The following is a 72089-nucleotide window of genomic DNA, read 5'->3' as shown; positions in this document are numbered from 1 at the left end:
GCTTCCTGACATAACGGTTCAAAAGCTATAAATCTTACCATGACCAACTAACATAACGGCTTGCCACCATAACTATCAAAAGGAATGACTTCCAAAATTATGTCCAAAATGGACCATTCTTTAAGTTATCTTCTCCACAAAAGTACAAAATTTTGTGCTCTAATCGAAGTCAAATTTATGAGCTCTGCAACGCCCACAATCGTGAAGTTTTATACCCAAATGTTTCGATATTTTTGTCGGAAAATGTTTACGTCCAAAAAAGGCCACAAAATTCTGAAACTCCCTGACTACACAATTTTTAGGACAAAGATTTTTGTTATGAAGCAGTTATTCGAACTGTCTATAGATAAAAGTCTCAACTCACACAGGATGTCGGCAATCGCGACTGATACTTTCTTACTTGTTTTCGAGAAAACAAAAGTTATGAATTGTCATAAGTTTATCTGCGCTGTGCCGACAGAATTCATAGTCCTTGGAAAGTTTTAAATGTCATCGAGTTCATAAACATCTAATCGTACAATTAAGATAGAAATAAGGCGGAACAACAACCATTGGGATATCAGCAGAGCGATTCTCCAACTAAATTTTTGAGTTACCGACCATTGTCTGTAAAATTAAAATGCTCATAATTTCGGTAATTACCGATTTTTTTCGGTAAGTTTGCGACGAATATAAAGCAATCGTAAAGTTCTACCGATAGTAAGACTGTTTCCAACGTTTATTGAACATTTCATTCATAATTTTGCGTTTAAATTTAACCGATTTTTGTCGGTAACTCAAAAAATGTGTTAGACAATCGCATTACTGATGGAGTTCTTCGACTTAACCTATTTTGTTAGGACTTAGCTAAAATTTTGCCGAGACCTAATGTGGATTTCGTAGTCTCAACCAGTACTGCGAGTAGAATTCGGAGTCTATGAGTCGTAGTTGGAATCGCCCGACTCCTGATAAAAATGTTTTCTCATTTTTCTAAATGCTTGTTCCAGACCCTGCAAGAATCTACACATTTTAGAAGTACTGCAAATCTTTGAAATAGAATCGAAAATGCCAAATAAGAGCTACTGTGGTCAAAAATTCTAGGATACATTAAAACTTTAACCTACATGGGTAATGTTCATTTGAAAGATTTTTTAGTTATTACGTCAATTGCGTTGGAGAATTTGGTTAAAATCTTCAAAATACCAGGCGGAATTTTTGTATGGGGACTATACTGAACGTGTTCTGATATGGTTCGTTTCAATTCTAAACATCCAAAGACTAATTTATTATACTCTGTTCCAAATTTCAAAGTTATATCTAAAATATTGTAAACTCTCTCTATTGAAGTTATATACTTTGTGTGAATATTTCATAAAAATCAACCAAAAACCCTTTAAAATAGCTTTATGTAACGCTACACAACATTTTTCAATTTCATAATTTTTGGTCAAGGTGGGCCCCCCCCGAAATGAAATCCTGCGTACGTCCCTGGTCTTGACTACAATTTTTATCTTTGGGTTGGATCGAAAATCTTAATGGTTTGGCTGTTATATGCCAAAATGTCCAAAAAACGTGGACAAAAAAATTAAAGTCAAAATCGGTAGGCTCGATTTTCACCATAGACCTATAGCCTAGTGGACTTTTTTGCTCAGTTCAATCCCAGGAATCAGAAACGCCAAGGGCCCATTAAAGGTTTTTTCCCTTCGAGACAAATCGCCCCTGCCTAGTACACATTGTTGGAAATTAAATTTTTTTAAAACTTTTTTTGAGGATTTGTTTGTAAGTCCTCAAGTTTGAAGTTGAGTTTTACTAACTATGCCATTTTTTTTTGAGAATCTTCGAAATAGTGTCAAGTTTACAAAAAAGTGGTTCCAGCAATTCCGACCGGAAAAGTAGATAAAAACTTCAAAATACCTGAAATCTGGAGGTACCGTTATATTGGGACTATAACAAACCCTGGACATATGACCACAATTTTTTACAGCCAATTCGGGACGAAAATATAGATAAAAGCTTCAAAATACCTGAAATCTGTAGGTACCGTTATATGGGGGCTATCCCAAAACTGGACCTAGGACCACAATTTTTGGTGCATAAGGTTTCTGATTACTGGGAACCCCAAATACCAAATTACAGCCAATTCGGCCTGAAAATGTAGATAAAAAATACCTGAAATCGGTAGGTACCGTTATATGGGGGTATAGGAAAAACTGGACTCAATCTGGCTAAAGTTAAAGTCTGGCTTATTTTATGTATGTGCTAAAAAAAATCAGATCGATCCGCCTCTTAGAAATATTTTTGTCGCAACAACAAGTGGGACCACTGTGCACTGTTTCTCCGCATGATGAGAATCAGAAAGGCCCGTAAGACCGAAAAATCATGGTGGCTCTTGAACTATCGAAGGCCTTCGATACCGTTAACAAAGACATAGAAAAAAATGTTCCTTCAACGGTGTTTGAAACGTTGGAAAATCAACTATACGTGTGGATGCTAGTCGCTTGTCGAATTCAGAAAGAAGAAGTTCAAAACCCGTGTTGAAAATTGTTGAAAATTGCCAAAAAATTTAGGTGAAGGGATAGAAAACATGCTAGCTAAAAGAGAAAAACAAACATTTCGTTGGTTGTACCGTTATAATTGAAGTAACGGTACCTATAACATGACCTTATTTTCGTTAAAAGTATTAAAAAGTATAAAGTATTAAAAATCGCAAGGAATTCGTCGATTTTGTGTGGACCATATTATAACGAGTTTTTGGATTTTTTAATGGTTCTTTTTGCTATCCGATAATACGAAAACTGACGTATTAAACTGTGCTTAGAAATAAATATATTTGTGTTCCCGTTCTGTATAATAACCTGATTTGTTTTGAACATTTTTACGTGTATATTTTAACAAGTTCTTTTTTAATAGGATATAACTAAACAGTTCCACGGGGTTCCACTGTTGTAATGGTACCCAAATATAGAGAAGCTCTCGAACTATCAGTTTTTCAATAGAGAAATTGCGACCAAGTGCGACGCCGGAAAATAGGCTCTTTAAAACGTTACCACCCGATCTTACTTGTTTTGAGGATTTTTCCTACAATAATCAACCGATCTAGCTAAAAATTTGAAATATAACGGTTTCTACGAGTAAACTGTCTCCTTACTAAACATTGTATATATAGGTCCACGTTTTGATGTAGCCCCCATATAAGGGCACCGCCCGATTTCTGGTAATTTAGGCTACAATGCTACAATTTTGCATATAGGGTTCCTAGTGGTCAAAAAACTTGCACACACAATATTGTGGGCATAGGTCTACTTTATGATAGAACTGTCATATAACGGTATCCCTGAATTTTGGTATTTTGGAGTTCAAAGATACATTTTCGTTGTATGTTTCTATATCTCCAAAACGTATTCTAAATTACTCTAAGAAACTATCAATTCATATTTAAATATATCTATATTACACAAACTTTAAAATTTCGAAAAACCTTTTTTTATTCAATAAAATTCTATAGAAGACGTTGACCGAATAGCTTGTAGTTGCATGGAATAAAAGATATATATCTGATAAACATCTCCACCAAATTTCATAGTTCCATCTTTATCCGTTTAGAAAATATAGAACTGTTTAAACACTATCTTTCAGAAAATCCACACCTTCCAGACGACATAGCGATCGTAATGAAATATATGCGGATGATTTTACGGTCTTCGGCGTCGAGTCGATGACATACATGATAGGTTGTGAAATGCCTACATAGCTGACTTAGTACAGCTCTTCCATCTGAGGAATATGAAAATATCCTGCCACACTGTTGTTCAACATTTAAACGACTGAGATCTGGCTCCCCTGAACATATTGTTAGATGGTGAATTATCACTAACTATCCGAAGATATTATTATTATTATTATTATTTATTAATAGATTATGGATCAAGTATACATACATATATGTTTAACAATTCAATTTATAATCTATAATTGGCTAGCGCAACGCTGTAAGCCATATAAAAATAATTACATTTGCTGATACATTTCAAACATAGTTTTCAAAAGTTGAATTCATTTAAAATAAGAGATCTGTAGTTAATACAAGCTTCTAAGTATTTATATAAAGATTGATAATTTATGCCATTTAATAACATACAAACTTCATTTAAAGTGAGAGTATTTTTACCAAAATAACAAGACCTAAAATGTCTATATATTGGACAGGTACCAATAAAATGGAAAGTGTCTTCAATAACATCCATATTGCACACCGAACAATTCACGTTATTATCGTTTCTAAAACATCTTGCATTTAGATTGAGTAGGCCACATCTTGCTTTTATGATTAAGCTAATCGCTCTAGGAACAAGTCGCTGGACGGCAGCACATGGGTGCTGACAAGGAAACCTTGTTAACCTAATACAAAGCAATAGAAAGAATACCAGAATGCCTCCCTGAGAACTGCAACAGAGTGCTTCCTCATGACACCAGTGGACTATTTTCATGAGGAGACGAAGATTTTTGTGGATGCAGTACCTATTTGGTTGTTGCCGCCACAACCTAGTGAACAGGCTTCCCCCCAGGCATGTCAGGAGAGATCTTTAAGATATAGAGAGGGAGGTCAAAAGGTACAAGCAAGAATCTCTACATCAACGAATCTATCTGGCAGGCTTGAATACAGCATAAATGCCGTACTCAGAGACCATCCTCATCCATCGCAGCAGAAGAACGGCAACTACCAAGAAAACACGAGTGGTTTTAGAGAATTATTATAGACTGTCGGGCACTGAGTGTTTCAATAGGGCAATAGGTGATATTTCTTGATATTTCTCTTTGAACTAGAAAAGGTGCATAATGCAAAAATGTTTATGAATAAAAGTATATAAACATTTTATCAACAACAGTATAGGAATTCTGCAACTTTTATCGATTGAAAAGTTGTTAAAATTTCTTTTGTTTTTGTAACAACTACAAAAAACAAATGAAAATTTTGTAAAATAAACAATGAGTAAAGTTGTTTAAAAGTTACAGAATAGGCCTACAGGGGTATGTTAATGCTAAAAAGCGATAAGTGAAAAGCGATAAGTTGTTTCGTGGAATAGGGCCCAGATCTACATCCTCATATAAACAAATTCAACAAAATCTTGCAATTTACCCCAAAACAAAATGCAATTGAGTGAGATCTCTGCGTAGTTTCCGTTAGGGCGACCTCTACAAAAAACAAGCACACTACACAAAGATATATAATACAATATATAATACAAGATATATAATACCATTGTATGTCTTTGCACTACAATTTCTCTGTCTATTCTTTTATTTGTCTATGTTATGAACTTAGCGGTTAAAACATAGACTAATGCATCGTAAAGACAGAGAAATCCTCTCAGTGAGTTCGAATGTTCGAATTGAGTCTGCTTAATATGCACTCAATTTTTAAAATGGCAATAACTATAAATTTTTAAACTATTTATTTTGGTAAAATACTATGTTTGGGTAGTCTTCATATAAAAATAATGAACAATATCTTGCAAAAATTGTCATCGAAAAATGATGAGTTATTTGGTTTGAGTCACAACGCCGCGTATAACATGAGTATTTCTCTGTCTATACACTTATTAGTCTATGGTTAAAATCGCCTGAAATGGTTGACTATTTACCAGAATGTTGTTATGTTATCAGAGCTTAACTCCATCTATTGACAAATGTTAACAATTGAGTTTTCCAATAATCATGTATTTATATTTTTGGTTTGGGCGACGGGTTAGTAACCCTCCCCTAGAAAAAGCAGTCTACTATGAAAAACCAAAAGAAAGAAAAAACCCTTTAAATTTTACGAACCCCGCAAACGTTTTAGGGACCATGATCTGCGAATCTGCACCTGGAATGTTCGCACTGTTTATAGAGAAAGTCCAGTTTACGCATTGACAGATGTACTTGCAAAGTACAAGGCCGACATTATTGCCATACAGGAAATACGATGAATTGGGAAAGGCTTAACAACAACACCTGAAGGTGATGCACTGACACAAAACATGAGTTTGGTTGCGGATTTGTAGTTCGTCGGAGGTTAAAACATCTGGTCTCCAGCTTCACCCCAGCGAATGAAAGACTCGCTGCAATTCGATTAAAAGCTAAATTCTTCAACATCAGCTTTATTTGCGCTCATGCTCCCACTGAACACAAGGACGAACAGACCAAAGATATATTTACGATATTACATATGGCCGTTGCCCTGCCCATGACATTAAAATTATACTAGGCGATTTTAATACCAAAATTGGAAAGGAGGATATCTTTGGCCCAACAGTCGGGAAATTCAGTATCCCCAGCGAAACATCTGACAATGGTATGAGGCTGATAGACTTTGCAGCTGCAAAAAACATGGTGGTAAGCAGTACCAGATTTAAGCATCTCGATATTCATAAGGGCACCTGGCTGTCTCCAGATCAAATAACAAGTAATCAAATTGATCATGTTGTGATAGATGGAAGACATTCATCGAGCGTGTTGGATGTACGATCGTTCCGAGGAGCAAACATAGATTCGGACAACAAGGTATGTACCCGACTAAAAATAAAATTCGTACATGGATACCAGAGACCCCCATCAAGGAATTCATGGTATGACCAGGAGTGTCGTGCTGCTACAGAATAGAAAAATGCGGTATATAGGGCTACTCTACAATCAGTAGTAACGCGTAGCGCACTATAGATGTATCGGGAGAAAATGAGAGAAGAGAAACGTCTTTTCCCCAGGAAAAAGAGAGAAATGGAAAGGCGGGAGTATGAAAAATTCGAGATGTACAGGAGCCAGAATGAAGTCCGAAAGTTCTACCAAAGAGTGAAACATCAATCTGATGGCTTTGATACAGGTACATCCTCCTGTAGAGACCAGCAAGGTAATTTGGTAACTGATACAGATAGTGTGCTCAGGATATGGAAAGAACATTTTTCCAAATTGTTGGTATCCGATAGTAGCGAAGACGGCGAAGATACCACAGATCCAATCCCAGAAGATGGTATTGAATGTATACCGCCCAGCCAAGATGAGGTAAAGACAGCAATAAACCGCCTGAAGAATAATAAGGCAGAATGAGCCGATGCCTTACCGGCCAAGCGGATAAAAACCGTAGGCGATACGCTGATAAAGTGTATACATCAGGTAGTTAGCACTATCTGGCAGGAGGAACGAGTACCCGACGATTGGAACCTGAGTATCCTGTGCCCTGTCGACAAGAAATGAGATAAAACTGTGTGCTCTAACTATAGGGGCATAAGTCTTCTCCCTCTTGCCTACAAGATAGTGTCAGGGATACTGTGCGAACGACTAAAGCCTATGATCAACGAAATAATTGGGCCATACCAATGCGGCTTTAGACCTGACAAATCCACCATTGACCAGATATTTACCCTGCGGCAAATCCTGGAGAATACCCAAGAGATGTAGACCGGCAGCTACCACCTTTTTGTCGATTATAAAGCAGCCTGCGACAGCCCCCTACGTTCAAAGGAATTCCAAGCCATGTCTGAATTTGGTATCCTTGCAAAGCTCATTCGGCTTTGTAGAATGACATTAACTGATACTCGGTCCTCAGTTAAAATAGGAAAGAAGTTCTCCAAAGAATTAAGTAGCAAAAGAAGTATCAGACAAGAATACGGCCTCTCGTGTGACTTATTCAACATTCTGCTGGAAAAGGTTATACGAGATGCGAAGGTCAAAAGAAGTGGCACAATATATACAAACAGTCATATGTTACTTGCTTATGACGATGACATTGACATCATCGGTAAAGGAGGTAACTGATACCTTTGCAAAAGTCGAAAGGGAATCCGCTAAAGTGCGTCCGGCGGTAAACGGCGAGAAGACCAAATTGATGGTGTCGACGGGCAATACGTCCATAGAGATCGGACCAACTGTTTACGTTGGTTCCTATAATTTTGAGGTAGTAAAAGACTTCGTCTACCTCGGCACCGCCGTAAGCAGAACAAACAACATCAGTTGTGAAATAAAAAGAAGAATTATATTGGCCAGCAGATGCTACTTTGGCTTAAGAGAGCAGTTTAGGAACAAAGCCACATCTCGTCAAACAAAAACAAACGCTTTACAAAACACTACTCGTGCTGATGTATGCGTCCGAAGCCTGAGTACTTGCGCAAACGGATAAGGCAGTGCTTGGAGTGTTTGAGAGAAAAATTCGTCGAAAAATCTACGGGCCAATCTGCGTTGACGGTGATGATGAAAACGCTAAAAAGGCGTATAAATACGTGCCACATGGCGGTGCACGCAGAATTAGCAGGACTAAGCTTAGATGGAGCAAACAAGTTGATGAAGAGAGAAAGGCGCGGTATTTCAGAAAGTGAAGCAACAAACAGAGAGAATTGGAGATCTGTTCTTAGTTCGGCTTATGGAACAAATGTTCTGTAATGGTCCAGCTAAGTAAGTAGTATGCTTATTTTTTAAGCGGACACAGCAACTTCATAAAACAGGAGCTGTACATGCTATACTACAACTTCGGCATAGTTAAGCCTATCGAGTTACAACAGTTGCGTTGGCTAGGTTATATCATGAGAATGAGCAATGGTGATTCCTCTAAACATGCGACACAGGCATGTTGAAGACTTGATAAAAATCATCATATTCAAAATTGAAAAATAAAGGAACGAAAAGTGAGGAGCGAAAATCAATTCTAAGTTTTGCTTATAGGACAAATGGTTGGAAGTGGACCATCTATGCTACTTTTCTCGTGATGGCCGAAACATTTTTATCTTGTTATTGGCAACCGTGAATACACTATGTTTTCGCCAAAAAACATCGAATAAACAAAACCAAACATCAAGAGAAGTTGATGCAAACATGGATTTTAAATCACTTAAAAAATTGAATAAAACATGAAAAAATCGCACACCAAGATTAAGTTTGTGTGTAAAACGAAGTCTGTCCATTCATCTGCCGATCGCTTCATGTGTATGCGGAACATGCGCAGATGATGTCTAACAGATAACGCATCTGAAATAAAAACACAGCAGAAGCCATCACCATCCCATGTTAGTAGCTGTTACTGATGTTGCATTTTCTTGCAAGTTATGTAGGTCTATTGAAAAAAAAACATGCGAACACTCAATGTAAACATCAATGAATTCGGGTTCCATCAAACGCAAAAAATAACAACAACAACAACTTAAACATGAAGTGCAATAGCTAAAGATACACAGATACCACTGAACGACAAGGCTATGTTTGAGGTCGATCGGTTGGCTTACGCACATTACGCAGTGGGAAGCTTTAGCTTGTATTGCCTTGAACTTAAATCAAATGATAACACGCTGATTATTGTGTGCAAATATTGATGAATTCAAGGTTATTGTGAATTATCAATGTTAACAACCGATTGCACTTTCCGTAGAGGAAATATATTTGTTAATGACAGATATCTATACATATGAAGGCATGTTATGTTTAAGGAGTGGGCGTTCCATTCTAATATGTTGTACTAACTTTGAAGAATATTGATCAACTGTCTGTTTTGAGGTGGAAGATACGAAGCAACGTTGCAGATCGGCTTTAACATTGCAAAGTTCATGACTTATTTTGTTTCATCTTTCATCGCAAGTATACACTAATCTCCTAATAGTTTTACTGAGGAACTGCCTTTAAAAAGAGACAGGCTACGATCCCTATAAACTGTGGGCCATATTTAATATCATAATCCTATGAAATAAGTAGGAGTATACAAATACTAGCAGGTAAGAACGGGATAAAGTTCGGCCGAGCCGAACTTTTTATACCCTCCACCACGAAAAGCATTGGAGTGAATAAGAATAATTAGTTTCCTTTCGTTTATGAAAGTACTAAGCTCTTCCTCTGATTGCAGGAGTAGTATGTCCCAACTGAAAATACTCCCTGCAAAAGAGCGCATATGGGGCGTCATCGTAGTTCTTTCCAAAACATGGATCAATATTCACAATTAAACTACAGCAATCTCGGTTCTAAAATTTGACAAAAAAAACCTCGAAATACAAAAAAAAAAAAAATTGGGCAATACCAGATACACCCTTCGCGTTTCTGATTCCTGGGATTGAACTGATCAAAAAGACCAGACCATATGTCTACGGTGAGAATCTAGCTTCCCGATTTTGACTTGAAGTTTTTATTGACGTTTTTCTTTTTGGATATTTTGGCATAAAACAGCAAACTTTTTGGATTTGCGATCCAACATATAGACCAAAATTATAGCCAACACAATAATTAAGAACCCTCTAATACATCGCAAAAGTATTGGAATGCTCCTTCAGGCAGTTTTGACCTTAACCCTGCGTTTACAAATGACAGGACAGTTGACTTCATGTATTGATTGTCAAAATCCCACAACTTGCCTGTGTGACGTAGGCGTCCCGACAACTGCAAAAACAGTTGTAAAATTATGAATGAAAATAATAGATTTCCTTTTGTTTCCCGTTCACAAATTTTGTTTTTGTTCATGTTCTTTTGTTTTCAACACATTTCAATTATTATCTCACACATTTTTACAAAAAATGTCAAAAATTTGTTAACCATACTGTCTGTGAAAAACTGAGGGACAGCTGGGAGACAGCCGACAAATGTATGTATGTGTTAGTAAATCAGAGTTGTATTTGAAGACAAACTGTCTGGTGTAAACGCCTAGTAAGACTGAGCAAGTTTCTATTGATCGTTTTTACCTTTTAAAGGGGTGAATAATATCTTTCGAATAAGCTATTATTTTTGAAATCGGGTAACCAATGATTAAGTTATAGTGTTATAGTTATAGTGAAGTGTAGAAAACAGGACCAAAAAAAAGAAAGCGAAAATTATTTTCCTCGTGAGCTAGGTTGCTTAGAAGATACAAACCAAGAATAATTATTTCCCTTCGCCAAAAAGGAAATTAAATTAGCTTCCGAAAACGGGAAAAACTAATTAAATCGGTTAAAAAATAGGGGAGCTATGCAATTTTTTGTTTTAACTTTTTGGTTTTTTATGCAAGTCCGCCTCTACGTTCTTCTGTGGTAATCACTCTAGCATCCACAACAATTGAGATACGACGCTGAAAATTTGGAAATATAGGATTTTTGGTGTGGGGGAATGTCAAGTTCTGAGAAGGGCTATATTGGTCCACGTTTTGGTATAGCCCCCATATAACGGTACCGCCCGATTTGAGATACTTTGACGTTTTTAGCTACATTTTGTAGGATGAATGAGCTATAATTTGACATTTAGGGTTCCCAGTGATCAAGAAATGTCTCCACCAAAAATTATGGACATTTGTTATAGCAACCATTTTTAGAACCAAACGTGGACCTATGACAATCATTTTTTGTGAAGGATTTTCTTGATCATGGAGAACCCTATGTGCCAAATTATAGCTAATTCGGTCTGACGACGTAGCTAAATATGTGAAAATATGTCAAATAAACCCATATTTTTGGGTTTTTTCACTTGCAAAAAATCATCGGTCAAGCAATCAAGTAGGTTTTGTTATTTATTTTGATTTTTCTGTTGGCATCAACTTATTTGACGCATTTTTGTTAGTTTATTTTCATATCATCAAATACACATTAAATTAAATAAACATTTCAAAATATCTGGCGCAAATGTAAATTTTAGAAATACAGTCGATATCGCTTATAACGTCGGTCGGCCGACCAAATTCGAACGCTACACAGTGGATCCACTTGTATGGAGAAAGTGGCCAAAAATATTTAGAGTGTAAAAATAAAGCCATACGCCGGTTACAGCTTTGTGCTGCTGCGAAGAGTGTTTTAAGAAACCACGAGCGTAACATTCTCCCCCCTTTCCCCTCTGGAGGGCGTATACGGTACGAATTGTTTTATGCTGTTAATACAAAATGACATGAACAAAGGTCGCGATTATTTTATGATGCAAAAATAGGCTTGGGGAAACAAAACAATCTCCAAAATAACATAAAATCCAACCAATTTAGCGGATTAAAAAAAAAAACAAAATTTTTGTCTTAAAATTGGTAAAATTTTTAATATAGACCTTATAACGTTTTTCCTCGAAGACACATACCGCCCACGTAAGTCACATATGGAAGAAGAATTCTTGACCTTTCCATTGATGCCAATTATGTTAATGTACGCGGTCAGATAACGGAGTTATACCCTAATATATCCATAGAAACAATATTCTAGGGCAGCCTTATTCTGCGGTCCACCATTTATAGTCTGGCACTAGATGGTAGCTGATTTTAATACTGAATAATCTTAAACCTATGACCTACTTTGGAAAATTATTCCCGAGGTGGGCACTGGTGGGCATCATGACTAAAACCTTAGGTCAAATTTACGTATATGATCGAATTGGCATTACAAAATACACTACGAAAATATTCAGCTAACTAGAATTCCACAACACGCTAAAACACTATTTTTAAATGAAAACTAAGCTATTACCTCCTCCTTCAAAACCCACTATAATATTTTGCTATACCTGTTAGTTTCGCGATATTTTGAATATATTTACTTGCACTTAAAATATAGGTTGTACTCACAACAAAAAATATTAGTCAAAATTTCCGACTTTTGAAGCTATTCTTAAAAAGATCGCGTTCGAATGAAACAAAAACTAATATATTTTTAAATAGGTCCATGTCATAGCTGTCAGTGTTGCCAGATGTTGTATCAAAATTTTGACATTCATTTTTTTATTTTTGGCCAATGGGTGGATCCACTGTGCGCTATAAGTGCTAGTCGTTATAAACGATATTAATAAAAAAGGTCAAATTATATTATGTATAGTGTCTTTTGGGTATAAATATATACGTTGTTTTATTAGTAAATCAATAAATTAAATTGAATTTTTGCTCTTTTTCATTTTAGATTATCTTTTGGCAGTTTTGTTGAGATGTGTATTATTTTATTGTTGTAAAATAATTCAGCTTAATCTCGGGTTTTGTTGTTTTTAAATTTTAAAACAACAAGTTTTATTTAAAGTGGTATGTAGTTAAAATTGATTTAATTTCGGGAAAGGCAAAGAATACTAGTTTCGTCCAACGCCACTTGGACTCATCAGTTCTCTTAGTTCTTTGTATTGAAACAAAGAACTCTTCCCCAATTTTATGACGACCAGAGCTCAAGAATAAACGTAACCGATGAATAAGTTTAAATTCGAATTCATCAGAAATATTTAAACAATCTCGTAGCGGCATATGTAAACCAAGTAACTACTTGGCACTGTTATGGTATTTCCATTGCAAAGAAACATACATACGTACAAAAGACTTAAAACAAAATAACAAAATATAAGGATATTCAATTCATTCTTCAGCAGATATTACGTTAATTATCCTATATTACTTACTTACTTAGCTGGCCCATAACAGAACATTTGTTCTATAGGCCGAACTAAGAAAAGATCTCCAAATCTCTGTTTATTGCTTCCCTTTCTGAAATACAGCGCCTTTTCATCTCTTCATCCACTTGTTTGCTCCATCTAAGTTTAGGCCAACCAATTCTTCGTGCAGCGCCATGTGGCTCGAATTTATACCCCTTTTTAGCGGGTTCATCATCGCTCATTCTTATTATATGGCCTAGCCAATCCAATCGCTGCATCTCGATACGTTTAACTATATTGATGTCGTTGTATAGCAGATACAGTTCGTGGTTCATACGACGTCGATATTCACCGTCAACGCGGATTGGTCCATAGATCTTTTGAAGAATTTTTCTCTCAAACACACTAAGCACTGCCTTGTCTGCTTGCGCAAGTATCCAGGCTTCGGAACCATACATCAGCACGGGTAGTATCAGTGTTTTGTATGTGGCTTTATTCTTAAACTCCTTACCCAGCCCGAAGTAGCATCTGTTGGCCAACACTATTCTTCTTTTTATTTCACAACTAATGTTGTTGGTTGTGTTTACGGCGTTGCCGAGGTAGACGAAGTCCCTTACTACCTCAAAATTATAGGAACCAACGTCAACATTTGGCTCGATCTCTATGGACGCATTGCACGACGACATCATTAACTTTGTCTTCTTGCCGTTTACCGCCAAAATTACAGCCAGATTCCCTTTCGACTTTTTCAAAGGTATCAGTTACTTCCTTTACCGATCGACCTATGATGTCAATGTCATCGGCATAAGGAAGTAACGTGCCACTTCTTTTAACCTTCGCAGCTCGTATAGCCGTTTCCAGCAGAATGTTGAAAAGGTCACACGAGAGGCCACCACCTTGTCTGAAACCTCTTTTGGTACCAAACTCTCCGGAGAGGTTCTTTCCTATTTTAACTGTGGATCGTGTATCACGTAATGCCATTCTACGAAGCCGGGTGAGCTTTGCAGGGATACCAAATTCAGACATGGCTTCTAATAACTTTGAACGTAGGAGCTGTCGAAGGCTCCTTTGTAATCGCCAAAAAGGTGGTAAGTGTCGATCTGCATCTCCAGGATTTGCCGCAGGGTAAATATTTGGTCGATGGTGGATTTGCCAGGTCTAAAGCCGCATTGGTATGGTCCAATTATTTCATTGACCATAGGCTTTAGTCGCTCGCACATTATCCCTGACACTATCTTGTAGGCAATAGGGGGAAGTCTTATGCCCCTATAGTTAGAGCATACAGTCTTATCTCCTTTCTTGTGGACATAGCACAGGATGCTCAGGTTCCAATCGTCGGGTACTCGTTCTTCCTGCCAGATGGTGCTAACTAGCTGATGAATACACCTTATCAGCGTGTCGCCTCCGGTTTTAAACAGCTCGGCTGGTTTTTATTCTTCAGCTGATTCATTGCTGTCTTTACCTCATCTTGGCTGGGCGGTATACATTAAATACTATCTTCTAAGATTGGATCTGTGGTATCATCGCCGTCTTCGATACTTTGGAATAGCAACAGTTTAGAGAAATGTTCTTTCCATATCCTGAGCACATTAACTGTATCAGTTACCAAATTACCTTGCTGGTCTCTACAGAAGGATGTGCCTGTACCAATGCCATCAATTTGATGTTTTACTCTTTGGTAGAATTTTCAGACTTCCTTCTGGCTCCTGTACATCTCGATTTTTCACACTCCCTTCTTTCCATTTGTCTCTTTTTCCTGATGAAAAGACGTTTCTCCTCTCTCCTTTTCTCCCGATACCTCTCTCGTGCGCTACGCGTTGCTACTGACTGTAGAGTAGCCCTATTTGGCGCATTTTTCTCTTCGGTAGCGGCACGACACTCCTGGTCATACCATGTTTTCCTTGGTGGAGGTCTCTGGTGCATATTTGGAGATTTTGCGGCTGTTTCCATGGAGTGGGCAATATTTTGCCATTTTGCTGATACGTTATCGGGACGAGGAGTACTTTCATTAAGCACTTGGGCTAGTTGAATGGAATATGCTGTGGCTATCTGTTGTGTTGGCAGCTAACCGATGTCCAACTTCCGCGTTGTATCTGTTCGTACTTTATTTGCAACGTGTAGACGGGTAAGTACCTTTGCTGCAACAAGGTAGTGGTCAGAATCTATGTTTGCTCCTCGTAACGGTCGTACATCCAACACGCTCGATGAATGTCTTCCATCTATCACAACATGATCAATTTGATTACTTGTTCTTTGGTCTGGAGAGAGCCAGGTGCCCTTATGAATATCGAATTCTGGTACTGCTAACTGCCATGTTTTTTGCAGCTGCAAAGTCTATCAGCCTCATACCATTGTCAGATGTTTCACTGTGGAAACTGAATTTCCAGATTGTTGGGCCAAAGATATTCTCCTTTCCAATTTTGGCATAAAAGTCGCCTAGAATAATTTTAATGTCATGGGCAGGGCAACGGTAATATGTTTCTTCTAAGCGCTCGTAAAATCTATCTTTGGTCTGTTCGTCCTTGTCTTCAGTGGGAGCATGAGCGCAAATAAAGCTGATGTTGAAGAATTTTGCTTTTAATCGAATTGCAGCGAGTCTTTCATTCACTGGAGACCAGATGTTTTAACCTCCGACCAACTACAAATCCGCAACCAAACTCATGCTTTGTGTCATGGCAGCTATAATACAGTGTGCCACCTTTAGGCGTTGTTGTGACGCCTTTCCCAATCCATTGTATTTCCTGTATGGTAGTAATGTCGGCCTTGTACTTTCCAAGTACATCTGTGAATGCGTAAACTGCACCTTCTCTATAAAGAGTGCGAACATTCCAGGTGCAGATTCGCCGACCATGGTCCTTAAAACGTTTGCGGGGTTCGTCAACTTTAGAGGGAGTTGTTTTTCTTTCCTTTCGTTTTTTCATAGTAGGCTGCTTTTTCTAGGGGAGGGTTACTAACCCGACGCCCAAACCCTAGTTTTTAACATTCTTCTGGGTGAACGCGCGGCACATGTTAGCTCACTACCTTTAACGGGTGTTAAAGGCAGCTCCCCAGATGACACCACGGGGAGGTCAGTGTCCACTTGAGATGAAAGAGGAACCATAATAAGTCCTGGGATTTGCCATGTTAAAGCCGGTCAGGACCGTTCCTTGGCATCTTCCATCCCCTACGTGACCCACTTTTTAACTATATAACTGATAAAAAACAAAAAATACAAAAAAACAATTTATCTTTTGGACCGATATTAAAGAGGTTTTGATTATTTCTTTGCATATGTTTTTGTTCTATGCGGGCTATATGAAGACGTGGGCCTATACCGAAAAATTTCTAGGGGAAAGTTTTCTATCTACAACAAAGACTAAGTGCCTTCTTTGAGGCATTTCGGTGGGGTATTGAAGCCTCAACCTTCAAAATACAGAAAATCGGGAGGTACTGCTTTATGGGGCCTATACGAAGTCGTGGATCAATATCGACCAATTTCTGGTGGAAAGTTTTATACCCCCAACGAAGGCTAACTAAAAAATGTCAGCCATTTCGGTGTTATAATGAGACTAAAACCTTCAAAATACCGAAAATCGGGAGGTACCGTTCTATGGGGCTATATGAAGACATGTACCTATACCGAAAAATTACAGGTGAACAGTTTTGTATCCCCAACGAAGACTAACAGCATGTTTATGTATGTCGAAACGAAACTGTGTTTTTGCTTCAAAACAAAAACAAATTTGAAACACACAAGTTTAGGCGTGTTTCATTCGCACACATTTTCGTTTCGACATACAGAAACAGGCGAAAAGTTGTGTATCCCCAACGATGACTAACAGACTAACAGCCTGTACTAAAACGTATACGTTCAAAATTCTTGTAAAATTTTACGAACCATTTGTTTTTATCTAAAAGCTTTCGCCTATTTCAGAAAAGCTTTTATATTTCAGTGTTTCCATAATACAGAATTTGTGATTTTTACATAGGCGTCTGTACATACGTAATATGTGTTACTTGATGGCAACCCCGATAAACAGATGACAAACAAAAAATATGAAAAAAATTTAAACAAATTTGTCCAAAAATAATTGTGATAATATGAAGAAACGGATGTACATACATACATATATGGAAATAAATAAAATTGCATTTCCCTCCAGTTTTCGTGTGTTTTGTGTCATTTATTACTTAAATTATTTAATTTTCATTCAAAACGTTGCACAGTGGGGTGAGATCCCAAAAAATGGACATTAATTCAGGGTAGTATTTTGGTGGACTAATGTTTATAATTTTGGAATGTTTACGCCTCAATCAATACATATAATGGAACACTGTTTTGGTACATATTAAGGGATTGGAGAGGTATTTTAAAAGCCATCATAAATGGGTACCATCAAAAATACGAAGTCTTTCTACGGCTTTGTCTTATTTGATTAGGCAAAAATCTTCTAATAAGTCCAATGGTTGGTTAAGCTAATACTTGGCAATGAATTATGAAGTTAGATCGATATTTTAATGTATATCTCATATAAGGGTATCTCCCGATTTTATGTATTTCGAGGGTCTTGGCCACATTTTTTTAGTATACTTTTCTGCAAATTAGAACTTGTAGTTTTGAGTGCCTAAGAAGTCATCCTAGGAAAATTTTTCAATATAGGTCAATGTTTTCGTGTTGCCCCCATATAAAGTTACAATCAAATTTGGGGGTTTTTGAACATTTTAGGTATATATTGCAACTAAAGTTGCTTAATTGTAAATCGTGCATTTTGATGGGATTATAAATATTTTTACTAAACATCGTCCCCATATATTATCATTTTGGAATAAACTCAGTATATAGCAGCAGTCAAATTTGACATATTTTGAAGATTTTACCCATTTCTTTGGGAGAATTTTTAAAAATGTTTGAATATATATCGTAAAAATTATGATTTAACAGTTTATTATAGTGGTGCCCTACTAAGTATACAGCAAAATATATTTCTAAGTGTGTGAAGAGTATATACATTAGGGTTATGACTTTTTGACATTTTTCATCAAAAATGATTTCCTGTAGCAGGGATGAATGAACTTTTGCCTATTAATCACTATGCTATCGTTTATTCCATTGAAATATAAAAAAAGTTCACGCACAAATCGATTTTAAAAAAATAATTTTTTGAAAAAATATATGAAATGAAAAAAAAATTTTTTGTTGCACGAATGAATAAATATAAGCCTACTAATAACTATAATAACGTTTATTTCATTCAATATTAAAAAAGTCGGGAAAAAAGTCACTTTGAAAAAATTTAAAATTTTTGGTTTTTTGTTAAAAAATTATATTTTTTGAATAAAAGCGTTTACGACATTTTTACGATTCTCAGAATTGAAGAAAAATAGTGAGAAATAAATTTTATGTCATTTTAATTATCCCATGTGGCTCTAAAGTTTATTTTCAATTACATATCTGTTTTCAGTGACTTCAAAGAATTGTCCATAATTTTGATAAATTCAAATTTTAAAATAATTTTGTGCGTGAGGTTTTTTCACCGAATCACCTTATAATTAAGATTTTATGTAATCTTATGGCAAAACTCATCACGCTATGATACAGGGATATGAGGTTGTAAAAAAGTCATAACCCTAATATACATACATTTGTTCTATGTACACAAACGGGAATATTTTCTGAAAAGAAATTATCCTAAATTTCCAAGAACAATATCACCCTGACGATCTATAATAGTTTTTCGCACGTAGAGTAAAAACAAATAACACATCGCTTAACAACAAATACAATATAAAAATAACAACCATAGTTCCCATAACGAGTACAAAATTTAATTTTAAACATAATAAAATTCCCTGATTTTTAATGAATGACTATTTTCAATAAAAAGATAACGGCTAAAACGGCACGAGTTTTGAGCGCTACCTCGCGCTACTTTTTTAATAATCTATATACTTTTCAAAAATAGGGAAAATATGGATACATTTTAAATTAATTATTATGAATATGTTTCTAAACCACTTTTGCTATAATTATATTTTTCTACAATTCTGATAACTACCTACTACGTCAAGCGCTACGAAAACCAAATTGTGTCTTCGTTCATGAAAACGACGAACCAATGGGCAAAAACTTTTTACAAAAACAGGCTGTAAATACCAAATTTCAGCCATTTCGGTGTTATAATAAGGCTGAAACCTTTAAAATACCGAAAATCGGGTGTTACCATTCTATGGGGTCTATATCAAAACATAGACCGATATAGCACATTTGCTATCCTAGGAGTAATATAAACTTCTATACCAAATTACAAAGCTCTATCTTAAAAATTGCGAGCTGTATCTTGATTTCAACAGACGGACGTTAATACGGACGAGGCTATTTCGACTTAGAATTTTATACTGATCAAGAATATATATACTTTATAGGGAGAATATTTCGATGTTTTACAAACAGAATGACAAAGTTAATTATACCCTCCATATTATGGTGGAGGTTATAATTAAAACAGTAAACGAAGTAAATCATGCTAGTGGTCTTCGTAAATGACAACGACCAATGCGAATCGACCTAAACGGGGATAAAAAGTTCTGGTATCAAATAGCAATATGTCTAGCAGACTCCCATCAACTACCTTTTAGAAATAGTTAATAGCTTAACCTATATCGGACCTCGCAGTTCTCCAAATCTAGCAGCCCTAAATAACTACCTTCAAAATAATTCAGATATCTTCCTGAAATATTCTCTTGGAAAAAGTGAACCAATTTTTATCTATTTCGCTTCGATAATGTCATTTTTTGTTGTAATCAGGAAGTATCGTCTATGGGGGCAGGAATATTTAATACTTCTAACTAGGGTTTTGGTTAGGGAATTCCCGCACTGTGTATTTTGGTGTACGTGATATTGGCCACTGGATTTTCCCGTGAAACTGAATAATATTTTTAAAGTATTCCCCAGCATGACATATACACTTTTGCAATCACTCAGATCTATTGTCGAAGCACTTTTCCACTTCGAATGAGACGCCTCCAAAGCATGGTTTTTGAACGCTTTTTGCTTCATGTGCGGGAATAAAATGAAGTCATTGGGTGCGAAGTAAGGGCTGAATGCGGATGACCCATCAATTCTACGTTTTGTCCGTTCAAAAAGGAGCTGGTTTGAATCAATGTGTGAGAGCTCACATTGTCATGGTAAAGGATGACTTGTCTTTTCTTGTTCGTTTTTCGAATTTCTCCGAAGACTTCAGGCAAAAAAATGGATTGTGGCGAGCTTATAAAGGTCTTTTGAAGTACCGCCGCGATAGTATTATTGTTTGCACCAATCTTTTTTTTTGAGCTATTGTCAAATTGTACTGGATCCAACGAGAATAAACCTTTTTAACGGACAGGTGTTCATGCAATATCGAATGTTAGATGGTGGAAGAAATGCCCATGGATGCCTCTATCTCACGGTATATAACATGGCGATCTTGCATTATCCGTTCAAGCACGGATAAAACCAGTTTTTTTTCACAGTGCTATAGGGTGGTGCTTCACCGTCATGCACTTTTGTTGTGATAATCCACGTCGAAAGTTGTGGAAAATGTTCGGACGAAAAATTTCACAAGTAAATTCCATTTTTTCTTGCAAAGTTATTTTTCACGTCAAACTGATTACGTTAAGACTAAAAAAACGTCAAATTTTCTAAAGGAAATGTCAAATGACACATTGCAACACGTAGTGATGCTTAGATGAGAAACTTTTCTAGTAGCCCTCGTACCTCCTCCGCAACACTTTTGAGCTTTAATCCCAATATATATTTTTGTCGGCAAGTTCATACCAATGAACTTAAACAAACAAAAAGATTCCCGTACCAATCACACAAAGCCACAAACTTTTCAGTTTCTCTGAATCGTTTAATTCTCACAACCGAAACAAAACCACAAACTTCTCAATGTAAAAAGATGAAAACGGTACGATTGCTGAAATGTACTTCGGCTATGCTTTGCCGAGTTGTTTCATTCACCACCAAAACAAAAAGAATTTTTGGCAAACATTTGCTGTGCGTTATGGTCAATGACACACTCAGGCACACACACACACACATGTGATTGCTTAACAACCCCCCACTAAACAATTTTTGCCGAAATCGTACCGAATTCGGACGAAATCTCTGCACAAGTTTCCGTTTCTGATGCCGTCTTCGCATGCAAAACATGTCCGTTTTTTGTGTGAAGCGATTCGCAGAATTCGGAACAATTTGTCGAGGGAAATTCGAAAAGAGCATTCGAGTTTCCACAAAAATTAGTTTCGAATTCTGAAGAAATTTCGTAAAAAAATCTGAAGTAAATTTTGATTTTCGTAACAATCTCGGACAAAACTCTGAAGAAGTATTTGAAAATGTGCAGAAAATGGAATACATTTCGGAGATGTGTTTTGAGATTCTGGAAAGTTTCGGAACTTATTCTTAAAAAATTTGCTATGTTCTATCCGAAAGTCGGAAACTATCCTGATGTTTCATTAGATGTTCCAAATATATTTGCCCAAAATTCTTAATCTTTATTCGGATTTGACTCGAATTTCTTGCAATTTAAAATAAGAACTTCTTTATTTAAGCTATATACCTATGTTCATAATTACAATGTGGATTTATTATATTATTCACCGCTGCTGCCCGCAAAAATTGCAAAATTATAGTCGCAGTCCTTCCTGATAAAGTTTTCGAATGCTTTTATTATACCCTACACCACTATGTGGTAAGGGGTATTATGTGTTAGTGCATTTGTATGTAACCTACAAAAGGAAGCGAGATAGACCCATAGTTCCTTCTAGGGATATACATAGAATCACTTTCTGAGTCGATTTATGCATGTCCGTCCGTCCGTCCGTCCGTTCGCAACATACAGGTCGCATTTGTTGACCGATTTCGCTGAAAATTGGGGAATACCATTTTTTTAGCCGTCGGAAGATCAAGTTCGAAGATAAGATATATTGGTCCTCGTTTTGGTATAGCCCCCATATAACGGTACCCCCCGATTTACGGTATTTTGACGTTTTCAGCTACATTTTCAGACCGATTTGGCTATAATTTGACATTTAGGGTTCTTAAGTGTCAATAAACATATATAACAAAACTTGTGGATATAGGTCCACGTTTTGGTATAGCCCCCATATAACGGTACCCCCCGATTTGCGGTATTTTGACGTTTTTAGCTACATTTTCAGACCGATTTAGCTATAACTTGACATTTAGGGTTCTTAAGTATCAATAAACTTATATAACAAAAGTTGTGGACATAGGTCCACCTTTTGGTATAGCCCCCATATAACGGTACCCCCCGATTTGCGGTATTTTGACGGTTTTAGCTACATTTTCAGACCGATGTAGCTATAATTTAACATTTAGGGTTGTTAAGTGTCAATAAACTTATATAACAAAAGTTGTGGACATAGTTCCCCGTTTTGGTATAGCCCCCATATAACGGTGCCCCCGATTTACGGTGTTTTGTTGTTTTTAGCTACATTTTCAGACCGATATAGCTATAATTTGACATTTAGGGTTCTTAAGTGTCAATAAACTTATATAACAAACGTTGTGGACATAGGTCCACGTTTTGGTATAGCCCCCATATAACGGTACCCTCCGATTTGCGGTATTTTGACGTTTTTAGCTACATTTTCAGACCGATGTAGCTATAATTTAACATTTAGGGTTCTTAAGTGTCAATAAACTTATATAACAAAAGTTGTGGACATAGGTCCCCGTTTTCGTATAGCCCCCATATAACGGTTCATTTAAGTTCATATTTTCGTATAGCCCAGATACCTCCGAACTAGCTGTTAATGACATTTGAAGTTCCCACGTTATGTACCGATTTTCGATATTTTGAAGATTCTAGCTAATTTTTTTAACCGAATTAGGAGTTATTTGACATTAAAGGCTCCCATCAAAAACTGTCAACATAGGCCCATGTTTTATTATAACCCCTATATAACAGTACCTCCCAATTTCTAGCCCACCAAAAATTGTCAACATACATAGTTAGATATAGGCATCATAAAAAAGGGCCTCCCGAATGAAGCATAAATGTACATAAACATTATCTGACATTTTAACGTACCCACTTAAAGTTGGGGACAGGAATGAAAAGTAATTATTCCATTTTAGTTCAGAATATTTTATGGTGGAGGGTATGAAAAGTTCGGCCCGGCCGAACTTAATGCTTTTTTACTTGTTTTATTTTTCTAAAATATATTTAACAAGTAAAAAGTCGTTAAGTTCGGCCGGGCCGAACTTTTTATACCCTCCACCATAAAATAGTCTTAATTAAAATGGAATAATTAGGGTCCTTTCACAATTTTAGGTGGAACAACTTTTCGACAATGGATAGACTCCTACTGCCTCCCACTATTGCTTAAATTACACTGTGAACACAAATGTTGGGACAGAGATAATTCCTTTTGGAGATGAAAGCCCTTGGTGTGTGTATATTAAAAACCCCGAAGGACAGATGCGCCGTGAGTCGAACTTCCGTGTTATGGCGTGATGAAGTTTTTGCAAGAGACCCTGTAAGCCATCATGAATTAGCATTATATCTTTGTTTGTTGTTTTTGTAGAGCACTTAAGCAACAGTGAACAAAGATACAACGCTAATTCCTGATGGCCCACAGGGTCTCTAACAAAAATTTCATCACGCCATAACGCGGAAGTTCGACTCACGGCGGATCTGTCCATCGGGGTTCATAATATACTCACCAAGGCCTTTCTTCCCCAAGAGGAATTTTCCGTGCCCCAGACTTTCACCTCCATTTTGTTGCACAGTGTTATCTAATCTAATCTAAAAAATGTGTTCAGCTAGGTGAAAGGTACCACCTACGGGGCTATATCAAAGAGTCAACCTATATTTACATTTTTTGGCGAAAAGTTTTATAGCTGCAGGGAACTTCAAGAGTCAAATTGAGGGTAGTTTCATCAAAGCAATGTAGACCCTCAAAAATGGACCCATGTTGACGAATTTTAGTGAAGAAATTTCGTGACCACTGAAAATTCCCGAAAATCGGGAGGTACAGTTACATGGGGGGATATACCAAAACATGGACCTATGTATATTGACGATCATTTTTGAATAGTCAAAATTGTAGCTAAAATTCTCAAAATACCGATCATTACAGCTAGTTCGGTTAAAAATTGCAGCTAAAATTCTCAAAATAACGAAAATCGGGAGATACCGTTATATGGGGGCTATACCAAAACATGGACCTATGTTGGCGATGTTTGGTGGAGATGTTTCATGACCGCTGAGAACCTCAAATGGCAAATTACAGATAGTTCGGTTAAAAATTGCAGCTAAAATTCTCAAAATAGCGAAAATCGGGAGGTACCCATATATGGGGGCTATACTAAAACATGGACCTCTGTTGACGATGTTTCGTGGAGATGTTTCATGACCACTAAGAACCTCAAATGTCAAATTACAGATAGTTCGGTTAAAAATTGTAGCTAAAAATCTCAAAATACCAAAAATCGGGAGGTACCGATATATGGGGGCTATACCAAAACATGGACCTATGTTGACGATGTTTCGTGGAGATATTTCATGACTACTGAGAACCTCAAATGTCAAATTGCAGATAGTTCGGTTAAAAATTGTGGCTAAAATTCTCAAAATACCGAAAATCGGGAGGTACCGTTATATGGGGACTATACCAAAACATGGACCTATATTGACGATGTTTGGTGGAGATGTTTCATGACCACTGAGAATGTCAAATGTCAAATTGCAGATAGTTCGGTTAAAAATTATAGCTAAAAATCTCAAAATACCGAAAATCGGGAGCTAACGATATATGGGGGCTATACCAAAACATGGACCTATGTTGACGATGTTTCGTGGAGATGTTTTATGACCACTGAGAACCTCAAATGTCCAATTGCAGATAGTTCGGTTAAAAATTGTGGCTAAAATTCTCAAAATACCGAAAAACGGGAGGTACCGTTATATGGGGACTATACCAAAACATGGACCTATGCCCATATCCTTTGGGATATAAGTTTGTCGATCACTAGGAACCCTAAGTGCCAAATTATAGCTAATTCGGTCTGCAAATGTGGCGAATAACGTCAAAATACCTCAAATCCGGAGGAACCGTTATTATACCGTTAAAAGACCCTCGGGTGCAAAATTTCAGCACTCTATCTCAATTATTGCGGACGCTAGAGTGATTACAACAGACGGACAGACGGAAGGACAGACGGACATGGCTAGATCGTCTTAGAATTTTATCCTGATCAAGAATATATATACTTTATACGGTCGCAAATGATTAGTTCGATGTGTTACAAACGGAATGACAAACTTAATATACCCTCCATACTATGGTGGAGGGTATAAAAATATTAATTATTCCATTATGTGTTTGCAAACTTACAATTGTAATTTGCGATTTAAATCACAAAATAACTTCTTCCGCTACGTCTTTGTCAATTAACAGTTGCTAAAGAACTAAAAAAAAAAACAAACCACAGCATGCAAACAACACAAAAACTGTACCTTGTCTTTGTAGTTCTTAAAATAATCTCTCTGGAAATTTACTAGCGAGAAAGAGAAACGAATCAAAATTTCCCATCAGAGAATGTGCGGAATATTGGCAGATTTTCGAAAACAAGCACAAGAAAATGTGCAGAGATTCCTTAAAAAAATGGCTGATAATAGGTTCAACTTCTGAAGAAAATTTTGAGAAATCGGAATATTTTCTGATCATACATTGGAAAAACTCTTAAAAAAATCTAACATCAGAGCGCTCGGCAACAATTGTTTAGTGGGCCTATACGTTAGCACCCTGCGAACATTTGGAAGATTATTGGACGATTTTTTGATCAAATTATTCTTCTGCACTTCTTTAAAATTCATCCACGCGAGTAATTTGCCATTCGTAGACGATTCTCTACAATTATTGTTTATTATCAACCGCTACAACGAATCTTCTGCTATGCATCTCGTCGATCTTTCCGCGAATTTGTATTATGCTTCGCTTGTTGTTAGAGCAGGCGAATAATATATTATTCTTCCGAATCCCGATCACCCAAGGGTCCCGGGCCCCCCCGAAATGGTTTGCTCGAACAAAATTTATTAAGCTACTGTAACCAATTATTACATTTGTTAATCATATAAATCCTTTATGTAAGGATATTTCAAATGAAAACTTATATTTTTTGAAGTTTCTGTACAGAAAATGTACATCATTAACAAGGTTTGTAAGATTTTTTTCAAATTTTTTATTTGTATACTCTTTTTGGGAAGAAACTTCCAATGAAATCGGAACTACTTCTTCATGTCACATCATTCCACTATTAAATACGAATTCTGTACTGAATATACTCCATATTTGTTATGTCATATTCAAGCTATATTGAGGTCTCGAGACTTTTCACTCATCCTGTATCCAAAAGAATTACGAGTTCAGTATTGTGGGAATGGAAGTGCACGAAAAATGTCTATTGGACAAAATGTATGAAGGGTTCTTCGTTGATTATATTTTGAAAGCCAATTAGAAATTTGTTTCGCTGCCTTCACCAAAATTTTGTTATTTGTTGCTAAAGAAGAGGAGAAAATAATGAAGAAAAATTAATTTGTGTGCGTCTAAAATCTGCTATATGTAGCACACCCACTTGAATTTTTCTCTATCATCAACAAAGTATAATTATACTCTCAGCTTTTAGGGTTACGAGATAATATACACTTTGATACGATTCAAATTTTCGACTCCACATATGTATGGACTAAATTAGTTTCAGACAAGCTGGAATTATTTAGCACATCCCTTCTGTCTGTACCTTAGTTGTCTGGCAGGCTGGAGCGGGTAATAACTCGAAGGGATCAACCGATTTTGTTCAAGTTATGGATCTCGTAATATTTTGTAGAAATTAAATTTAAGTCATATCGGTACTTCCGCTATAAAAGATCAAAAATTTTCGGTAGAATGGTAGTAATCGTTTCGATCTGCACTTTTTACGTTGCAATATTTCTTCCAGAAGTAGATCGAACCTATTATGGATTATATCGGTCCACTCCTACAAATAAAATTAATTCCAAACGTACAACAAGTTCCAAGATGTGTAGCCAACATCTTCAGGTACGTTCTCACAAAATTCAACATAAGTGCAGTTTAAAGACTTTCCAGGATCCTATGGACTTTTTTGACATTTGTCGTCTTGTTTACTGCGATATCCATTTTTAGTGGGCAATTCTATGCTTCCTGACAAAGCTCTAAATACTTAGGTGTACAACTAAAATGGCTTGTGCAGTAACTATCATCCAAACAGGCCACAACATTCTAAAAACTCCCTGAATATATGATTTTTGTGGAAAGTATTTTGGTTATGTAGCCGGTATTCGATCTATTTATAGTCACACAGGCTGAGGGCATATATCTTTCGGCAAAGGCGATTTATACTTTTTTAATTACTTTTCAGAAATCAAGATTCAGGATTTTTTTAGTTCGTTTCCAAAAGTTTACAAGTTATACTTACTATTTGTAGGTAAGTCAAGTTTAATCTCATATTTGTTGTTTTCAAATTTAAAAACAACAAGTTTAAAGTGGGATGTAGTTAAAATTGATTACTTTAGAGGATGGCAGAGAATACTAGTTTCGTCCAACGCCAATTAGATTCATCAGTTCTCTTAGTCCTTTGTATTGAAACAAAGAACCCTTCCCCAATTTTATGACGACTCGAGCTCAAGAATAAGTGTGACTGATGAATTCGTTTAAATGCGAATTCAACCGAAACACCTAAAGGTTTCTTTGTTTCTATACAAAGAACTAAGAAAACTGATGAGTTCAAGTGGCGTTGAACGAAACTAGTCTTCTCTGCCATCCCCTAAAGTAATAAATTTTAACTACATCCCACTTTAAACTTGTTGTTTTTAAATTTGAAAACAAAAAATATGAGATTAAGCTTGACTTACCTACAAATAGTAAGTAAAACACACATCTCAACAAAACTGCCAAAGTGAAATTACAAGTTATGATAATATAAAACGCTTTTGGGCACAAGTGGTCAATAGACAAGTGTTTTATTAGGTATCATTAGCGAATAATTATGTGGGGTTCTTTAAGAATCGCTTGTTATTTTTCAAAACTTGGCTTTAAGAAATAAAAATGTAAGAAATATTTGAATTCTAGTTCCAATAAGTTGCGAGACCTGAATCCAGTAAAGCGTTTAATGTCATCGAGTACAAAAACTTTTACTCATACAATTCTCTGCTCTTTAAAACTCTGGGATATACCATAACGTGGACCTATATTTTTTAATCATATAGGTCCAAAATACTTATAACTGGGCGGAACTTTTATATGGCGAGGATTTATATTTTATACTCTGTAAAAAGTCAATATTTCATAAAAAATCAACAACAAAACCTTAAAGTAGCTTTACGTAACGCTACACACTATTTTAAATATTCATGCTTTTTGCGAACATTCCAGGTGCAGATTCGCAGATCATGGGGTTCGTCAACTTTAGAGGGGTTTGTTTTTCTTTTCTTTCTTTTTTTTCATAGTAGACTGCTTTTTTCTAGGGGAGGGTTACTAACCCGACGCCCAAACCCAAGTTTTTAACGTTCCTCTGGGTGAACGCGCGGCACATGTTAGCTCTCTACCTTTAACGGGTATTAAAGGCAGCTCCACAGATGACACCACGGGGAGGTCAGTGTCCACTTGAGATGAAAGAGGGACCAAAATAAATCCTGGGCTTTGACATGTTAAAGCCGGTCAGGACCGTTCCTTGGCATCTTCCATCCCCTACGTCACCCACTTTTTTATTATATAACTGATAAAAAACAAAAAATACCAAAAAAAATTATCTTTTGGACCGATATTAAAGAGGTTTTGATTATTTCTTTGCATATGTTTTTATTGAATTCGAATTTTGAAATGTACTGAAATGTTTTGCTGAGAAGCAACACCAACACAGCAATAAATAAAGTAAATCAAAAATTATTTTTCTCCAAAGTTTACTATTTCTCTCAGAATTCCCCATGTGTATTTTTTTCCAATTGTTTTTGATTCCTATATTACACAATACAATCACAGAGATTTTCAAAACTTTTTGGGTGTAACGAAATGACATAAGCACGATTTCATACGCCAGAAGTTCAAGTTAAAGGTTTTCCATTTCAAATGCAAGACGAAGGCATTTTTTGGTATGTTTCTTCTTCTAGCTGAGAATTTTTGTGGGCCCTCTTTGATTGCTGGAACACGTTGCAGTTACATTACAAGAAAGCTCAAATCGAAATTACGTGTGATTGTAGATTTGAGGCATGATTACTGAAGTAAGTTGGTTTGTTTGTTAGTTAGTTGGTTTGCTTGTTTCGGGTTTGTTGGCAATTTTTATTGCGGTGTTATTTATGCCGCCTCTTGCTGTGTGCCATGACTTAGTTTTGAGTGCACATTGGTGACTAAACTTCAAATTAAATTTGCAAAAAATAGTATGCCCACAAATATCCACTCCAAATTTTCAATAAAGCAGTCATCGCTATATTTCTTAATTTTTTAGTTTTTCACATTTACCCCGCTAAGCAAAAGTAAACACAGTGCAACCGTTGCCAATGAACTTTTATTGTCTTTGTGGGTTATTTATCCAGTGGAACGAATTTATGGTCGAGTAAAGTAGGAGTTTACCAGGTCACCCTTTTCACCACATACTATGATGCAAACAATTACTCGGTCATATTAACGGTTCTTTTCTGCATTGCTGGTCTTCATCATGCGGAGATAAAGCATCAATAAGCCACCAAGGCAACAACTAAAATAAACACAGTTCTGTGTGTTTGAGGGGGGAAAAATAGAAAGAACAGTACAACACATGAATGATGTAATATAACTAAATATTGAAAGCATAAATAAAACCCTTTAGAATCAATAGACAGACCACAAAATGTCATCATCATCGTCATCATGGCCACAATGGAGAGGGCAAACAAAAGACTTAGACAACAAACTTGATTTGGTTTTTGTTTTTCTAAAGAAATCAAATGGAATCAGAATTCGCATCATGTCGTTCATGGTGGTCTGTCCATTCATCCAAATGTCCATACAAACGTATGTATGTATGTACATCTATCTATCCATTTTGCATGTTTACAAGCATGTTGTCGTGTTGCTGTTGTTTGCTTGCTTGCTGGTCTCTCCCTCTCTTTTTGCTGTTATATTCTTGTCGTTTTGCCTATGCTCGTCATGTCCATTGACTTATGTGTCATTCTTGGAGGACGCTTGTCAGTTTGCTATTGCTTTGCAAACATTTATTTCTAACTTCAAATGTACATTGCCACACGAACAACAACAACAACAGCAACATGAAGATTCTTAAAATTTAAATGTTACTTTTAATAAAAACATTGTGAATAACATGTGTCTGCCGCCAAATGATCTCCGCTTAAAGCGAATTTAAAATGTTCGTCCGGAATGATTGCCATCAAGGAAGTGCACAAAAGCAACAAACGAACGAATGAACGACCAAACGAATGAATATCGTTAATGACATTTCTTGGGAAAGCAAACAGAAAACGTTTGAAGCGCATGTTTGGGTTTAGAACAGCGAAGCATCAACATGAAAATGGCAAATTCGTTGTCAAATGCCTTTTCTCTAAAAGAGTACAAAGGGTTTGAAATAAACAGATATCCATAAATGTATGTATGGTTATACATATGAATGTCTCTGTACATACATACATACATATGTATCCATGTAAACTTGACAAGAATTTTGCATAAACATTTTGATTTATAGGCTATGTTTCATATTTCGACTAATTGTGCTAATATTGAGTTAAACACGTGTATTGGTGGTCATTCTAGTGCCTGGGATTCTCTATAACAAGCAACGGTTCTGATTGAACTCAACTTGGCGAAGTCCTGGGTTTGCTTTCACTTGTTTTATCTGGGAAGATGTAGTTAATAACTATTAATGGTAGTGTGCTAATACGACGTTTTGACACAAAATGGAAACTGGATACTGGAAAACTCCAGATAAAATATTTTCCCCTAGAAACGGGGATAAGTTCGGCCGGGCCGAACTTTTTATACCCTCAACCACCACTGTATTGAAGTAAATGTGAACAATTAGTAATTACTAAGCTCTTTCTCTACGTTAAGTATAATTCCTTGGAGGAAAATAATCTCTTAATACCGATAATTTTCTGTGCGGAGGTTTTCTACCCATTGTGATTCCCAAATACCAAGTTACTTCCACTTCAGAAGGAAAATGTAGCATCAATTTTTAAAAGGGCTCATCGTTGTTCTTTCTATCGTCTGACTAAACTCAATACCAAATTAAAGCAATCTCGGTTAGAAAATTTGAAAAAAAAACCCTCGAATTACATAAAATTGGGCAATATCAGTCCATGGGGATTAGACTAAAACCAACATATGGATATGTATATGGATAGTTTTTGCGAGTAAGTTTTCTATCTTCTGGAAACACAAAATTCCAATTAACTACCAATTGGGTAGAAAAATGTTACTAACATTTTTGTAAGATTCTTAAATTGGGTGGTACCCTGAAATGTGGCCATTGGCAAAACGTGGACGTATGCAATGTTGTGTAACTTTTATGTTTCGAACCCCTGCCTATAACTTTCAAAATATCGAAAATCCCCGAGGGCAAATTTCTGGTGGAAAGTTGTATACCCCCAAACGAATTTTAAATACCTAATTTCGGACATTTCGGTGGGATATTGAGGATAAATCCTTTAAAATACCGAAAATCGGGTGGTACCGTTCTATATGGAAACGTCGACTATACCGATAAATTTTAGGTGAAAAGTTTTATACCCCCTACGAAGACTAAATACCAAAGGCAGGGAAGACAAGTTTCGATCGTCGCCACAAGATCTCATATTCTCCACCGAACATCAATCGTGAGCTCGAAGTATAAAAGTGAACAAAGAAAAAATTCAATGAGAAGTTTTTCTTTGGCAACATCACACAACCCCGACGAAAGTGTTTGCAAAACAAGACAAACCTTCTCCACTGTTATGTGTCGTATGCTTGTTACAGCCATAATCAACCATACAAACCGTGCCAATGTTCCTCAAATAGAGCATTGGTGGCGCTTTTTATTAGGATAGTAGTTATAACTTGTTTCGTTTAAATATGTCGATCTGACATAAAGAAGGTATATATTGTGCTGGAGTTAAAAAATATATAATTTTTTTTTTCAAAATAGTCTGGCTTAATCCCATTGTTGTTGTTTTATCATGAGGTCCTGTGGCGAGGATCGAAACTAGTGTTCCCTGCCTTAACCCTTGGCGAACAATGCCAAACTTTTTCCACTAATAAATTAATTGTTTTAAAATATTTAAACAATAACAATGGGATTAAACCAAACTATTTCGAAAAAAAAATTATATTTTTTTAGATTCACTTTGGCAGTTTTGTTGTGATGTGTGTTTACTTTTTATTTTTAAAGTAAGACCCAGCTTAATCACAGATTTGTTGTTTTCAAATTTTAAAAACAACAAGTTTTTAAAGTGTGGTAGTTAAAATTGATTTACTTTAGGGAAGGGCGGAGAAGACTAGTTTCGTCCAACCCCACTTGGACTCATCAGTTCCCTTAGTTCTTTGCATTGAAACAAAGAACTCTTCCCCAATTTATGACGACTCGAGCTCAAGAATAGATGTGACCGACGAATTTGTTTAAATGCGAATTCAAGAGAAACATTCAAAAACTCTCGTAGCCGCATATGCAAACCAAATTAACTACTCCAACTGTTATGCGTCTCCACAATGCAGAGAATCATCATAACTACGTTCAAGGGCGTAGCCAGGATCCAATCTAGGGGGGGGGGGGGCAACTTCGTTTTTTTTTTGGTGATGTGTACAGTACAATACAACATTTTAAAACGTTATCTGGTCAGCTAAAATTTTGTACAATACTTGAAAATGGGCGGCATTGTTGTTTAGGGGCTATGCCAAAACGTGGACCTATGTCCACAACCATTGGCGGAGAATTATTTTGATCACTATTAACCCTTAATGCTAAATTGCACCCAATTTATAGAGAAAATACAAAAAAAAAACAAAAATTTTGAATGGGAGGTACACAAAGAACGGGATTGATGTGGACTATATCCGACTTGATACATGACTGGATGAAATAATACAATGTGGAAATTTTGGACCAAATCGATAGCTCCCATCGAGAGTTATCGTTCACACCTTGGCAGTCATAGATTCTAAATTAAAATAGGGAATGTCGGTGTTAAAAATTGTAACGAAATATAAAATGACAGTTCCGGTAATAAAGGTAGCTAATGATCAGATATTACTGGCGTTATCTGTTTATTTTTAAGGAATAAACATCAAAATTCTGTAAACGCTGTAATTATGCACGATGTAGGCAGAAATTGTGAAATTTCGGACGTTGCTTACCGGTAAATAGAGCAGAATTAAAAAATCTAATCTAACATATGCAAACAAATCTCTAGAGATAAGAAAAAAATTAATTTCAAGTCATATATTGTTATTCCACTCGGTTGAGAAGGCATAGTTCAAAAATTGTCAATTAGATTTTTAATAAAAATCATTTACCCTCCACAATTATTGTGGCAGAGCATATTGTGGACACGTAAAAATATATTTGAAAATAATTCATCTTAAAATACAATTTTCGGTAAGCTTGAGTCAAAACACCGACAAAAAGTTGGGTATCTTTGTGAAATAAATGTCCTTCTGGTACTATTTCCATGCCTAAATGGCTCAGGCATTAGAACACCAGTTAAACTACTGCGATATTTAATTTTTATAGTTAATGCTGTGGACTGTAATGAATATTTTGGCACTTTGAACGATCTTTCATAACAACTTGGTAATAAACTGATCAAACCCTTTCGGTGCTTCCTTTTTGTTTTGATCTGAAAAATATATTTTTCCAATTTTATATATACTTAAGCCCACTATATGAATAATCAAAACTAATTTTTAAACATTTTGTTTGGAAAAGTGGTTTTTGGACACTATGCCATATGGCATAGAATGTATTTAAAGGAAAAAAAACTAAACTAAAATATTCAAGTTTTTAATTAAAGTTCATCTTATAGAAGACCAGGAGGTCTTATAGAAGAGGAAAAGGTCTTCTTATAGAAGAGCAGGACGTCTTCTCATAAAAGAGCAGAAGGTCCCCTCATAGAAGGGCAGGATGTCTTCTCCTGGAAGAGCAAAAGGTCGTCTCATATAAGGACAGGATGTTTTCACATAGAAGAGCAGGACGTTTGCATATAGAAGGGCAGGAGGTCTTCTTATAGTAGAGCAAGAGGCCTTCTTATAGAAGAGCAGGAGGACCTCTCCTTGAAGAGCAGGAGGTCCTCTTCTTGAAGAGCAGGACGTATTTTCATAGAAGGGCAGGACGTCTTCTGATAGAAGAGCAGGACGTCTTTTCATATAAGAGCAGGGCGTTTGCATATAGAAGGGCAGGAGGTCTTCTTATAGAAGAGAAGGAGGACTTCTTATACAAGAGCAGGAGGTCTGCTCATAGAAGAGCAGGGCGTCTTCTCGTAGAAGAGAAGGACGTTTGCATATAGAAGGGCAGGAGGTATTCTTAGAGAAGAGAAGGAGGTCTTCTTATATAAGAGCAGGAGGTCTGCTCATAGAAGAGCAGGACGCCTTTTCATAGAAGAGCAGGACGTTAGCATATAGAAGGCGGGAGGTATTCTTATAGAAGAGAAGGAGGTCTTCTTATACAAGAGCAGGAGGTCTGCTCATAGAAGAGCAGGACGTCTTCTCGTAGAAGAGAAGGACGTTTGCATATAGAAGGGCAGGAGGTATTCTTATAGAAGAGAAGGAGGTCTTCTTATATAAGAGCAGGAGGTCTACTCATAGAAGAGCAGGACGTCTTCTCATAGAAGAGCAGGGGCCCTTCTTATAGAAAAGCATAAGATCTTCTCATTGAAGACCAGAAGGTCTACTTATAGAAGGTTTTTCATAGAATATCTGAAGGTCTACTATTAGAAGATTTGGGGGTCTTCACATAGAAGGTCTTCTTATAGAATATCTGGAGGTCTTCTTTTAGAACATTTAAAGCCACTTATAGAAGACCTAGGGTCTTCTTATAAAAAACCTAGGGTCTTCTTATGCAAGATTTGAGGCCTTCTTATAGACGACCTGAATGTCTTCATATAGCAGATCTGAAGGACTTCTTATAGAACACCTGAATGTCATCCTATAGAAGGGCTGGAGGTCAGCTTGGGGCCATTTTATATAATATCTGGAGGAGTTATTATAGAAAATCCTCAAGAATTGTTATACATCATCTGGAGGTATTCCTATGGTGGATCTGTAGGTTTCCTTATAGAAGACCTGGAAGTCTTCGTATAGAAGACCTGGAGGTCTACTTATACAAGATCTGGAGGTCTTCTTATAGAAGACCTGGAAGTCTATTTATACAAGATCTGGAGGTCTCCTTATAGAAGATCTAGGGGTTTTACAATAGAAGATCTGGGAGTCAAACAAAGTGAAACATTTCCGTTTGGAAAAATCTATGCCATATGGCATAGTATGAAATATAAAAAATCTCGCAGCTCCATTGAACTATATTTCGGATCTTTTTTTTTCGTTTTAATTATTAAGGCAATGATTATCTACTAAATTAAATACAAAAAGTTAACAAAAAATATTTTTATTAATAAAATATATAAAATTATAAGATGGTATTTTCATGCAAATTTTAAATCGAACGAGGAGCGCTTGCTCTTTGAGACATAACAATGTATAGGGTCCACCAATCAAAAATTTTTGTCGAATTATTTTTAGATAACACTTCAGGGAAAAATACAAAATTATTAAAAAAAGAGTGTCCATAAGTATTTTGCCTTAAAACGGGCTTCAAAAACTGGTTATGCCATATGTCATAGAATCACCGAAAGGGGTACCATGGGAAGGCTGAATTTTGAGGAACACGTTTGGAATGTATTTCCGCTACAAACTTAAAGTTATATCCCTATAAACTTGGAATATCGATCAGTAAATGAGGCAAATAATGGTACATGTGTGAAATATATTACTTTTACCGTAACTGATAATAATCAAAAGTATAAATAAGACATTTTTAATTGTTAAGGTATAAAAATCAATAGAACAATTTTGTCAAAATACTTATGCCACGCAGTGACATTTTATTTCCATTACAAAAGTGCAAGAGTACATTTGAATTCATAAATTTTATTACTAATTTTAAGTACTCTGGTAAAGGTTTAGCCAGAATACTTTTCATATTTTTGTGGAAGGCTAATCCGGTAAAAAACCATACACATAATCTTTTCAAACTTGTCAAAATAATTATGCCAGACACTGTAGCATATCTAGATAATGTTAATATATTTTTGTATGTCTCTGCTAACCTCTTTAACCCATTTCGTACTGGGTGTTCGATTTTTTGAACAGTAAACAAATTTTAAACAAGTTTTGGTATGTATTTTAAGTCTTATCTATCAAAAACTAAAAAAATTCTTCCCTTGAAAACTCCCCCTCCTCTTAGATGGGAGGGGTACATTTTTGAAACCTATATTTTCGGATACTTTTTAAATTAATTTTAAAAATTAAAAATATATGAAATTTAAAAAGTTATCATGGTGAATTATTGCCAATATATGGTACCGTTTCAAAAAATATAAAGAAGATGATTTAGATGCTCAAGCACGACTTTACATATGTGCAAAATTGACTGATTGAAATTTTGAACACTGGTACTTATCATAAATGTCAGTGGCTATATCACAACGTGGAAATGTACTGACAAATTAAAAGGAAAAGTTATTATAGCCCCATAGAAGACTAAATACTAAATTTCAGCCATTTCTGTAGCAAAGTATGGCTAAATCCTGAAAACTTCTAAAATCGCTATAGGCTATATAAAACATGGACCAGTGCTGACAAATTTCTGAAGGGAAGTTTAGTAGCCCAAAAAAGACTAAACATGTATTAAATTAAAACCATTTCTATGCGATAATGCAGCTAAATCCCTGAAAACCCACCGAAAATCTGGCGGTACCGTTCTATTGTGGGTAATAAAAAACGTGGAAGTGTGCTGACACATTTCCTGGGAAAAGTTTTGTAGGCCCAAAGAAGACTCAATACCACTCTTTAATCATTTTTTCGTTCAAAAATGATAAAATATATCAATAAAACAGCATATAAATCAATTGTTTTACTTCTACACATATAGTGTTCGCGCCAATTTCGAACACCAATTTCCATTTTACTATGCTAAAATTTAAGTTTTGGAAAGACGGAATTAGCTATTATTTGGCAATTAGGGTGATCAAATCTGCTCCAAAAAATATGGACACAGGTATAGAACGCCATATAACGGTACCGCCCGATTTCAGTTATTTTTAAGATTTTATCTATAAATATATTTTCTTTAATTTTGAATTTAGGGTTTAGGTATTTGGAAGTTATTAAATTGGCTGAAATTTGGCTTTCTAAGTTCAAGTTGGTCAAACAATTTATCCACCGAAGAGACAATATCCCCCTTAAAATTGCTAACATAGGTCCACGATTTGGCAAGGCATTTTTGTGCCCTCAGCCTTTTGGCTAACAAGGTTATATACACTTTCATACGATCAAAATGTGTCTTATCGACATAATTATTTTAGACCCCAATTGAGGCGCTCAGCGCCAAAACGGCCTAACCCACATGCCCAAAAAATCAAACAGACTGTAAAGATTTAACTGAAACCTTTTGAAACAAATTCCAAAAAATTCCATATTGTATTATTTTTGAAGATAGTATTACCTAGTGTTAATCAATGTAATATGGAATTGTTTTAATAGTTATTTCAAAATGTTCTGGTTAGACCTTTATAGGCTGTTTGATTTTTGTGGACATGTGAGTTAGGCCGTTTTGGCACTGAGCACCTCAATTATGCTTCGACGAAATTTGCCTCTGATAATTTGGAGTCGTTTTAGCTATCTCCTTCCGTCTGGCTGACTGGACGCAAAATAACTCTCGAACGGATCAACCGATTCGGACCAAAATTTGGCCTTCGTAATATTTTATCCAAACTTAGTTTAAGTTCGAAGATGAGCCATATCGGTCCACTTCTTCATGTACCTCCCCCATAAACATTCAAAACTTTTAGCTAAAATGGCTCGCACGGCAAATCTGGTCCATACCTTGCACATCAAAATATTTCTACGAGACATAGATGGTCCAAACATACTTTAAAGAATTTCATCTATGCTTTCTCTTCAATGATTAAACAAAAATATCTATTTAACACATTTTGACATCACAAATAATTAGAAGGTGGACCGATATGGCCCTCTTCGAAGTTAAACTAAGTTCGGACCGATATAATAATTTGGACCGATTTTAATTTCCGCAGATTAACTGACATGACTAGATCGACTCAGAATTTTATTCTGATCAAAAATATGTATACTTTATAGGGTTGCAAATAAGTATTCAATGCGTCACAAACGGAAAACCCAACTTAATATACACTCCATACTATGGTGGTGGGTATAAAAATTACATATCTCATCTATTTTTCAACCGAATTCATTGGTTTCTCCAATTTTCGAAAGCTTACTTGCAAATAATAAATTAAATATTATAAAATAAGAAATAAATTATACTGTTTGGTATCTTCTAAGTAGCCTAGAGCTCGATTAATCACAATAACTATATAACCATAAGCTTAAAAGTGGTTAGCATAACCATTAGTCAACCACTTTTAAAAAATATATGTAGCTTATTCGAAAGATATTAGCACACATTTGCCGTTATAAAATAAAAAATAGTACATCAGAACATCCTGCAATTTTTTCTACTTTTGTATAACAGTATAATTTTTCAAAATTTTTTGAAGGATCTAGGGGGGGCAGCTGCCCCTCCTGCCCATAGCTGTCTACGCCCATGACTACGTTGATAGTTTGTCGAAAATAACAACAAACAAATCGTCCACCGTGCTGTGTGTCTATTTTATATTCACTTTGGCAGTTTTGTTGTGATGTGTGTTTACTTTTTATTTTTAAAGTAAGACCCCAGCTTAATCACAGATTTGTTATTTTCAAATTTTAATTTTTTTTTTAACTCCAGCATAATATATACTTTCTTTGTGTCAAATCGACATATTTAAACGAAACAAGTTATAACTATTACTCTACATCTTACCGTCTACCCCATGTCAGACAAATTATAGTTAAGGCTCCTTACATATTATGCCAAAAGGTTAATGTCAAAATGTCGATAAAAAGTTTAAGTAAAGCATTACGAAACATTGTGTCAGATGTATTTAGTCCTATGAAAATCAACGTTATGATTAAGTCATTATAACAAGTATACAAGTAACATAATTGTTCCTTAGGACCCAGAATCTAATTGTATTTGAATTCTCACTTTAATAAATTTCGTCACCCTTAGAAAACAATTCAAACTGCTTTCAAGATTTATTTCTTTTGGTTAAGTAGATTTTCCCATTTAAGAATTATCAGAATTTTATTTGATTCGCATGTTTCGTGTATTTGACCACATTTCCAAAACAGGAAATATATCTAAAATTTTCACTTTAAAGGAAGTATTTGACACTTTTAGCACAATTTGTTAGCATTGCCAAAGATAGACCTATTGACAGCTACCTATGTGTGTCACGATATGTAGCATTTATTCGACTTGAAATTTTGGCTGCTTTTTTCCCAAGCTGTATTTCTATTTTATTTTTACACTTCATGTTTACCATTTAGAGTATTTATAGGGTTATTAAACTTTTTATGTGTTGTTATTGTTGCTATTTTATTTGTTGTTTTTCTTACAAACCACCATAAGCTCGTAGTTGTCTTTGGTGAATGTTGCTGATTCTTCTTCTTATTGCCATTGTGTAAAATCAGTGGCAAAGAAACTGTGGCAGCTGGTTGGTAATCCCAACACTAAAGGAAGTGTAAAGCAACAAATTTTAGCGGCATGCAAGCGAAAGAATTGCCAGCTTCCCATTTTGTCCATTTTAGACCAATAAAAACGAAACTTTTCCCAAGAACAAGTCGCATGAGACAAGAGGAAATTTGTAAACTATCAATTAGTGCAGCCTTATCTATTACTTCTCAATGATATGGTCCCTTCTTTGTATCGCTGAGTACGAATATGCATTCAATGTACAGTAGGGTTATGCATTTTTTAAACTACCTCGTATCTTTGTACCATAATTTGATGAGTATTTACTTAAGGTTAGATACAATCTTAATTATAAGGTTATTCAATAAAAAAGCTCACGCACTATGAGTATATGGGCTTTTTTTGACAAACTTTTGATGTCACTATAAGCAGACATGTGTATAACTGAAAATAAGCTTTGGACCCACACGACATAAACAAAATGGCATAACGTTTTATTTCTCACTAAATTTATCATCATATCATTATATATATATTTTATATTATATTTAATTTTATTTCTTATATCATAACAATTAAAAGTGGTTTGTGCCGGACTTGTTTTAATTCTTAAATTGAATAAATGTAGTCAATTACAGTCAAAAATAGTAAAATGCCATTGATTCAGGCAACAGGAAATAATTTAAAAAAAATGTTTATTCCATAGTATTTACAAAAAAAATTCAAAGTGGTTTGTGGTTGACATTTTTTAATACCTAAATAAAATAAACATTATTTTGGTCATTAATAGGCAAAAATTCATTCATTTTTGCTACAGGAAATCATTTTTGAGAGAAAAAGGTCAAAAAGTCATAACCCTAATGTACATACCGGGCGTGCTGGACATTGCTGCACCTGTATTCTTTGATTTATATCAAAACATTGCAATTTTAGGCGTTGATGTAAAAGTATTTAATGAATTTAAACGTATTTAATGAAAATAACAGGCATACCGTGCCGGCCAAAACTAAAGCACCCCCTAAGTACAATTTTTCAAAATGATAATTTTTTTTATGAAAACAAATTTTTAATTTTTGTTTGTTTTTTGCTGGTCTTCGACTGTGAATCGTTCTTTTGGTAATTTTTAAATCAAAACGATTTGTATTTGACCAGAATCGGCTAATGTTTTGGTATAGTCCCCTTATAGCAGTACCTTTCGATTTTCGGTATTTTGAGGATTTACTAAAGTAGCAGTAATTTAGGGTTCCTTGTGGCACAAAAGTTTTCCACCAAAAATTATGGACCTGGGTCACGTATGGATATAGCCCCATATAACGGTATCTCCCGATATTTAGTAATTTGAGGATTAAAGCTAAATTTTCCAAAAAAATATTATTTCGCGTGAAATAATTAATGATTTAATATCCTCTATGGCTAAAAGATGTGCTTGTGTTATCCAGAATAAAGGATACGCAACGAAACATTGTTTTCAATAGATTTTGTTGTACCTAAAATGGGGGGTGCTTCAGTTTTGTCCGTTTATATTTGCGACCTAAAATGATTTTTATTAAATGGTTTTATTTAGCTCACCCCGTTTGTTTTATTATTTATTCTTGGGTCAAATTTAGTAATTCAAATTTCACCCTCTTCCTGTCAACCGATTAATCTGAAATTTTGTATACACTTTGGATTTTGGTGACAATACAATTATGTTTATTCATTATCATTATAAATTCAAGATGGCCGCCGCTACAAAATGGCGGATAACGTAGGTTTTATCAATCCCATCAATATGGGTATCAAATGAAAGGGCTTAACAAGCAGAATACAATATACTATAAAAAATTGAAATCCAAGATGGCTGACGCTACAAAATGGCGGATAACGTAGGTTTTATAAATCCCATCAATATGGGTATCAAATGAAAGTGCTCAACCAGTAGAATACAATGTACTATATAAAATTAAAATCCAAGATGGCGGCCTCTACAAAATGGCGGATAACTTAGGTTTTATCAATCCCATCAACATGGATATCAAATGAAAGGTCTCTACAAGTAGAATACAATTTACTATGCAAAATTGAAATCTAAGATGGCCGCCGCTACCAAATGGCTGATAACAATTTTTTATCAATCCCACCATATGGGTATCAAATAAAAGGGCTTGGCAAGAAGAATACAGTGCACTATACAACCTCAATATTTAAGATGGGCGCAGCCACTAAATGGCGTATAATTAAGATTTAAATTTAGAAATTGAATCTGTAATTAATCCAGCCTGAATCCACCACCCAAGTCAAGATTTTTTATCGTGTTGATGACTGTGTGGCGTTAGGGTGGCTAAAAATGATACGTCGTTAGCGGTACACCACCCAAGTTAAGGTGAAAGGTTAAAACGCGCCGAGAACTGTATGGCATTAGGGTGGATAAAAATGATATGTCGTTAGCGTTTTCCCCTCAAGACTCAGGCGCATCTTGTTGTACATAGCCTTGCCCCTTTATTGGACCTCTGGGGGGGGTCGACCGTTTAAATGTCCATTACTCGTGGGAACAAAATGGTAAAAAAATATATAAAAAATACAAACACAAATAAAACAGACTCTGCAACACAACGTAAACGAAGGCTTCAAAAAGCGAAAGAAAAGTATAAAGCAAAACGAGCTAAAGAAAGTGAAGGTGATAGAAATAGTCGATTACAGAAACGACGGGAAAAATTAGCGTCAAAAACACCTGAGCAATATGAGGCCAGGTTAAAAAAGCAACGTCAGCGATATACACAAATGACGGCGTCAGAAACGCCTGAAGAATATGAAGCCAGGTTAACAAAGCAACGTGAGCGATACACACAGATGATAGCGTCAGAAACGCCTGAAGAATATGAAGCCAGGTTAACAAAACAACGGTAGCGATACACACAGATGTGCCCCACGGTTTTATTTTAGTCTAGTCTATGCATATGTTTATAATTCCCACGACTGTATCTATTTTATTATTTTTTGGTTTTTAGTACATTTATCTTAAACATTGCAATGTATGTTTAACATAAAACCGCTTAACTTAAAAAGTTTTCTTTACCTATTTTTATCTAATTTTAACTTTTGTTTATTAAGTTCTGAATTCCTTATGTTTTTGTTTTCCAATAATAAAGATATAAATAAATAAAAAGAAAACTACAAAAAAATTACAACAATGTTGTAAAAAATTATCATTTTAAAAAAATGTACTGAAGGGGTGCTTTAGTTTTGGCCGACACTGTATAAAGGTGGATTGGGGTATATAAGTCCGATATAATCGTAAATTGTTTAAAAAAATAATAATTTGAAAATTTGATTTTGAATTCCTTATTTTTTTCTGTTTGGCCAATTTTTTGTTGGGAAAACATTTTATAAAGAAAACATGAATGGCATCACTGTCTAAAGCATTAGAACCCATTCATAGATTGAATAAAATGGAGCGAAAAAAAACAAATGTTTAACTTTTCTCCAGGCAAAAATTATCCATCCATTGACATTGGGGTAGCGATAGAATTCAAGTTGCAGGAAAAGAAACAAAATATATTTGACAGTTAAAAGAAAAGAATCATAAATTTTCTCAACTTAAGAAAAGAAAAAAAAACGACAACAACAAGGAATGAAAAAAAAAAACACTAAACTGAATCAACTCTTTATAACAACTAAAGCTTTGGCATAGGCAAGCCACAAGACCTGGCTGGATAAAAAGTGCAATGACAACTCAAACAAAATTATAGCACTCGTATATAATTCTCTTAACTCGATGACAATGGGAACCCCTCTTTAGCTTCTGTAACTTCAGCTGCTGTTACAGTCGCAGTTTTTATGATATAAATGGTAGTTGCTTGTGTGTGCTTAGAAGAAATGTGATATTGAGCAATTTATGTTAGGTAATTGTTGCTGTAAGAAGTTAAATACTGGGGACACGAGCAAGGAAAAAAATCACATATTCCCATATTTTTTAGTTACTAAGAAAGCAAAAAAAATTTGGAAGATTTATGAAAACGTTAAAGGTCATGACTTCCATTCAGTCACATATTTCATAACAATAATCTCGTTGATATATTATGAAATTGTTATATTTTACAACTTCAAAAGAAATTTATAGAACTCATATGTCCAAATTCTACACGTATTGAATATGTAAGGTTAAATCCATTTATGTACATATATGTATTATTGTCATTCTCATATGTATGTTTATTTCATATGTAAATAGTGCCTATAATTTCTGGGTTAACGGAACAAGTTTTTGACGGCCTATGAATATTCACCCACAAGAAACATGAAACTTGAATTTAGGCTGGGAAAAAAGAAGAGAGGGAAAACCTCTGGAAAAGCCAACGATTGAAAAAAAAGATATGAATAGGTGTCAGAAATAAAAACGAAAATTCTTCCATAGAACGGTATCAACCTATTTTCGGAATTTTGAAGATTTTAGGCCCATTATCACACCGAAATGGCTGACATTTTGCAATTAGCCTTCGTTGGGGGTATAAAACTTTCCACCCGAAATTTTTCGGTATAGGTTCACGGCTTTATATACGCCTCATAGAACGGTACCTCCCGATTTTTGGTAGTTTGAAGGTTGTGGCCACGATAATCCATCGAAAAGGCGGTATTCAACTTACCCCTCTAAATTTGTCGGTATAGGTCCAGGCCTTTATATAGGCCCCATATAACGGTACCTCCCGATTTTCGGTATTTTGAATATTTAAGTCTCAATATGACACCGAAATGTCTGAAATATGTTATTTAGTCTTCGCTGGCGGTATAAAACTTTCCCCGAGAAATTTGTCGGTACATGTCCACGCCTTCATGTAGCCCCTATAGAACAGTACCTCCCGATTTTCGGTATTTTGAAGGTTGTGGCCACAAAAACCCACCGAAATAGCTGAAATGTGGTATTTAGTCTACGTTGGAGGTAAAAAACATTCCGACTGAAATTCGTCGGTACAGGTACACGTTTCGATATAGCCCCCATAGACCGGTACCTTCCGTTTTTCGAAATTCTGAAGGTCGTGACTTCAATATCCCACCGAAAGACTGAAATTTGTTATTTAGTCTTCCGATGGGTTATAAAATATTCCGTAAGAGAATTATCAGTATAGGTTCACGTCTTCCTATATCCGCCATAGAAGCGTACCTCTTGATTTTGGATATTTTGAAGGTTTTAGCCACATTATCTTACTTTGGGGGTTAAGCACATTGTTTTACCGAAATTGCTAAAATTTGGTATTATGTGTTCTTTATAAACAAAAGGAAACTATTTGTTCCATTTTACTTAAATACCACTCTTGGTGGAGGGTATAACAAGTTCGGCCCGGCCGAACTTAAAGCCGTTCTTACTTGTTTGGAGTAACTCTGGTCTTTAAGCGCGTTTGACAGATTCCACCAGTCTTTGCTACAATTTCCGAATCTAGTTCAGTAAGTATTTCAGTAAGATAATGTGGCTTAAACCTAAAAAGTAGCGGTACGCTTCTATGGAGGATATAGGAAGACATGGACCTATACTGATAATTCTTTTCTGGAACATTTTATAACCCCATGAAAGACTAAATAACAAATTTTAGTCATTTCGGTAGTATATTGACGTCACATCTTTCACAATTACGATGATCGGGAGGTGCCGTTCTATGGGGGCTATATCGAAACGTGGACCTATACCGACGAAATTCAGTCAGAAAGGGTTTTACTTCCAACATAGACTAAATACCAAATCTCAGCCATTTCGGTGCGTTGTTGTGGCCACAACTTTCAAAATACCGAAAATCGAAAATCGAGGGGCTATATGAAGGCATGGACCTATACCAACAAGTTTCTTATGAAAAGTTTTATACCTAAATTGAGGACTAAATACCAATTTTCAGCAATTTCGGAGGAATATTGAGGTCACAATCTTCAAAATATCGAATATCGGGAGGTACCGTTCAATGGGGGCTATATGAAAGCGTGGACCTATACTTTTAAATTTCTAGGAGAAAAGTTTTGTACCACCAATGAAGACTAAATACCAATTTCAGCCATTTCGGTGTGATAATGAGGCTAAAACCTTCAAAATACCGAAAATCACGAGGTACCGTTCTATGAGGGCTATATCAAGACGTGGACCGATATAGCCCATTTGCAATACCAAACATCCTAGGAGTAATAGAAACTTCTAGAAACCAAATTATAAAGCTCTATCTTAAAAACTGCGTGCTCTATCTTGTTTCAACAGACGGACGGACGGACGGACAGACGGACATGGTTATATTGACATAGAATTTTATGCTGATCAATAATATATATACTTTATAGGGTCTCCGATGAATATTTCGATAAGAAATTTACCCTCCATATTATGGTGGAGGGTATGAAAAGCGGATCTCTGCGCTGACGATTTTTTGCAACATTTTAGACCAGTACTGGTGGACAACAATACCCAAAAAATTAGCTGGTGCATACCATATTGGATTGACCCGTTTTTAGATTCTCTATTCAAAATATTTCTACACAAGCAAATTTCAACATCTTTGAACAGATCAATTCTTATACCTCTGTTCAAAAAGGTGATCAGAATGTTGTTACAAATTACAGAGGCCTTTCTCTTATAAACACTTTCGACTAACTCTTTAGGTGTCTTTGAACAATATCTTGAATAAATTCCAGACAGGATTCAGGAAAGATTACTCTACGGTTGACAATATTTTTAACTTAACTAACATAGTTACTCTCACAAATGAAAGCAACAACCGCACATATGCCTTCTTTGTGGACTTTTCTTCGGCCTTTGACCTCATTCCTAGAAATAGTTTGTTCTATGTCAGAGTTCTGCAATCCATGTATGAAAATTCTGAAAGCAGAATCTGGGATGGAACTAAATTTTCTAGTTTTTTTCCTGTGGAGTGCGGTGTAAAACAGGATGTATCCTCAGCCCAATGTTGTTTTCCTTAAACCTAAATGATCTGCATGCTATTCTTCCAGGAGGAGTAAAGGTTGCAGACACCAATATAAAAATTTTACTGTATGCTGCCGGTATCGTCATACTATCCGATACTTCACAGGGACTTCTGGAAATGATTGATGTTTTACGAAGTTATTGTTTTAAGTGGAGCCATAAAGTCAACCTTCCAAGAATTTCAAGTGAACTGGTACTTTGGTGAACAACATATAAAGAACAAGCTTTCAGCTTCAAAAATTGCTATAAACGCCACAGGGTCAAAATATCTAACCAATAACAATATATTACGCAAAAATAAGTTGAAAATTTTCGACGCCTGTTCCAAATCCATTATGTTATATGCGGCACAAGTTTGGGGGTATAAAAGAAATGATGATATGCAGAAACTATTTCGCTTTTTTTATAAAAATAATATTGCTTTTACCTAATAACATTCCAAATTATATGCTCTACATTGAGACCGGCGGGAATACTCTATATGCTACATCACTAAAGCTACATTTTGGTTACATTAATAAAATTCTAAGATTAAGCGCACTAAGACTCCCCAGAGTACTAGCAGAATAAATCATAAACCTCAATATTAGTTGGGTCAAAGAGTGGTCGAATCTTTTTTCTTCACTGCATCACTCTCCCCCAATGATATATAATAGGCCTTTATGCTTATATTGGAAAGAATTTTTAGAAATATTGATTACTAAGGAACGCTAGAGCTTCTGCATTAACGCCTCGAATTCTCAGCATCAAATCTAAAGTCAAACAGCTCAACTCTCCGTCCGTGCGACTAGTTTAATCATTAAAGCCAGAGGTGGTTGTTAAACTTAAATGGTAGTTGCTTTAGAAATAATACTTGTTGATAGCCGATAGCCTTAGATGCTAGTGCTATTTTTTATATAATTTTATTGTAATTTTTTATTATAATAAATATTTGAAATAAAAAAAAATAAATAATACTTGTTCGTTGTGTAATTAGAATGTACCAGATAATACATTTCACTTTATTGGCATTTGTCCATTATACAAGCAATATCGAATGCTTATTTTGAAAAAAAGTTCTACTTCTTAATGACGTTTGTAGGATTTTAAATGGGTTTCATTATGAATCTTTGCATAAATACTTAGAAACTTGTATAAGATAAATTTCTTTTATATAAACAATTTATCTTTTAAATCCACATATATACATACATATGTCTTTACAAAATGGCTTACAGGTTTATGCTAGCCTAATATATTATCCCAGCAAAATGTTCGATGCCAAAGATGACATTCAATCATGGGTGCAAGTGATCTAGCATGTCATCTTTTTAGCATCTTCATCGATGAATTTTATATGAGCGTGGACCCCAAAAGATGACGTTCTTTTCTGGATCCTAAGCATGTCATTTTAACCAATGCGTTGACATGTCATTTTAACCAATGCTTTGGCATGTCATTTCCACCAATGATTTGACACGTCATTTTCACCCATGCTTTGACATGTCATTTTAACCAATGCTTTGGCATGAAATTTTCATGTCTTGTTTGGAAAATGGAAATGCTGTATTGAAATATGGTTTTCATGAAAAACAAAACTCTTTATTAATTCAAACGAATTCATGAAAAAGCTACAATTAATTTATCAGTTTAGTTTTTCAAAAGTTTACATCCAAAATTGCAATGTAATCACCACCGCTGCAACGCAAAAGATTACTTCCTCCGTTCTCCGCAACTGATATTCTTTCATCTTACAAAAGGTTTTTTCAATTATCTTCCCATCACCAGTTCAGATTTCAACATGGACTCCAAATGCACTCCTTTAAGTATTTTTATTTCGTAAATTACTTTTATTTTATAATTTTGTTATTTTATAACAACATGTTGGTAATTTATACTCTTTTGTTTAGTGACGGAAATATGTAGGGATCTACAACCCGGCTTGCTTTAGGGATCTCTAAGAACAAAATGTAACGAACGGGGTGGAGAGACTTTTTATGGAAAATACCATTTATGCTTAATTAATTTATTTTTAATTGTTTCTTTCCAAAAGTAGTTTCTTCTTTATTTTCAGATTCTTGTTCCTTTTCGTTTCGGACATTTTTTCAAATTCCAAGAAGCGAGATTTGATTGATTTCATTCTATGTCAGATTTAGAACAGACAAGGGAACTTTTAAAATAGCAATGTGTGCAGTCCGATTCTATTTTTAGCTCGATGGTTGGGACTTCATATAATACCAATTGTTTAGAAGTTTTAGTTGTTTGATATGCAGGAAATGTAAGACAACATCACGACGACAGTTCTAACAACTTTGGTCTGTTCCAGAAACTGCAAGAATCTACTTATTTTTACTACGATAACAATTTTTCCTTTATGTTATCGGAAAAAATAGTAAAAATTAGTAGATATTTGCAGTACTGGAACATACCAAAATGAAAATAAACAGGTGTGTAAATAAAAACACAAACATCATCTCTATTGGATCGATGGAATGGGTACAAATGCTGATGAAAAGATCGGATCTTTCACAACTTCCTTTGCATTGGTTCAAATCCTAATGAAAAGATCGGATCTTCCACGACTTCCTTTGAACCAATACAAAAGATGACATGAAATCACGTCATCGCAAAGAACCCCTTCCGTCAAATTTTGCTGGGATAGATTGAAATGTCTACTATATGTAATTAATGAAATATTTGACATGAAAAAAATCTATTAACTAATAATAATACCAAACTTTAGATATTTCGGTCGTGAATTGAGGCCACAACTTTAAAAATACCGAAAATTGGGATGTACCGTTCTATGGGGGCTATATGAAGGCGTAGACCGGTATAGTCTATTTTCATTACCAAACATCCTAGAAGTAATAGAAAGTAATAGATTCAAATTACAAAGCTCTATCGTTATACCCCCCATATTATGGTGGAGGATATAAAAACACAGAGTTTTTGTACGCAGCACTTTTTAACACAAATATTGGGCTATTTTAGCCTTTTGAACATGCCCAGCAAAAATCCTCATTACAAACCTCCTTTCCCACCCATTATTTTAACAAGGGCAAAACAACCAGATATTTCGCGCGACATGCCCTTGTTAAAATAATGGGTGGGAAAGGAGGTTTGTAATGAGGATTTTTGTTGGGTGTATTAATGGCCGCTTATAGGTATAGGAAACCAACCCGCTAAGGTCCACAAATTGTATGTAATTTAATTTAATTGTAACCTTAATTAAGTCACATGGACATTTTCAACAATGTATGTACATATGTATGTATATCACGAATATTGTCAATTATTTCATATTCCATTTCAGAAAAAAGGATAGTTTTGTCGGGCAACATCAAAGATTTTTGGTATATATGTAGTTTAAGAAAAACATTTCCAGGACGAATCAGGTCGCGAGCCAATTTTTGATTGTTGCGGACAAAAGTTTTGGCGGTTTTATTTCGGCTTTTAATAAAGAAAATATTATAAAAACGCAAATTTTTTAAAAGTTCTCTCGAAGTGACTTCAGCGACTAGATTGCATAACACATGTAAAATTTTACTCAGACTTCGCGGAATGTACATAAAATTGATAAATTATTGAATATAAGTCAACTTTTCTTCAAAATAAAGGTCCATTTACCGGTCATAAAATTACATAAAAATGTGTGGTGGATCAAAACATCATGGCGAATCAAATGAGACTAAAATCATACAGATTAGTATTATAGTTTCGATGTTACAGCCAAAATAAGCACATATTTTGGTCAAAAAAAAAAAAAATAATTTTTTGTTTGAAAAAATATTTTTTTACATGCATTATATAGTAGAAAATATTGGAAAAATCTGTAGGAATACTTCCTTAATTTTACTTAAATCTCCCAATAAAATAGACGGATTTTGCTTTGTAAACATTCATTTTAAAGCTTTCCCATTGAGGAAGATAATTGGGTTGCAGAGGATATATCTCAAGGCTTCTGAAATGGAAATAAAGGTCGAATAACCTATTTTAATTTATATGCATTTTAAAATACATGTAAATCGCGTAATTATCAAAATCATTTTGTACTTATGTGATTGTCATGTACAGGAAGACCATATCTTTTAAGTTGTATATATTTTTCGAAATTTAATTTGGAGGCTAAGATGTAGCATCGGCTGCATCTTAGCACTAAAAAACCTATAAAATTTGCCCAAAGTGCATACAATTTTTGTACGCCTACAATTTCAATGTCCACCATGAAAATCTACATCGATATATATCTATTTCAAGGCGATCAATCAATAACTGTGGATGTAGCATCACACACTATTTTTTGGGATAAAATGAATGTAGCTCCCTTATCAGTGAAGTTTTCAAATCTCTGTTTCCGCTAAAACGAAGATGCTGTAGTAGTATCGTAGAAAACGCGATAAAATACGCGATATTTTCAAAAACAATTTTAGGTTATTTTTCTACTTTGGAATTTCTCGTAACTCGCGTTTTAGTAGATGGATTTTCAAGGGGAATGATTTATTGGATCCGGAACGTAAAAAAACTAAAATGTGCAATCAAGTACGAGGAGATCGAATGACAATTGTAAAAATTAGGCCCGAAAAAAGTAATTTATAGGAAAATGTTCCGAAAAATTTGATTTTTAGAAAAATGTTCGCCCAAAATTTGGCATTTGGATGCAGATTTCTATGAAGCTGTGTAGACTACATTCACGACACATATATCAAATAACTCAGAATCACGAGTTCTACAATCCAATATATGATTTTTTGAAAAACCTGTTCGCGGAATGAATTTAGCAGAACATTTCAAAAAAAAAAAAAAAAAAAAACACTGTAAATCTGGCTTCAAAATGTCAGCATCATTTAAGATTTTCCTTATTTAGTTGGCTTCTACTTTTACTATGACAGGAAAATCATGAGAAGTGTGGTTAACTCACAGCTTCCACGCAATATTTATTGCCAGGTTCAAGAACATTTCATTTTATCCAAAAATATTTAATTTGTATAATATACAATCACATGTCGCGTGTTCTAAAAGGGTAAACCTTGGCTTCAGCTATGTTAAATTTTCAAAAATATTGACGATATTTTCCCTACAGTACTCTGTATAACAAATCGCGACAACGGGCAAAAAATAGCAAGGTGATTATTATAAACATTAAACATTTCATTTTATCCAAAAATATTTAATTTGTATAATATACAATCACATGTCGCGTGTTCTAAAAGGGTAAACCTTGGCTTCAGCTATGTTAAATTTTCAAAAATATTGATGATATTTTCCCTACAGTACTCTGTATAACAAATCGCGACAACGGGCAAAAAATAGCAAGGTGATTATTATAAACATTAAACTTTCGACCTATCCAAACTTAACATCTTTTGGAGTTTTTACTAATTACAAGTGACACCTATATTCAAGTGGACACAGATGTTTAAATAAAACACCCTGACATATTGGCACATGCCGCCACCACCATATTTTGCCTGATGATTACATCTATCTAAATACTTAAGACAGTGTCAGAGTAAAGAGTTTACATCATTAAAATGTTTGTTTGTGCCTGCCTGGATACAAAGTATGGATGTTAGTATGTTTGCACGTGAGTGGGCAAATGTTTTGTTAGCCAATTCATAAATAAGTTACTAAAAATAAATTGCAAATTCATTAATTACATATGCTCTAACATCACTTATTGCGATGTATGATGATGGAGCGTGACATCATCCCAAATCAACGTCACCTATCTGTCTAAAAAACACACCTGATACAATCAGCCCTGTCGCTTTGAATGTGGCTGTTATCTTGTCCCAATCGCCGCGCCAATGGTGCTCCATGTCTGTTGATGCAGTGTATACTCATTTTGCTGACATGGGGCAATTGTTAGACGACCTTGAGATCGGTGAGGTGGCAAAAGGGAGAATAGCTGTCATTATCGATGGGATATTGTTAGTTTACAGTGGGTGCGGATGGGAATAGATGGATCAAATGCCGATATGCATATACCCATAATCGTTTTATAATTGTGGTTTTTTACGCCCTAAATAGCGACGAAATGTTCCGAATTTATATTGGTATGATATACCTTACATATGTGAAAATATGCTATTGAAGATAATTTCTCTTCCATGTCACTGTGTTTTAATTTGCAATAATAATGATGACCATAATATATTAAATTAAAGAGTATAACAAGAGTTGCCATATTCAAACATTTGCTTTAAAATCGATTCCATTCCAATGAATTTCAAAAATTGGTCTTGTTTTGGATGAATGGATTTTCATATGAGATGTTGACATGGACGGAGAAATACAATACTATCTCTTTAAAATGAAAGCTAATAAAGACAACGTTGGTATCAATACTTTTACGATAAACTTTTGCAACATAAAATCCCAAATGTCCATTACCGCTGTTGCAATAAATTCGTCAATAAGATGGCAACATTGCAACTTAATAAGATAACTAACTATGAAAGTTTTAATGTCCATTCAAATAATATACAGTGTATATACATATTTTAGACATGCCATTTATGATTTCTATTCACAGAAAAAATATTGCATTTAAAACAACTCCACGTGCAGTGCATCATTCATTAGCTCTCTTTAATTATGAATGAAGGAGGATGCTGCTGTTGTTGATTTGTGATTGCTGCAGTGGAAAAACTTTTTAAATTTATTTATTAACATGCAATTAATAACATTAATTATGTTAAATTATATGTTTGCACATAGACATAAATTAATTAAATATTGTCGTCATTCAGTCATTTGAATTGTTGCGATAATATTTTGAAGGCGGGTATCAATTATTTTTTAACGATTTAATGTAACTGCGTGTCAAATGCTACTGTCGCTTTGTATTATAACTCAATATTGGCCAAGGAAAATTATTTAGTGATATGATTCTAGAATTAGCAAAAGTATTTAAATATTTATTTTGTACTAGCAGACCCCGGTCCGCGTTGCTGGCCCGTCGTAATGAGTTTCAATGACAACTTTTGATGGACTTTATGCTTGAAAATTCAAAAACAATGTATTTTCTACCTCACTTCTTTGGTCCATTGTCAAACCGAAGAGGACTTTAAATTTATCAACAGCTTTTGTATGTAACCATTCTTTTCTCTTACGGAATTTCTTGTCCATTGATGCTTTTTATGATTTATTATCGTCCATTTCCCCTGTCTTTATCCTAAAGCGGACTCCCGCTTATTGAGACTTATATATTTTAGTTTTTCATGGCTGACGGACCGTTGAACCTCACCATTTAAGGCAATTTGTAAATATATCGTTTTTCTTGATTGGTGGCGCAACCACCGTTGTCTCGAAAATTAATTTGCAAGCCGCTGCACTCATAAGTTTAGCAAATATGTCGATTATAAAACAATAGGAAACCGAAATTCATCTACAAATACATATATAGCAGTTTGGACCACGGGACAATCCTGAATATTTTCTGAAAATTGCATGAATGAATGTATTGAAAAGAGTGCGCGTGGTCATCAGTTTTCAAGACATAACATATTTAAAAAAGTGGGCGTGGTTAGGTATTTTTGCTTCAAATATGTAGAACACACAACCATATTGCCTCCTAAAATTTATGCTGAAACCGATATAATCATAAGGTTGGCGTATAGCGTTTAAAAGAAAGGCGTGGGGAAGGTACCCCATCTCCTCCGAAATTCATAAAATATATATGAGGGAAAGAAAATTTTTCATACCCTCAGCATTTATGCTAACGAGGGTATATCACCAATATTTTTGAAAATTTAACATAGCTGAAGCCAAGGTTTACCCTTTTAGAACACGCGACTTGTGACTGTATATTATACAAATTAATTATTTTTGGATAAAATGATATGTTTTTGGACGTGGCAAAAAATATTGGCCTTAAAAGATAATTTGCGTGGAAGCTGTGGCTATATTTATGTTAAAAATGGGTAAAAATGGGTTGAAGTCAACATGCCATCTACTAAAACGCGAGTTACGAGAAATTCCAAAGTAGAAAAATCACCTAAAATTGTTTTTGAAAATATCGCGTATTTTATAGCGTTTTCTGCGGGTCGTTTCCACTGCAATGAAAAAACTAGCGCAGCATCTTCGTTTTAGCGGAAACAGAGATTTGAAAACTTCACTGATAAGGAAGCTACATTCATTTTATCCCAAAAAATAGTGTGTGATGCTACATCCACGGTTCTTGATTGATCGCCTTCAAATAGATATATATCGATGCAGATCTTCATGGTGGACATTGAAATCGGATGCGGACAAAAATTGTATGCACTTTGCGCAAATTAGCGATATTTTATAGGTTTTCTAATGCTAAGATGCAGCCTATGCTACATCTTAGCCTCCAAATTAAATTTCGAAAAATATATACAAATTAAAAGATATGGCCTTGCTGTACATGAAAATCACATGCGGACAAAATGATTTTCATAATTACTCGATTTACACGTATTTTAAAATGCATATAAATTAAAATGGGTTATTTGACATCTATTTCCATTTCTATTTCCAGAGATATATCCTCATCAACCCAATTACCTTCCCTAATGGGAAAGCTTTAACATGAATGTCAATAAAGCAAAATCCGTCTATTTTATTGGGAGATTTAAGCAAAATGAAGGAAGTATTCCTATAGATTTTTACAATATTTTCTACTACATAATGCATGTGAAAAAATATTTTTTCAAACAAAAAATTATTTTTTTGACCAAAATATGTGCTTATTTTGGCTGTAACATCGAAACTATAACACCAATCTCTATGATTGTAGTCTCATTTGATTCGCCATGATGTTTTGATACACAGCAAATTTTTATGTAATTTTATGACCGGCAAATGGACCTTTATTTTGAAAAAAAGTTGACTTATTTTCAATAAATTATCAATTTTATGTACATTTCGCGAATTCTGAGTAACATTTTACATGTCTTATGCAATCTACTCGCTGAAGTCACTTCGAGAGAACTTTTTTGTAACAATTATGCTCATTAAAATAATTAGCGTTTTTATAATATTTTCTTTCTTAAAAAGCGAAATAAAAGCGCCATAACTTTTGTCCGCAACAACCAAAAATTGGCTCGCGACCAGATTCGTACTGGGAATTTTTTTCTTAACCTCTATATCAAAAATCGTTGATGTAGCGCGAAAAAAATTTATCCTTTTTTTCTGAAATGGAATATGAAATAATTGACAATATTCGTGATATACACTTTCATAGGGCAACATGTGCCTCATCGAAATAATGGTTTTAGACCATACTTGGGGTCTAAATGTGTTTCAGACAATTTGGAGTCGATTTAGCAATGTCCGACCGTCTGTCTGTCTGGCTGGCTGGTGCGCATGATAACTCACGAACGGATGAACCGATTTGGTCCAAAATTTGACTTTCGCAATATTTTGTCCAAACTTAGTTTAAGTTCGAAGATGGGTTATATCGGTCCACTCCTTCCGGTACCTCCCCCACAAAAGTTCGGAAATGTTCTTGTACGGCGGTACAAGATAACTTTCGAACGGATCTGCCGATTCGATCCAAAATTTGGCCTTCATTATTGAAGAAAGTTGCAGCGTACTTTCTGGTACTGTTTGAAAAGTTTAACAGCCTGTTCATGTATGTCGACCGAAAGGTTTCTTGCGCTTCGGAAATGGAAAAAAAACATTTTCTGTTCATGTAAACACCTTCGAAACGAAAATCTATGCGACCGACAAGCCCTACGAAATAACACGTAAACGTACACTTTTCCATTAAATTTGGGTTTATGTATTTCGAAAGGACTGTCTCTTATAGAAAGAGAATGTCAAAATCACTCACTTGCTTTGTAGCTGCCGAGTAGAACGTAAACTCGCGAATAACACCGAAAATCTTAAAACAAATTTATGCAACACATTCTTGAAACAAAATAAAAATTTTACAGATACCTTTCAATGGCGCTTTCATTCATTATTTTGAAGAAATCAATTAAATAAAATAATTCAAAATACCGACACATTTTATTTTTCAAACAAAACAAATCACACATATTCCAATATTTGTATGTATATGTGGATTTTGTTTTCATTTCTCATTTGGCTCTCATTTATGGAACATAGTTGTACAAATGTACATTGAAATTAGTAGTATTTCGCATAGGATACGTAACGGCAGTCGCACGATAGTTTGCGAAATACATGAACGCATTTTTAGACGGAAGCGAGCGACTGCTTTCCTTTCGTACAGGTTTCCGTGCGACATACATGAACAGGCAGTAAAACTTGGTAGAGAGAGAGAGAGAGTAGGCACGCAATTTCCAGAGATAGGAGAATCACTACAAAAGCCATCGAAGTGTGGCTAATGATTACCTTAGCGGGTTTGAACAAAAAGAAATACCAAGTAAGTTTTGTATTAGTGTTTTATTACTTCCCTTAGAGCTGAGTTGTGGTTCCTTCGGTGGCCGTGGATAAAAGAGGCCTAATTTATTAATGTTACAATTGACGTTTACAAGAAAGTGACAGAAAGAAAAGGAATTGGGAAAAAAATGTAAAATTATGCCAAATTTAAAATACGTTTACAAGGATGGAAATCCTTATACATATTATTGATTATAATATAAGATTTAAACGTAGTTTAAACAATAATATTTTGTCAAAACTTAGTTTAAGTTCGAAGATAAGCCATATCGGTTCACTCCTTCAGGTACCTCCCCCACAAAAGTTCAAAAATGTTGTGCGCATCATAACTCTTGAAAGGAGTGACCGATTTGGTATATACTGTACACATCTTAATACATCTCCCAGATATAGATTAGGTTCGAATATTGACTATATTTGTCCCCACTCCTACGGGTACCTCCCACACAAAATTTCGGATAAGTTTACTTTGAGACCTGCTCTCGAATCACTTTAATTTTTGTTGAAGCAACATGCATTCGCTGCCTCAATTACAACGGTAAAAGTTTTTTCAGGGGAAAGCCCATACTTCTTGAGAAAACAGTCCATGGCACCATATGCAGTGGCTGGAGAGCTCGATAACTCTCGAAATGATCAACCGATGTAGTCTAAAGTTTGCTCTTTGTCATATATTGTCCAAACTTAGTTTCAGTTCGAAGATGGGCACCACTTCTAGTACTTTCCCCCAATATTTAAAAATGTCACTAAAATGTTATGCCCGATATCTCTTGAACGGGGCAACCAAGTTGGTCCAAAATTGAATCTCCTTATATTTTGTCTAAATTTAGTTTAACTTCTATAATGGCTTATATCGGTACTCTCCTTAGGGTGCCTCTCTCACAAAAGTTCAACATTTTCTGAGGGTATGTCTCTGTCGGCAAAGCCGACTGATACTTTTTCACTTGAATTTTTAATTTTCGATCGAAAAAAAAATTTAGAAATTTTTTTAGGCTATATAAAATATTTTTGTACACGAATTGAGAAAAAATTCCCATTCTTAAATCTGTTCAATTCTGAATATAAGAAAAAATCTTAAAAAAAACGGTACTCATTATATATGATTACTGAGGTCCCATAACCTTTGTAAATTTTCGCGAAAAATAAGAAAGAATTACAAAAAATTGGTAGTTTGAAACTTATTTTAATATAAAAATAGGTAAAAAAAACTTTTTAAGTTAAACGGTTTTATATTAAACATACATTGCAATGTTTAAGATAAATGTACTAAAAACAAAAAAAAATAATAAAATAGATACAGTCGGGGGAATTATAAACATATGCATAGACTAGACTAAAATAAAACCGTGGGGCACGTCAATTGTCTACAATCGTTGATTAAAATGTTCGTTTTGTAATGTTACACTATAATAAGGCAGTTGTTCAACCGACAGCGATGGACGTGTGATAAGTAGGGATAAAATGTGCAAATAAGCTAGCCAGTTTTAGGGTTTCATAGTGGTGATCGAGTAGTACTTTGTCGATTAAAGACAAACTACGAGCAGTAAAACGATTCCTCGCCAGCCAGCAGTGTGAATGTCCAACGATAAACTAGTTGAAACATCTCTTTTATTTACATGGAGTGTATAACTATTGGAATTTCCATGAGCAAGAAAATAGTAAGTAATTTCCTCACCGTCTGCGGGCCAACTGCCTAACGACGAATTAAACGATTCTTCTATCGCACATTAAGTCGATAATTTGTAGACAATTGACGTGCCCCACGGTTTTATTTTAGTCTAGTCTATGCATATGTTTATAATTCCCCCGACTGTATCTATTTTATTATTTTTTTTGTTTTTAGTACATTTATCTTAAAGATTGCAATGTATGTTTAATATAAAACCGTTTAACTTAAAAAGTTTTTTTACCTATTTTTATTTTCTAGTTTTTAGTTTTTATTTCGCATTCTGTTTAATTCATTTAGTGCTTCATTATTGCAAGGTTTCTTGCCCGTTAGTTTATTGCAGTCCCACTCCTCCATACGTAGTCCCTGCAAAGATCTTACTCTACTAAGAGCCACGTAGGCTTGACCTTCTTCAAACAGTTTCGCACCTAAGTATACGACTGCGTGATCCACAGTGCTGCCCTGCATTTTATGTATTGTAGAATCCCATGATAGTATTAAAGGCAACACACATCTGTGTATATCGCTCCCGTTGTTTTGTTAACCTGGCTTCATATTCTTCAGGTGTTTCTGACGCTATCATCTGTGTGTATCGCTTAACCTGGCCTCATATTGCTCAGGTGTTTTTGACGCTAATTGTTCCCGCCGTTTCTGTAATCGACTATTTCTATCACCTTCACTTTCTTTAGCTCGTTTTGCTTTATACTTTTCTTTCGCTTTTTGAAGCCTTCGTTTACGTTGTGTTGCAGTTTCCGTTTTATTTGTGTTTGTATTTTTTATATTTTTTTAACATTTTGTTCCCACGAGTAATGGACATTTAAACGGTCGACCCCCAGAGGTCCAATAAAGGGGCAAGGCTATGTACAACAAGATGCGCCTGAGTCTTGAGGGGAAAACGCTAACGACATATCATTTTTATCCACCCTAATGCCATACAGTTCTCGGCGTGTTTAAACCTTTCACCTTAACTTGGGTGGTGTACCGCTAACGACGTATCATTTTTAGCCACCCTAACGCCACACAGTCCTCAACATGATACAAAAATCTTGACTTGGGTGGTGGATTCAGGCTGGATTAATCAGATACCTAAATTACAGATTCAATTTCTAAATTTAAATCTTAATTATACGCCATTTAGTGGCTGCGCCCATCTTAAATATTGAGGTTGTATAGTGCACTGTATTCTTCTTGTCAAGACCTTTTATTTGATACCCATATTGGTGGGATTGATAAAAAATTGTTATCAGCCATTTGGTAGCGGCGGCCATCTTAGATTTCAATTTTGCATAGTAAATTGTATTCTACTTGTTGAGACCTTTCATTTGATACCCATGTTGATGGGATTGGTAAAACCTAAGTTATCCGCCATTTTGTAGAGGCCGCCATCTTGGATTTTAATTTTATATAGTACATTGTATTCTACTGGTTGAGCACTTTCATTTGATACCCATATTGATGGGATTGATAAAACCTACGTTATCCGCATTTTGTAGCGGCCGCCATCTTGGATTTCAATTTTTTGTAGTATATTGTATTCTGGTTGGTGAGCCCTTTCATTTGATACCCATATTGATGGGATTGATAAAACCTACGTTATCCGCCATTTTGTAGCGGCCGCCATCTTGGATTTCAATTTTTTATAGTATATTGTTTTCTGCTTGTTGATCCCTTTCATTTGATACCCATATTGATGGGATTGATAAAACCTACGTTATCCGCCATTTTGTAGCGGCGGCCAACTTGAATTTATAATGATAATGAATAAACATAATTGTATTGTCACCAAAATCCAAAGTGTATACAAAATTTCAGATTAATCGGTTGACAGGAAGAGGGTCAAATTTGAATTACTAAATTTGACCGAAGAATAAATAATAAAACAAACGGGTTGAGCTAAATAAAACCATTTAAAAATTCAAACTGTCTATGCATCCTAAAAATATTTAAAAAATATTTAAGAAAATATTTACGTAATCTAAATATCGCGAGGATTAAAAGGAAACCAAAACATTACAAATCTGTTTCCCATAACTTTTGTAAATTTTGGCGGAAAATAAGAAAGAATTTCAAAAAATTGGTAGTTTGCAACTTATTTTAATAAAATTCAAGCTGTTTATGCGTCCTAAAAATATTTAAAAAAAAGATTTACGTAATCTAAACATCGCGAAGAAAGGCAACCAAAACTTTACAAATCTGTTTCGGTTCGCATATTATAGCAAAAAAATGTGCTCAACAAATTTAAAAAATGTTTGTAAGAAAAAAATATTTTTTCAAATTTATTTTATGAGTTAGTTGAAGAAAATGTAGGGAAAATAGGTCGGAGTTATTCATATATTATAGGTAAACTTCACTCGCAAATTCACATTTATTATAGTAATCACTTCCCGAATACACACTAGGAAGGTTTTCAAATATATTTTGGGTTCCTTTAAATGGAGAATAATTTTGAAGGAAAACTGTATAGGGTAACATACATTTTGAAATGCGTGTAAATCGCGAAATCCTCAAATTCACTTGATGCGCATGAGGTTTCCCGATAAAACGAAATGTTTTCTTTTCGTTTGTATACATTTACCAACTTTTACTTTAGCGGCTGCGATGTAGCATCGTCTACAGTTTAGTGTGCAAAAAACTGTATAACGCTTATAATTTGTACAAAGTGCATACACTTTTTATGCGCATCCGATTTCACTATCAACCGTGAAAAAATACATGAATCTAAACCTATTCCAAGAAAATCCATCAAGAGCCGTGGATGTAGCATTACAGTATTTTGGGGATAAATCGGATACTGCTCCGCGCGAGTTATGTGTCATTTTCTTCATTGAAATGGAAACGATCCACGATCAATTTTTGCAGGAGCCGTTTCCGCCGTTCAAGTGGATGGATTTTTACGATCTATGAAAATATCGCGGTTTTTCAGAAAAAACTATCGCACTAAATTTTGGCTTTGGCAATAGATTACTGTGATGCTGTGTGGGGTACTTAGTCATTATACATATCAAATTATGCGTAATCGCGAGTATTTGAATCTTATGATTGTTTTATTGAAATTCCCGAGTGCGCGTCCAAGTTAAATAAAAAATACAAAAACTTCAAAATTGCTTCAAAATTTTAGCATCCATAAAAGGTGGATGCAGTGGAAATTTTGAAAATTGATACATTAGAAGTGTAATCTTCATTTTGTATTCTTCTACTTTTACTTAGGACAGATGTCCGTCAGCAATCGAATAGCAACGTAAAAAACCTCGCTAGCATCATCGTGTTTTTTGCCTATGTTTATTCATTTACGCGGTCATAACTTCCACGCAAATAATTTTTTTTTGCTAAACTTGTTTAAAAGCACTTAATTTGATCCAGTAATAGTCATAGTTACTGGTAAACCACAATAGCAAACCTTGGTTTCATGGAAACTAAATTTTATTTGTCCTTTACTCATATAACAGCGGCAAACATTGAACTTTTGCTGCAAATTTGATGGAAATCGGTTCAGTACTATTGGAGATATAAAATATTTAGAAAAACAGGCGTGGTCGGGTCTTTGGGGCCCAAAGATGTACCAAGATTGTAGATTAATCTGTAAATTTTTAAACCGATCCATGCGTAATTTTTGCAAATATAGCGTTTTTTCCGCCTTCTCTAGAATTCAATGAAATATTTTCGGGGTTCATCCCTGTAAATCCCTGACAATTTCAGGAATTACAAAAATTTGGCGTGCTAAAATTTTCTTTCTATAAAAACCTAAGTTGGGTTATGACGGCACTTGATTTTTATTCATACAGATATGGCGTTTTTTATATATGGCAAAGAGAAGTACCACGCCCCTTCGAAATTCAAGAAAATATGCATCTTATTTTCACCACAGGCCAACCCTGTACATTCCCTGAAAATTTCAGGAAAATCGGTTCAGTACTTTTATAGATGTAACATTTGTAAAAAGTTTGCGTGGTCAAGCCTTTGGGTTTTAAAAAAGTGGGTAAGGTTGAAGACATAGCCACAATTGTCTCGCAAATTAATTTCGTAATTATTGTCAATAGAGCATTTCTAATGAAATAGGGTATAGAAGATGTATCCCTTCCCTTCCGAAATTCAACAATATATGTAGCCTATCTTCACCGGGGGCCATCCCTGTACATTCCCCGACAATTTCAGGAAAATCAGTTCAGTAGTTTTTGTAGAAAATATTAAAAGTGGGCGTGATATAATTTTCTGAGTCCGGAAGTCCGCAATGAAAATTTCATTATGACGAATCTGTTTAAAATTTGTTATGTTGACGTATTTTTAAAAACTTAAATTTTTCAGAAGAAATGCGAATATCCTGAAGGGCATTGATAAATATTAGCTAAAATATATGGGAATGAATCATGCTTAAAATATATGACTCTAGGAATCCTTGCCAAAGCAGGATATACAGGTGTATCCTTGAGCGGGAGCGATATACTTTTACTGAATATTACTGAAAGTACTTCGTTTTAAATATAGAGCGACTATTCATCGATATTCTAATACAGTCTTTCTGTATACCCAAGTTTTAAAGGGGGGTTCAATTCAAATGAGACAATTTTTTACTTAAATTTTAGACTTTATTTTGCTTTCGTTGTATAATTCTTATATAAATAGGATTTAAAAACAAATGAATGACTAGTTTTACTCCAAATACATGAAACAAAATATAATAAAACTTCAACAATTCATATCTTGCATAAATCGGAAAAAATGGAGGTTGAAAAAAAAAAATTTGTTAGGGGTTTTGTTCAAGTGAGCGGCACTGTATATTTTAGGTATTTTGCAGTTTTTATCTACATTTTCGCTCTAAATTTACTGTATCTTGGCACTTGCGGTTTACAGTGGTTTAAGTTTATGTACATACCTCAATGTTTTGGTATAGCCCGTTTTCGGATACCAGAAAGTTTTTTCCACTTTCTATACCCGACACCACATTGGGGTATTATGCCTTTATGCTTTGTATGTAACATGCAAAAGGAAACAAGTTAGACCCATAGTTCCTTTTGGGAATATACATAGAATCACATCCTGAGTCGATTTATGCATTTCCATTCAGCTGAAAACTGGGAAAGATAATTTTTTTAGCCATAGCTCGATGGTCCCAATGCACTATAGGTAATTTGCCCAGTTTTTGAGGCAAAAAGTCGATTTTGCAACTTTTGATAATAACATTTTTTTAGTTGGCATTTAAAAAAGAACATGTCAAAATTTATTAATATGAATGATATTTTTCAAAATAGCGTCATTATCGCGGTTTAAATTGCAGTCAAAGTGAGAATTTCGAAGAAGAACTAAAAAAATATATATTGTAAGCCATATTTCAATGTATTTAAAACCGCGGAAAAATAAACCAAATATAAATATATGCTAAATGGAATAGATTGGCAATTGCGAGAGGAATTTATTTAATATATAATATATCTTGAATATTTGGGTAGCGACCAAAAAAACACAAAAAGTCAGAAATAAATATTTTATTTTTCTTAAATTCACTTCATATAGACTTATACTAAATTGGCCGTGTTTGGCCGTGATTTGGCCACTTAGAACACATTACTGAAAGTCTTCTGCATTGGTATTACTAGGTTTTAAAACCCGATTTTACCCGTTTTTTGATATTTATGAGATTTTATTAGGTTACTTCTCAATAAAAAGCCTTAAAATTGTGGAATTTGATTTGAAGAAAGAAACAATAAACGTAAAAAATATTGTTGTTTACAATTTCATTGCAAGTAAAATAAGTATTGGCGACAAATTGTTCGGTATATCCGTGGTTTTCTATAAACAGTGCGGCAGTAGTAAGCTTTATTTTATCTCTCTATTACATATTAATCATTGATACGGCTTAGGGCAGTACTAAACTCGTCTTTATTAACGTATATTCAAACCAGTAAGGAAAGGATCATAGTCGGGCGGGGCCGACTATATGATACCCTACACCACTGTGAATATGTAAAATATAGGAGATATGTATCAATTTGAACTGATTTATATACATATATATACACATCCCAAATTTCATCAAAATTAGACAGAGCGGGCGAAAATATACATAGGAGCTATATCCAAATCTGAACCGATTTCGATATAAGTTGTTACACTTATTTCTAGACTAAATTCAGTCACACATTCCAAATTTCATCAAAATTGCACGTAAATAGCGTATTTTCAGCAAATACGTCAAATCGGCCGAAAATATATTTGGGAGCTATATCCAAATATGAACCGATTTCGATGTAGTTTGGGACATTTATTTTGAGACCGAATTCAGTTACACATTCAAAATTTCATCAAAATCGGACGTATATAGCGTGTTTGGTGCAGCAAATACGCCAAATCGGCGGAAAAATATATGGGAGCTATATCCAAATCTGAACCGATTTCGATATAATTTGGTACATTTATTTATAGACCTAATAAATTTAAATGTCAAATTATAGCTACATCGGTCTGAAAATGTAGCTACAAACGTCAAAACACCGCAAATCGGGGGTACCGTTATATGGGGGTTATACCAAAACGTGGACCTATGTCCACAAGTTTGGTTATATAAGTTTATTGACACTTAAGAACCCTAAGTGTCAAAATATAGCTAAATCGGTCTGAAAATGTAGCTAAAACTGTCAAAATACCGTAAATCGGGGGGTACCGTTATATGGGGGCTATACCGAAACGTGGACCTATGTCCACAACTAAAATGTAGCTAAAAACGTCAAAATACCGCAAATCGGAGGGTACCGTTAAATGGGGGCTATACCAAAACGTGGACCTATGTCCACAACTTTTGTTATATAAGTTTATTGACACTTAAGAACCCTAAATGTCAAATTATAGCTATATCGGTCTGAAAATGTAGCTAAAAACATCAAAACACCGTAAATCGGGGGGCACCGTTATATGGGGGCTATACCAAAACGGGGACCTATGTCCACAACTTTTGTTATATAAGTTTATTGAAACTTAAGAACCCTAAATGTTAAATTATAGCTACATCGGTCTGAAAATGTAGCTAAAAACGTCAAAATACCGTAAATTGGGGGGTACCGTTATATGGGGGCTATACCAAAACGTGGACCTATGTCCACAACTTTTGTTATATAAGTTTATTGATACTTAAGAACCCTAAATGTCAAGATATAGCTAAATCGGTCTGAAAATGTAGCTAAAAACGTCAAAATACCGCAAATCGGGGGGTACCGTTATATGGGGGCTATACCAAAACGTGGACCCATGACCACAAGTTTTGTTATATATGTTTATTGACACTTAAGAACCCTAAATGTCAAATTATAGCCAAATCGGTCTGAAAATGTAGCTGAAAACGTCAAAATACCGTAAATCGGGGGGTACCGTTATATGGGGGCTATACCAAAACGTGGACCGATATATCCCATCTTCGAACTTGATCTTCCGACGGCTAAAAAAATGGTATTCCCCAATTTTCAGCGAAATCGGTCAACAAATGCGACCTGTATGTTGCGAACGGACGGACGGACGGACGGACGGACGGACGGACATGCATAAATCGACTCAGAAAGTGATTCTATGTATATCCCTAGAAGGAACTATGGGTCTATCTCGCTTCCTTTTGTATGTTACATACAAATGCACTAACACATAATACCCCTTACCACATAGTGGTGTAGGGTATAAAAATATACCAAACTGTAGTAACAATTCGTTGGAAAATCTACTCGCGGGGACAAAATTTTTGTTTCTTACTACCATGATCGTTTTCAACAGTTTGTTGTGTATAAGAAAACTAATGAAAATTGCATTGGAAAAAATAGCTTTGTTCGTTATATACGTAGTTGCTTATAACCGTTGTTCGTTATATCCGAATTTATCTGTAAAAATCTTTGTTTTATCTCAGTTTTACATATAAATAATTTAAAAAGTTAAAAAATCCTTTAATTCCGCTGTTATTAATTTTTGTCTCAAAAACAGGGCAAATTACCTATAGTGCAATGTCGAAATTTCTGGCTAAAATTATTTTTTTGAAGTTTCAAAAATTTCATTTTTTGCACATAATAATAAAAATACTTTAAATTAATTGAAAATAATTAGTTTATGCAAATACCTTTAGTTGGTACAATGCCCCAATTTGATACTTTTTTGTATAAAAATAAATTAGATTTTGTGCTGTAAAAGATATACTTTTGTTGTACTGTGTAATTGTTTATAAGCAGAAGGGGGACCAAAGTTATTATGAATCGGGAAGCTGATGTTGAGTAACATGAAAACAAAGAAGGAACAAATTTGTAAAATTTGGGTAGATGTATATTGAAAATTATTTTTCCTAATATGTATACCCTATACCACAATGTGGAAAAGGGTATTATAAGTTTGTTTTGGTAAAAATTCATGTAACACCGCGAAATATTCGTCGGAGACCCCCAATGTGATATACCAATCTTCATATCTCCACGAGATAAAGCGATTTTGAGATGTGTGTCCGTCCATCCGTCTGTCCATTATAAATTGTAAACAGGCTCCAGGCCGCAATTATGAACCGATTGTCACGAAATTTTGTATGGAGGTCGGGATCAGATCAGAATAGATCCCTATTCTTATTGGTGATGATCGTGAAATATTTAGCCGGTGAAATAGACCAAAAACATAATATTTATCCAATTTTCTAGCGGCTCTGTAGGTCTCAATAAAAGTCCGATCAACGCGTTATTTTAAATAAGGTAAGAGTATATAACAAAGGAGAAGCTTGCAATTTGAGATGGCGATCGGATAATATTAAGAGGGTTAAATGGACCAAAACTTTTGTGTGAAAATTTTTAATATACAGCTTATATCTTAATTCCTGGAAGTGACATTCCGGACAAGTGAGATATACTTGAAAGTGGAACGCTTGACCTTTCAATTGATGCCAATTATTTTGGTGTGCATGATCAGATAACAGAGTTACAGCCTAATATATTCCGTTATTTGTTTGTAGTGTAACAATAAACTCGCTAGAAGTCGCAATTATACTTCAATAGTCACGAAATTTTGCACCGGGTAAGAGTATAGGTCGAAAAAGATGCCTACAATTTTGAATGATGATCTGATATTCTTTAGCGGGTGAAATGGACCATTACTTTTGTATGAAAAATATAAACATTTTATTTTTGGTCGATGTTTTAATTCCTTGAGGACATATATATTTCGCAAAGTAGCCTACATATGGGAAAAAACTACTGACCTTTCCTATGATGTAAATTGCAATAAAGTGTTTGCTAGATAACGGGCCTACTGCCTAATATATAATGGGTTCTGTGTAGAGAACCACATTTTTATCCCATGCTACATATTGTCTCTCCAAAAGTTTATGTAACACCACGAAATATTCGTCCTAGACCCCTTATTTGGTATGCCAAAATTCATATCTCGACGAGATAAAGCGATTTAGCGATATGTGTCCGTCCATTAAAAATTGTAAACAAGCTTAAGGTCGCAATTATGGACCGATTGTAACGAATTTTTTAAGGAGGTTGATTCGGGCCAGAATAAAAATGATTAGTTTTTGCTGATGATCGTAAAATGTTCAGGGAATTAAATGGACCAGCGGCTCTGTAGGTCAAAATAATAACCCGTAAAATTTTAAACAAAGTTTGAGTTTATGATGAAGAAGCGTACAAACCCACGTGAAGATCAGATAATACTTAGCGGGTTAAATGGACTGAAACGTTTGTGTGAAATTGGTAAAAATTTCAATAACGTAGCGGTAAAACAACGGAAGTAGTAGTACTACATAAGTGGGTTTCATTACATTTTAGTTTGTGTGAACTAAATTTTCCTTTCCTGCTACAAAAATGTCTTTGTCACGCTAGATAACTTTCTGGTTTTGGTCATAAGTATTATACATTACATATCTGATATTTGATAATTAAATTTTCACAATCATTGAAAAGAAGTTCCGTGGAGAGCGATTGTCCAGAGATAGTGGTATAGGGTATCCCATGGTCGGCTCCGTCCGACTATAGACTTTTCTTACTTTTTCTAAATATATTTTTTAACTTTAGAAAAAAAAAAAGTGTCCGTCTCCAAAACGATTTTGGAAGATAGATGGGGGTCTGTACTAATATATTCAGTAATAATGTCTTGCTAAAACTAGCAGTTCTGAACAAATATATATTTTTCTGTTTTAAGATGAGCGGCATTTTGAGTGGACGTTGAAATAATTTTGGCCAGAAAATTTAGTTTTCAGACCATAGTGCATAGGAAGAATGCTATTGCTTTTAATAGATTTGGATATAGCTTCCATATAAATGTTCGCCAGATTTGAGGTATTTGGTGCACCAAACCAGCAAATTCTCTCCAATATTGTTGGAATTTGAAAAATATCACAGAATTCGGACTAGAAATATTTGTGACATATTTTACTGAAATCGGTTCAGATTTGGATATAGCTCCCATATATATGTTCGTCCGATTTCATGTATTTGGTGCACCAAACACCCAAATACCGCCCAATTTTGATGAGATTTGGAAAATCACCGAATTTCTACTTGAAATAAATGTGCCAAATTATATATCGGTTATGATTTGGATATAACTCCATATATAAATACATATGTTCTCCCGATTTGTTCTAAGATTTGAGGTGCACCAAACACATAATTTTGATGAAATTTGGAAAATGTCGCCGAATTCAAAGTAGAAATAAGTGTGCCAAATTGGACTAAAATCGGTGAAGATTTTAATATAGCTTCCATATATATGTTCGCCCGATTTGAGATATTTGGTGCACTAAACACAAATTCTGTTTTTTTTTCACTTATATTTTCGGCCGATTTCATGTATTTGACGCACCAAACCCAAATTATACAGATATTTTGAAGAAATTTGGAAAATGTAACGCAATTTGGTCTAGAAAAAATTTAGGCAAATTATATTGAAATAGTGGTGGTGTAGGGTATCATATAGTCGGCTCCTTACTTGGTTTGATTAAATTGGCTGTCAGTTGGCATATAGCGTTCCCAATGGTCAAGAAAGCTTATCCAACAGAAATTATCGACATAGGTCCATTCTCCAACTAAAAATTTCCACATAGGTTCATGTTTAGGTATAGCCCCCATATAAGGGTATCTCCCAATTTTCGGTATATTTCAGTAGTTTAACAATTAATGTTCACTGCAGTCACGAAATTTCTCCATCAAAAATTGTTAACATGGGTCCATGTTTAGGAATACCCCCCATATAGTGTTACCTCCCGATTTGCGGCATTTTATCAGGGTTTTACGTAAAGTTTTCGATTGAAGTACCCGTAATTTGACATTTGATATTCACTGCAGTGAAGTAAATTAACAATAAACAATTTTTTAGCTTTTCTCTTTAATCTCAGCCGACAAAGCATTCATTCAAATTTGTAAATAAATTGCTTTACGTTTTGCAGGCTTTAAAATCACCTCAGGGATAATAACACAAAAAATTCCTACACAAATATTCTAATGGCATAAACGTTTATTTTCAGCAACAATGTAATAAATACAACAAATAAAATCCGATCCCACCCTAACATTAACTAGGCAAAATAATTGATTTGGTTATGATTGATTACTTTGAAAAGGACTATGATTTGCTTCCTTTAGCCACAACAAACGATCGCATCATAATATCAATAATATATTGTCGTTGTCAGACCCCGTTCCCTTGAAGCCTTTTCTATTTTCTTCTAACAAGCAGTCTTGTATTTTGTGCTCTTAATGAAATGAAACGTTTTCCGGTTTGATAGCAGCAAACAAGCAAATACAACAAAGTCATGCTAAAGATCACCATTATTAAAGATGCTCAAGCGTAAGAGGATTCTGAAGAGGCTGGCCCGGAACACAGAGCGAGTAACGTAATTGAAAATCCATAAAGTGCCAATAATCTTTTAGAATGGAAAATGTTTGTAGTTTGTTTTCTTTATGTTTTGCCAAAGCTACTATCATTGAAATCGAATGCATTTCACGGTCTCATTTACCAGCGGAATCGCCTCCATACACTGTGAAGTACAGCAGTTTGGTATGATTTCAGAATCACTGTTATTACCATTCGGTACCATTTTGCAGTAGACATAACATTTTATTAGAATTTGTTAGAGGGATCGTTTGTTTTTTGTTTGGTTTGCGGTATTTGTTGTGCCTTTCTGCGGCGGATGGTTATATGACTGGCAGCAGCTGTTGTGTTGTCGTTGTTTTTGTTATTTTGAATATGGTTCAGAATGCAGTGAAATTTGGTATAATTAGGTCGTCGTATCGTTTGTAACATTTTAAAAGAATAACTAAAACAAATTATAAGTAAATTCAATCAATATAATGGTATAATCTTAAATCAGCTCAGTAGAACTGATCAGTGACTGCAATTGACTGTCTAATTTTCCGCTACCCGTGTTGCATAGCGTTACATTTTGTGTCCCGACGTTTCTAACAATCCGTAATTTCGCTTGACTTGGGCCGCCTTCCTATCATCGCCCCCTTTAACAGTCCATCCTATTTCACAACCTCTAACTACCGAACTTTTCGGAACCTTGGGAAAGCCGAGAATTTCCTGAGACATTAGCTGCAGCAGCTCGATATACCTGCTATTCAAATACCTCAAATTAGACAGAATATCTTCGTCGTACGAACCTTCTTGAAGTCAGCAGGCTATTAGGCGATCATAAGCGGAAAAAGTGATTAGATCACCTAAAGCTATGCAACATTGTCATTTTTAAAGAGCACCCGAGAGTGATAGGGCAAAAAACTTGAGAAGCCCCTCAGTCGAGGAGGTAACACCACAATTTACGATGAGAAATGTTGCACATGTCATCCGAAACGGGAAATCGTCTAAAGCGTTAGTCCCACACGGAATCTCTATGGTAATGCTAAAGCAACTATATAAACCTGAAGTTGAGAATTCAGTCGAAGACTAAACCAGAACAGGCCGTTCGATCGAACGGTCAACCGTTCCAAACATAGAAAAGAGTTTTCTCCACTTGTATTTGAAACGTTGGAAATTAATAAACAAACAAGTAAAAAAGTATCAGTCGGCTTTGCCGACAG

This window comes from Musca autumnalis, unplaced genomic scaffold (genome assembly GCF_047663935.1).
Source record: "Musca autumnalis isolate F117 unplaced genomic scaffold, ASM4766393v1 scaffold_2, whole genome shotgun sequence".
Taxonomy (NCBI): domain Eukaryota; kingdom Metazoa; phylum Arthropoda; class Insecta; order Diptera; family Muscidae; genus Musca; species Musca autumnalis.
This window is presented reverse-complemented; position numbering follows the sequence as displayed.